At 41.9% G+C, this 72,089-nt stretch overlaps 1 protein-coding gene across 5 annotated transcripts; it reads left to right on the top strand.

Annotated features, from left to right (window-relative positions):
* Nucleotides 1–17,928: 17,928 nt before the first annotated feature.
* On the top strand, nt 17,929–68,831 carry lmo3 (LIM domain only 3). Of its 5 annotated transcripts, XM_030046366.1 has the most exons (5): nt 19,963–20,492; nt 20,622–20,686; nt 24,161–24,374; nt 57,383–57,508; nt 68,269–68,831. In XM_030046366.1, the coding sequence occupies exons 3-5, from the start codon at nt 24,169–24,171 to the stop codon at nt 68,372–68,374; spliced, it is 438 nt and encodes a 145-aa protein (XP_029902226.1). In that variant the 5' UTR covers nt 19,963–20,492; nt 20,622–20,686; nt 24,161–24,168; the 3' UTR covers nt 68,375–68,831. The 5 variants fall into 5 exon arrangements, with proteins under 5 accessions (XP_029902227.1, XP_029902229.1, XP_029902226.1 ...); XM_030046367.1 differs by lacking the exons at nt 19,963–20,492; nt 20,622–20,686 and adding an exon at nt 17,929–18,390; XM_030046369.1 differs by lacking the exons at nt 19,963–20,492; nt 20,622–20,686 and adding an exon at nt 19,717–19,836.
* The last annotated feature ends 3,258 nt before the right edge of the window (nt 68,832–72,089 follow it).

Genomic DNA, 72,089 nt, shown 5'->3' with positions numbered 1-72,089 from the left:
CCCAGGCTAAGCCCTGAATCATTGTATGTGCTCTTAACCTGTGAGCCACCGGTGCGCCCTCTGATCTGACATTTTAATGCATATTTTTTTTAAGAATTACTAATACCGTTATCTTGTAATCTAAGACATGCTAATTTTCAGATAATTTTGTGCAAGGTTTTTTTGTGATAATTTTCTGCTGCTGTTTTTTCCCTTTTTATTTTCCCCTTTTTCACCAATGTTTTGGTCATTTTTTTGCTCTTCACTTTTTTCCAATGTTTTAGAGAATTATGAAGTAAATTTTAATTCCTGACAGAGGGCTTATCACTCAGATTTTCCAAGTCCTGTAGTTTTCCCCATCCACAGAGGTCCATTTATGTTGGTTTCTCTGAGTTTGTTCTGTTCTTTCACTCTCATTCAGTTTTGAGAATTTCTCAATCGTGGTGACATTTCAACCTGTTCTTCAGCAGCAGCACGTGCAAGGCAGTGACGACTGCTAAATGCCTATTAGATGTGTCACCCACAGTATCACTAAAAAAAATTCTTACTCAAAGAAAGCCACAATGTGTTGACAACTGACACTTGACATGTAAGGACATTAAATATCAAATTCCGCTTTCAGCAGTCAACTATTTTGGATTTCCAAACCTGCTGGATTCCCTCGCTCATCCTCCCCCAGACTGATCAGTGGAGTGCATTTGAAAACAGCCCTTAGCCAAGCTGAAAGGAGACTAAGACGGGGAAAATATCAAAATGGCTACAGAAGATGACAGGCCCAATGTGTTGTGAAGCCTGGATCTCTCAGCCTTATCCTTTGTGATTCCCTTCCTTTTTTCCAGTATATCAATCCCCCCAATGGATAAGAGTGAGAAGAGACAGCTCTTCCTGTTTCTCCTGTCTCTATTAGCTCCCTGGTGGATCTGCCTGATGTGAACTGACTCCAGCTAATCTCTTGCTAAGTTTGTATGTTGTACAACTTGGCATGATTTAACTCAACTTTTCTTTTCTTCGACTTTTTTTTCCAGTTGAGCTGTGGTGCAGTGGCACTCCCGCATCAGACAATGAAGGAGCGATGTAATATTGCGGCCTCACACAGACTCAGTAATGCAGTCAACAGTATAAGGCCAGCTGCAGTTTAAAACTGCTTATCTAGGCTGAATCCAGATGGGAAATCATTCCCAAACACTATCCTTTCATAAGCACTCGTCAAGGGGTTAGCCACACTGTGTTTATCCTGGTGCAGCCTGTGCACAAATCACTTTTCAAAATGGTCAAAAGAGCAAATAAATGATCACAGTGACGTCGAGGCCAAAGCCAAGCTCTTTATCCAACAGGGTCAGCTTTCCAAATGGAGCTCCTTGTTATTTTATCAATATCACTTTGTTTAACAAAAAAAAAAAAAAAAAAAAAAAAAAAAAGCTCTGGCTGTTAGTGGAATAATGGGACCAAGAGGTGATCTTGTGCCTGCTATGCATAAATACGCCATCCTTACTGGCCTTATGGTTGAGGAATGTTTAGCTCCCTTTTCCCTGGCACTAAGCATCAGAATAAATCCATTTGACATAAAGAGCAGCATCCAATACCTCACGGAGAGTGATTTTGAAAAGGACCGAGGTGAGTGGCCCACCGAGCTTGCTTCCTCCTGGATTCATACTGTATAACTGTGCAACTGCCAGCGCAATGCCTGGCTTCATCTTGCAGTGTATTTCAGAGCGGTTGCCACGGAGATGGTGTCATAACCGACACACAGATATAATGGAGCATGATCTAAGAGATGTTCGCCAAGTTTGCCAGTCCCTTGGAGGATGGGTTGGGGTGCGATCATCACAGGGGGATTAGCAGACTATTCCACAGGGTCCCCCGACACTCAGAGAGAGCAGCCAATTAAAACATGAAGGAGGAGGACGGGTGCTCTCTACAAAAATAAAAAAAAAAGAAGACGACGAGGTGAGATATAAAGACTTTCAGTTTTCTTGTACATCAACCATGTCGTCTTCTGCTGTGTGGCTGTGTCTGACACAGGGAGTTAAAACCCTCTCCATCCTGAGGGGCTTTGAACCCAAAAGCGGTATGAACTACACGCCTAATTTGCAGTTTGACGCCACAACGGATTCCCATCAAGCCCACATAGGTCTCTTACATGAGAGGCTGCAAAATGACATGTATTTCTATGGTATCATGTTTACCCACGCCACTTCCAACAGCTTTAGTGTGTATTTTGTCTCTGTGTCTGTCACTCTCTGGTAACTGGCTGTGAGTGTGTGTCTGTGTGTGTGTCTGTTTGTAGGACTGATCAGTAACATGCCATTGTCTATGGAAAGACCTGAACCTGAAGTGATTCTAGTGAGACATTTTGAATTCCTCACAATCCTTATGATGATGATGATGATTATATAACAACAACAACAACAACAACAACAACAACAATAATAATAATAACATAATTATTATTATTAGTAGTAGTAGTAGTAGTAGTAGTAGTAGTGTTGTTACCACTAGTAGTAGGAGCAGTAGTAGTAGTATCATTATTATCATTATCATTATTATAATTATCATTATGATACTGGGTTTCAAATTTAAAGCTGTTGAATATGGCACAAAACTGAATGTTGCCACAGCTATAATATTGACAAATATGAACCCATGCTGCATCCACCTCTTGTGGTGTGTGTGTGGTGGAGATTGGTAACAGGGTTTAAAGGGACAGTTCATCCATTTAAAAAAAAAAAAAAAAAAAGGACAGTAGTGGCTCTATCTTCCTCTCATTGTTACTGAGTGCTGGATACTGGCTGGATGCGCCACATGCTAACTGTTAGCCTCCTGCCACTGAGCTGGACTTCCCCCCAGCTAACACTCTGAAAAATACGTGCCTTAATCGACTCAAAATAAACTTTAAATAATAGACTTTGAGTTTGATGATGTGTAGCATAATTTTTACAGTCCAAAACTGCGTAACAAATGTTGACCATTTTCAAAAAAGAAATGATCATTGGTAGAACTATTTTTATGTGTGGTCTCAGCTCTCTGTGCTGGTCCTCTGAAAGGAAGGTGACACATGTGATAGAGGAACAGAAGAAGCTAGCCACAACATTACCTACCTGCTATCTTTTAGTACTCCAGAGGAAGTTGTTATTTTTGTCCTCCTATATGTGCACATGTTCAGTGAAGAAAACAAATGATAGCAAACTCAAGCAATCTGCTTGTGTCTCTGTGGTGGCTGCTGCTGTGGTGCGGAGTGATACAGGAAGTGCAGAAGTTACGAAATCTTGCTGGATATTGATAAGAGGAAAAATACAGCTTTAAACAGGAATATGAAAGATTATCGTCTGTGTGCACTCAGTAATGGCGCGTGTGTTTTTCCTTCAGAAAGCAACACATGCAAAGTGATGTTAGTCATTTTTCAGAGTGTTAGCTGGGGGGAAGTCCACCTCAATGGCAGGAAGCTAACAGTTAGCATGTGGAGCATCCAGCCAGTATCCAGCACTCAGTAACAATGAGAGGAAAATAGCACCACTACTGTCCTACAGAACAGCTGGAGGGAATGTGGAATAATATCACAGTTTTCAAAATGGGTGAACTATCCTTTTAACTTGTCTGCTGCACCCACCTCGCTTCACCCTGGCACAACTTAGCACCCATGTCACCTTTTAGAGCGAAGCTGTCAGAGGGCATTAGATAACAAGCAAGCCCCATTAGCGTGGCTTAACCGCTCATTAGAGGCAAGGCCTGCAGAATTCAAAGGCTTGTTTTCAGTCCCATGCCCAACATAACGCCCCCCCCCCCACCATATTTCCTCAGCACCCATGCAGATCAGAAATGTTAAAAATTGACCTGATTCATGAAAAACAACGGAGGCCCAGGCTGTTTCCAAATGAAAAATCAGGGGAAGCTGTTTTAAGCAGCGTCTTCTTTTCGCATGTTTTTTAACCATGTCACTGATATCAAACACCAGGTGACTGGGAGAAGAGTGACAGTGCCTGCAGCTGCTGTGAAATGAAGTGATTAGCCATCTTAATTAGCTGTCGTCTTTGGCCCTGGCCTTCTCTGCATGATGGAAAGTTGTGCTCAGAGGATCGATCAAGAGAAAAACAACAGCCACCCACAAGCCTTCTCTCAATTGACGATTTGTCGGCTTGGAGGCTGAAAAACAGGAAGCCTGCAAGTGTGGGCAGGCCATTTAGGGTAGAGGACATTGTGCCCTCTCTATTGGCATGTGCTCAGCTCATTTAATCATCCAGTGGATAGGTGTTAAGGTTCTTGCTTTTTAGATCAACTATATTGTTGAAGTTGACACCTTTGACCTCCTCCATGAACCAATACTAATGGAGAGCATACTGCAATATTTAATTGGATAATAGAGGGCTGACCGTTGCAGTTTCTCCTTGCAACACCCTAGCATCAGTGTAGAGGTGCAGCCCAGATTCTTTAACTCAATTCTGAAAGACTTCCATGAAAAAAAAAAGAACTTTTTACACAGAGAGAAATAAAAGTGCTACTTGGAACCAAAAATAGTTCTTCAGAGCAATGTGCCATAGTGCAGGGGTGACAAACTCAGTCACTAAAGGGGCCTAAACAGGGGCCTATATTTATTGAATGCTTTTGACCCAAAGTGCTTATTCTTTTGGTCAAAATATGTTTTTTATAAAAATGATTCAAGTATGAATTTTGTATGAAATGTTCCTGCCCAGAAACATCTTTCTATGAAACAAAACACCTAAAACCAAACTGATTAGAGTGGAAAATGGCCTGAAAATAGTCCTCTGCATAATTTCTTTTTTGTGGCAGATTGTATACGCAAACTAGCACTGATTCCTTTCAAATGACTATTACTTTAATCACATGAAATCAAAATGACCCAGATAACTGATATTCTGCTGAAATCTACATAGCCTACATGTTTTTATTCATGCATGTATGACGATATAACAATAATTGTCTCGTAATGCCTCCTAATGTTATATTCTTTAATTACAGCCACATGAGCACCACGTATGAGACAGACAGGTTTATCCTTATTTCAAGCAAACGCAACATCAACCTCCCACTTCCAACCTGTCCTGAAAACACTTGTTTTCACAGGACACTTTTCATTTTAACACTGCTTGTGGTTGGCTTGCTAGCAAGCTAGCTAGCTAATAACTATTTTGACGCAAGCATCCCACTGGGCTGCTGATGAGCTCATCAGGAGCCCAGCCCAGGAGGGAATAGGGGGCATGCAGGTATTTTGTGGTATTGATAGTGCAGGACTTTGTAGTGCATGTTGGGGTTTGTAGTATCTGCACTGTGGGCAATATGGAACCGGGCTGGTGTTAATAGAAAAGTAAAAGCCATCTCGCTGATCAGGCCAGATCTGGCCCACAGGCCTTGAAATTGACAATTGTGCCATAGGGGAACCTTTTTCAGGTCCCCAAAGAACCTTTGCATTTGTGGTTCTGGTTCCTTAAAGAACCATTCCAGTTCCCCAGAGAACCACATTCTGAGTATTTTTACAGACTCTTTTTAAGTAGGTCTATTGAAAAATGAATGCTATGATGATTTAATGAGTTGGGCATTCATACTGATTGGACAGGAGGGGTGCACAATTAAAAATATCATTGGAATTGCAGTATGGTGAGGTGCAATATCTAACGTCAGGAGCTGTAATTTAAAAAAAAAAAAAAAAGTGTCAGCATTATAAATGCAGTATGGTGTTGCAGCATGCACTGACCCACAAACTGTATGCTTCAGAAAGAATTAAGCATGACCACAACTAAAATCATATCATCAGCATTTTAATTATTTTTTCATATCATCATCAAATGAAAAGTACAACAAACAATTTCCACTAAAATAGCAATAAATAGTAATCAAAATAATTGAGATTAGGAGGAGGTACTGGAAGAATAGACTATGTATTATTGTACAGATAGCCTGTATTGTCCACCTTCATTGTCCACCCTTAATTAGGCCCAGTGTTCTTATCTTGTGTCTCTGTTTTGACTGGCATATGTCAAAGAACCTTTCCCCATGTATTAAGAACCTTCTGTGATATCCAAACAACTGTTAAGATGTGGCAGTGGTTCTTTAGATCCTGGTAAGATAAAGAACCTCTACCTTTTCTGAAGAACTATTCAAGAATATTTTTTTTTCCAGTGTGTACATCAAAACTCACCCTCTGATGTTTTTAAAAGATGTTCCCCTACCTTTAATATCATAATTGTCTTGACTCTTTATCAGCATATATTGACAGTTTGTGCTAAGAGGAGACTAATCTCCTCAGTAACAGGGTCAATTAGAAGAGAGTGGCATAGGCCACAGTTGACTACATAGGCGGTGAATACTCGGCTCTACAAAAGGTGGGAGGACTGAGTTGAAGTAATTTGTAGAAGGAGTGAAGGGAGGGGGGAGTTCAGCTGCTGTGATTATGATGACTGACATGAGTGGGAGTAAAGACATTATAGAAACAAAACACAAGGAACAGCAGGGACATCAAAGTGTCGCCTACTTGTATTAGACTAATTAGAATGACAAACAGGTGCAGGTTTTTATCATTAAAAGTTCAGTGAAGTTTTGAAGTAGCACTACATGACAAGATAAGTTTAACATAGACTAATGCAAGTGTGTGGATGCTTTGTGTGGTGAATGGATTCATGCTCATGGACGGGTGTTTCATCCTTTCATCCCAGTTGTTTGAGGAGCCAAGACCCCCTACATCCAACCGCTATTACCCTGCATACACCTGAACATTATTGGTTCTAGAAGGTGCTGACCAATCCAGTCACCTCTCCATTAGTTCCCCTAAATTTATGCAAATTTATGCTTATTTTTCAATGTGTTGGTCAGTGGTGGCATGTGACTGCAAGACGCTCATCAGTTCTCTCTTAAAAATTACATTCCCATACAACTAAACTGCATTCTCAAATACATTTTGAGGAAAACGTATTTTGTTGTGGATTACATTCAGGGGCGCCGCCAGGAATTTTGGGCCCCATGAAAAAAAAGAAAAGAAAAGAAAAGAAAAAATAAATAAATTATATATATATATATATTTACTCAATAATGGTTTAATAATTTTATATTAGTTTTTACCTATTTTTTGGGGCCCCTGTCAGGCAAGGGCCCTTGGAATTGTCCTAACTTTTGCTCCATATACTGCGCCCCTGATTACATTTGATCCAACATATCAGGTTGAAGAAAGATTATGTTTAGGCATAATAACAACTTAGTTAAGATTAGGGAAAGTTTAGGTTTAGATATAAAAACCACATGTTTGGGGGCATCCTTGTAGCTCCCTGGATAAGAGTGTACCACTTATGAAGGCTGAGTCAAAACGCCAGAAAAGAGTTCTGGCAACAAAACCACTTGGTTAAGGTTAGGGAAAGGTTACATTTAGGCATAAAAACCAAATGGAAGGTTTAGGATCCTAGCACAGACTTCAGACTAAGTGATTACAAATGTTCCTTTGATATGTGGCAAACTCCCTCAAAACGAATTTAAGAATGCAGTTTTGTTGAATGAGAATTCAATAATTTTTAGGAGACACCTAGGGCTCCATCAGGATGGGGAAATGGTCAACTCACTGCTTTGTAAACTCTCCTGCTGACTGTGCTACCTGACTGGGCAGACAAGGTTTTCAAATTTAAACACTGGAGCATTGAGGAGCAGGTGGAGGGGATGAACAGCGGCTTTGGTCCGGACTACCTGCACAAGCGCGACCAACTCTGAATCCATCTCAACATGGGAGGGGGCACTGAGGTAGTCGTGGAGGGATTGTTCCCGGCTGCGTAGATCCTCTCGGCGGGGCACTCTGCTGCCCGGTGTACAGGTGAAGGCTAGTGAGCCAAACAACCTCTGGGTCCACATCAGTTTCCAGGGACTGTGGTGTCCTTTGTTTCGCCAAGACTTGGTTGGGCCCTGGAATACCAGACAGCACCATTTGGCAACCCTGCCTAAAGGATATTTACACCAGGTGCTTCAAGCATAAGGCGAGGAGAATCATTAGAGACCTGAACCACCTGGATGACAGCCTTTATTCCCCTGCAGAGGCCACAGAGAAGGTTCTAGATACACCAGGCCAGCACTGAGAGGAGCTTCTACCTCAGGTCACTAGAATCCTAAATGTAGCCTCTTCCTAACACCGCCCATGGGATGCATTTAACTGTTATAGTACCTAAGGTGATTAGATGTGACAAATAAACCTGATAATACATAAATAAATGAATGAATAAATGAATAAATAAATAAATAAATAAATAAATAAAACAATGTAAAAATCAAAGCTATCCTGGTTGCTCACTTGGCTAAGGCAAAAAGGATCTAAACTCAATAAGGATCATCATATGCATTTTAATTGTGCCGGTTTTAGTCTAATTTTTGACAATTAAAAAAAAACTACTTTTTTGATGAAAATGAGATTTAACTCACATTATTTCTCTGTAAATTCCTCATTAAATGCTTTGTTAGTGACCTTTATACAAAGTTTGACCAACATTCCTCATTCTAGCTTCTGGTGTTTCTGTCTAGCTTTTATTATACTTAATATTAAAAGAAAATATTATCTATATGTCTGTTCTCTTCCACACTCATCTTAGCAATTGTGCTTTCATCAATCTATTTCTGGCATTTTCATCTCATTTTTCATTTGTTGACAAAAATGTCATATTTCATCAGTTTTTGTCTACAAAAATTCATTTTTTGTTTAGTTTTTGTCTCTTTCTGTCCATGGAAAAACATGTCAAATAAGTCTTCCTTCTTCTAATGTTACTAATAGGGAAAATGTCCAAAGTTAAAGAAAAAATCTCTTAAAAACAAGATTGCCAGGTCTGAAATGGGCTTTTTTAGTTTTTCAGTTTTCAGTTCAGTCTTAGTGGTGTGCTCTCAAAGCTTTGATTTTTACTGCAGGAAAGTGGTGATCTGTGAGACTTTTAAAAATTATTTCAAAATTAAACTATTTCAGAATTATTGCTTGTATTAAATGAGGCTGTGACACTATTGTGTTACAGCAAACAGTGACAAACAGTACAGAGTAGTAAAATAAACCTTTATTTATTCTGTGTGAAAATCCAATTAATTTTACTTTTACAGATTTCTTTCTTTTATTGCCTTTTTTCCTTTAATACTGCAGGGGGTAACTGTCATTTTCTGGTGTTTTCTTGTAGCTTTTAACTAATTTCTTGTTAATTTTCAGGCCATTTTTTGATATTTTGATCAGCTTTCTCTCCTGTGTATTTGGCTCAGGTTTCAAAGGGTTAACTTTCAACATAATATCAGTATAAAGATGCATTGAGATGGAGTAGCTGCCTTACGGTCATAATGGCAAATGATGTTTTTTTTTAATTTTGAGAGCACCTTGCTCCTGCAATTTGACATTTCCAGTTCAAACAATATGTAAGAACAAAATGTGTGAATAGAGTTTAATTTACTTTGAATTTAAGTTCCCTATCTCTGTCCACATCCATGTTCTATCCCTGTCCATTTAAGTTCCCAAGCAATTTAGAGATAAAGTGATAATAAAGTGATTATAGGGACAGCAAGGCAGTTTTATCAGATGGGAAATGAGGAGACTGGTCATAAATCGGTGATAGTATTGTTATTGATAATTTTTGTTATATGAGTACTGGTAGGTCATAATGTAGCCATTAAAAATACAGCATATGTTTTGCCATGTTTTGCTATATAGATGTTTAAAATGGCATGTTGAATTAGCTAAAAGGGAGGGGAAGAAAGTCATTGCTTGCATTGCTTGCATCATGAGCAAAGGCTGCAAATAATTAATACCCAGTTTGAACCCTGCTTCAAAGCACAGTCTTCTCATGACTGTGATCCGGATTTTTCCCATCTAGTAAGCAGTCATTACCGCTGTGTGTACTAACTGCAGCTCTTCCAGCACTAGTTACAGTGTTATTACACATGCCAAAAGCACCGCTCCGTTTTAGCTGCTCAAAGTGCTGGGTGAGCTGTCCCCGGCTTGCTCTGTCTTGTTGTACGTGGTGTTGTTCTGCTTGACCGTGGCTCAGCTGTGCTTCCCTCCAGGGGGGCTCATTTGTAAGACTCCCTCCCTGCGCTACTCTAAAGCAAGGACTTCTTGCTTACATATGGCCCTCAATTAGTTTGGTTACCGTGGGGCTTGGAAAGACTGTGCTGGAAAATGTACTACAGCAAATGACTGACACGTTATTGTTTGTAGCCAGAGGAAATTGTGACTGTTGTTATTGTCCTCTCATTAGTGCTGTGTATATTGAGAAAATCACTGCATGATGATGATCTAGTGTGTTGCCGCGCTGGAACTGCTGCTGAACTCAGTGCTAAAGAACGACTGCAGCAGGTCCACAACACATTTTAAAGTGATAACTCTCGACCTTTCATGTGAGAGAATGTCTGTTTTGATGCTTTCTGTGACTGATACAACACAATAGTGATTCAATGTACTGGCAGTTTGTGAAAGCTTTATTACTGCTTTAACTGTTTCCTTAGATAAAACCTCTGGAGTGCCGGAAGTGATTTCACATTTCCGTTTCTTTGGAATAAATAGAATAAGAGCTAGATAGTTAGCAACCTCCATGCTGAATGCAACCAACATGGACACCCACAACAAGATAGAAGAGCACTGATTCGTCCACTTACAGCAAATGACTTGCTAATTCTATGACAATCACTAGCATTAGCTGCCAACGTTAACTAGGTTAGGTTCACTCAAGTCTGTTCACCAAATTAAAAGAATACACTGTTATAAATTGTAAAATAAAGACACAGAGAACACTAGATTGAAGTTGAACATGTCAGAGAAATTTTTCATCTATCACTGACAGTGCTGTCTGCTATTTTGTCGTGACGTCATACATGGGTATTTTGGCAAACTTGGAGCTTTGAAGGTTGTCCATGACTCCGACCTGGACTCCATGTTCCTTTGCATGTTTCCATGTAGGAAGTTAGATTATCCTTGTTAAGCTCCATTACTCCCTCCAGTCCCTTCTTTCTCCTGACTTCTATGTTCCATGCTTTCACCATCCTTCCACTGTTCCCCACTCATTAGAGTCCTAATGACTGCCCCATTAAAGAAGCAATTGTGCCTCACCTAGTGTGACCAGACGTCCCGAACCCCAAATCCTGTCCTGTTTGTCCCGAAAATTAGACTAAACCCAAGTCTTGATTAGTAACAGCCTAATAAAACATTGAATAGGAATCATTGTGAAACATTATTTTGCTGTTGCCCACAGACAGGTGCTGTTGTGACTGCAGCCTACATGAATTCTTGCTGTTGTAGTTTTTTTTAGCTGTGATGAAGGACAGGGAAAGTGTAAGTACAGGACTGATCTGACATCCATGTCGCATGGACATATTTGACAGGCACAATGATATCAAATAAATCAAATTTCATTCATTTCATGTAACGTTTGATTATTTACATACTGGTACATCCAACATAGTCATTGTGTTTCATTTTCCTAATAACAGACCGTTGACTTCATGTTCATGAACTAAAATAATACATTTTAGTGTTGAGTGTTGGTTGACACTGAATGTAATGTACTGGAGGCGACACCCACCAGTATACCCCTGCTCCCCAAATTTCACCCACTCTCACATGGTCACCCATGCCTCACCACTCTACTTTTTATGGATTACCCAATGAAGACGCCATCATCTCAATGCAAAAGCAAAATCATCCATCTTAATCATTCAAATTTGAATTTCACGTCACAAGTCCACTCTATCAAACGCCCCCTCTCTCAGAGGAGTGTCCTCTAGGGATGGAGTGTCCACTAAGGTCCACACTTGACAGTGTGGCCCCATGCGTTCAGTTTGAGCGATTGAGCCACAATGCATCTCCAAGATACACTGAGCCCCGCTGCACTCCGCACTGTCCACCTGTTATTGGATCACCCGTGTTAAAAACCAGTGTGAACGGGCTTTGTGTGAGTGTTGCCTCTGCTCCACAGAGAGGTGATCACTTGTTCTTTTTCAGGACAAACTATACCTTTGTACTATAGATGGCTTAATGTCAAAAGTGCAATAAATGTTTAAGAGATTTCTGTTTCACACTGCATCTTTAAAGCAGAGTGAGATTTGATAAACAGGGCAACGATGATCTCTAAGCACACTTTGGCATTTTTCTCTTCAATTTGTACACAGGTAATTCAGCCCCTTTTTTATGTGAGAAAAAGGCCTACATGATAACCTTTTTTGTCTATTTTGTTACAGTGTCTTGGATGATAGAACAGGAAATGATTATGGAAAAGATCTTGTGGAAAGGAATATCCGATCTTGAGCAAGGGAAAAAATCGTGCTCATACGTATTAAATTGCCTATTCATGCATGTATATGTAAAAATGGCAACCACAAATCCAATATAAAGGTCCCATTCTAAGCAGCACAGTTTGACTGTCAACCGATGCTAGGCACCGCAATCAGGGATTGTCGGCAAGAGATTAAAAGATATTTTCCTCTTCAGGCGGAGTAAATTGGTTTTGGATTAAGGCTGATTGATTGCTGCTGAGGTATACAGCAGTCTGTTTGAAATGCTCAGTTCTGAACACACAAGTAATTTCAGCCCAAGCTACTCAAGGAAATCGCACCGGATGGAATCGATAGATATTATGTAGCAGTTACCAGCATTGCATTGCTCAAGGTTATCATTAAAGGCTTGGAGAAATATTATTCAAAGGCTCATCTTATGGTTCTGAACGAGGGTTTGTACGTGTGCGTGTGTGCGTGCGTGCGTACGTGCCTGTGTGCGTGTGTGTGTGTGTGTTTGCACGCTAGTGTGAGATAGAGACGGAAAGAGTGAGTCTTTGTGAGTCTGTTCTCATGCTTTCTGAACGTGTGTGTGTCCATGCATACACCACACGTGTATTTATCACAGATGTCATTTTAGTATGTATATCAGTGCTTGTGGATGAATGTTGCATGGCTCCAGGAATAACAAGAACATTAACTAGGGCAAACCTTCAGCCAGGTTGCTCTACCTTCTCCATTACATATGTATTTTTCAACAGTAGCTTCTTGCTAATTTCATACACAGCCCTTGTTTTATTTTCCAGTAAAAAAGGGAATGTCTTGACCTTGTTAAGGCCCTTTGCCTGCAACATATTCACTACATTCAACCTCGGCAATTTGACAGAGGTGTTTGGATGTCCGCTGTCTAATTCAGTAATACGCACATGATTTTAGATTGCATGCATTCCTCACCAGGGCAAAGGCAAAACTTGTTATTGTGTTGTTCAGATCAATAACTTTATGAAATTTGAATTTTAAATGTAAAAGAAATCCATGGCATTTGTCAGAAGATACTGCTTTTCCTTTGGAGCACTGCAAATATTGGAACTTTACCAGAATATAACAGACATTTCTCTTAAAGAACAACAGAATGAACAATATTTTTCCACAACATCAATAAAACAGTATGTTTTCAAAGGCAGTGTAAGCAATTAGCTTGTACCTGTGATATTGTCTGAGTAAAATAATTTGGAAAATACCCTGTCATCTCTTACAATGTTCATTAGTGGATTAGTTAGTGGATTACAGATGATAACAGGATATGAGCTTTTTATAATAGACTGAAATAATTCCTAAAGGATGTTGGTAGTTTTCATAAGGATGAAACCTTACTTCTCACTCAGATCAAAACATATGAATATTCAACAGTGACTGATGTAAGGTAAAGCTTTTTTCATGAACTGAAAACAAAATGAACCCAGCATTATTCATTTCTAATAACACTTCTCAACAGACCTCACTGCTTTGAATGTGGACTATATATCATATTTGAATCATATAGAGCTGGAACGCTCACTTTTTCAGCAGCCAGGTTCCAGAAGTAAATTAAATCCCCCCAGAGACGTCTCGAAAAATCAGTATTTCAAGAATGCTGTAGCTTGAATGGTGTCCGTCTCCTACATGATGGATTATTAAATTACTTTCGTTACGTTTCTGGACAAACAAAATATTCGAAATCATCGTCATCCCTAACCATCACTGCAGATACTCCTCCCTCCATCCCTAAAAAAATATAAATATCTGACAACAAAATTGTGCTAGCAATGACAAACAAAAAGTGTATCCATCTAGACTGTCAGACGCACTAAATTACGTTCCTATCACCATGGTAACACCTCTCTGATTGGTAAAACTTGTTTAAAGATTCGTACCTCTGCATTGGCATCAGGAATAAAGCTGATCTCTTAAAATTGAAGTTAAAATCAAAGTAAATATTAGCTTTGAGAGGAGCAGATGCTGTTGTATAATAATGTTGTAGCTGATGGTGAGTGTACCTTGAATATATTTAATGCTAATTATCAATGGGAATTTTACCTCCTGAACCCTATGAGCCAGCTCTATTCACTATCTTCTTTTTGATCACTTCTTCTATTACCCACTTGCCATTGGCCAATGTCTGCTATTTCCTGTTCAGAGTCAGAGGGAATGAGACAGGCTAATAGGGAGAAGAAGATCTGGATATTACCATAGTCCTAGGTCTTTGACTGCTGCTGTACTCGCTTTATATTCTGACTAAATGAATAGGCAGTTGAATTAAGTAATCTCCATTAATTCTCAGTGGAGTAATAAGAAGGGTCAATACTCTTTAGCCCAGCTATTCTTTAGATTTGGAGGGCTCCCTTCTGACCTATTACCGAAGGTGATTCTCAAGACTTTCTGTGGAAAAAAAGGCTCTGGAACTTAGTTCTGCCACTTCTTTTTCTGCCAAAAGACAAAATTGGACTGCAGGGGAGAGGAAAAGTTGTCATTAAAAATACGTATCCCTTGACCCCACTTGAAGGTCGTATACCAGCAGCAATTACTGAGTGTGTCTTTAAGGAGAGGCTCTGCTGGTCGTTAGTGCAGACTGTCCCCTGGCTTATTCCCCCAGGGGTTTAGTGGGGGTGGGGGTGTCAGTGGTGGGGGCTGGAAGACCAGAGTGGAGTATCCAGTCCTTAAGCTCCTGGATGGCCTGTGAGAACTCAGCTATAGGAGGAGAATGATAGCAGTGAGAGAAAGCCCTCTGGTAAATGTCAGACCACTCAGAGGAGAGATTCACTCAGAAGGACAGGAGATTTGAAATGCACTGATGGTCCAAACCAGACACACCTCCACAAGCTGATGGTAAAAGTATTTTCATATATTTTTATATGAATACACATCCATTTTGCTACTGTCAGTCGCTGACAGATATAGCACAACAGTGATTCAACTTAATGCAAGGTCACGACCTATGGCCAGAAAACAGTTCTGGCCAAAGTGTTTGATTGACAGGCGATCTGTGGGCAGTGCACTAAAAAAACACCACAGCAATGAGTGCTTAGCAGTACAGATGCAGGCAAAATCTCCAGGATTACTACATCAAAAGGCACCGATTTCCTCTTTTTTTTTAGGGTTCTTACGGTTAAGAATCATCTACTGTGTATGGTGAAACCACAGAATTTGAATGGAATAGAACAGTCATGGACCTGTTTGTCATGGTAATCTCAACACAACAAGGTGATGTGAACATTGCCTGCAGTTTGTGTGGTGTGCCTGCTGGGGGCTTAGTGGCCAGTCTACTGGCATGTTGAATCGGTGATGAAGGCTGTTGGTGAGAGAGAGCACTGCGATCAGCTGTTAAGCCAAACTGAACAAGAGAAGAGAAATGGAAACCCACTTGTGCTGATGTTGTGCTAATTAGCTACCTAACTAGCAAGATATACCAAGAACAAACAATCCCTCTTCCATGGGCAGAAGACCAAGGGCTGACAACAGTGTTGGCAGTTAGAACCTTTTGAACACATTCACTCTCACCCTCAACTCACCCTAACCTTAATTAATCCGAACCTTAACCATCTCATTTAACTCATATTACTCCACCCACAAGTGGAACAGTGGACGGGGTGTGGGATGTTTACATGTGTTACTCCACCCCATGCTGCAGTGTTACCTCTCTGCAATCAAAACAGTTCTGGTTCTTGAACCGGTTCCATCAGGATTCTTAGAACCAACATGCTAACTTGTAATCAGGCCTGTGTTTGCACTAGTTTGGAATGGAACCATTGCGACAGAATCATCCGGTCACTGGCAAATGACTCCAGCATTGCTGTGGATGAAATCAACCCCAGTCTGCTGGTTTGCATGTCTAAGATCCAACACGCTATCCAGGGGTTCATAGCACTCCCTCATATTACCCTGCGTAGTGCCCCTTTTCTCCAGGCACTTTTTGGTGTCTGTATACTCCTTAAATTGTTGATAATTTGGTCCTGGGTTCTAATGACCCAGCTTTCACTAAATCTTCAGCAATTTAGAGATGCAGTGTAGTTTTTCTAGCACTCCGGTCCATCTTTTCCTGAAATTCAGCAGGTATCCAAAATCAAATCAATAGTTTTGTTTCCATATATTCCATATATTTTGGTTCCAGCTGGGAACCAACTTTTTGGCTTTTGAACCAACTTATTTTGGGTCAAAATTCAAATATAGTTTACAAATCAAAACACAACCAGTTCCTTGGCCTGTGTGGGGTGGATGCTGTGTGGTGTGTTAAGTGACAACTTTTAGCAAGGTGATGTGATGTGACGCGAAGCGATCTGATTATCTTGATCTGCACTAGTTTTTGACGTTAGCTTGGTGTGTCATGGGCACAACCATAATAATAGTAATCACCTCTTGTAGAAGTGCAGGAGTGAAAAAACCTTCTTAGTTGGAGGGTCTAAAATTCAAACTAGTTTTCACAAGGATAGAAGTAAAAGAACACACAAAAATACACACACACACACACACACACACACACACACACACACATTGCTTCTTGGCTGGCTCACAGAAATGATGCACACTGATATACTGTCAGCACACTTCCATGCAATGCAGATGTCTTGCTACCAGTCATGTACAGCAGGGGCAGAGTTACAGGCCTCATACCAGCACTACTGTTTCACACCCTGACACACGCTCTGATGGAAGTTGCATGCAAAGAAACATTTCAATCTGGGTCACATATCCCGACAGCCAGAAACATTGCGTGTGGCGTGTCTATGACAACATATAGATTGCTTCGAAAATACTTGATTCCACCTCATCACATGTAGTTTTTTTCCACGTCAGTATGAAATTGCCTTCTCTTTAAAGTGCAAAAGCGTGACATTACCATTTCCCCAAGTGCTTTCTGTTTTAGCATGCTGGCTAATTAGATGGGTGATAGGAGTGGCACTGATTGGCATTATAAAAGCTGCACTATCACTCCTCACCGGTTCCCGCACCAGCTTCTCCCCCTTCTCTGTTCAAAGTTGCCATCATAGGAATTATTTAAGATAAAAAGACGGTATGAAAAAAAGGATCCTCCCTTGACAGATATTATCATTACAACCTTTTATGGAACTTACTTTTTTTCCCCCTCTTCCCTCTTTCTCTCTCCATCTGTGCCTCTCTCTCTCTCTCTCCCTCTCTTTCCCTCTCTCCCAGGGTATTTTAACAAGAGGAGAAAAAGGCAAGGGGAGAGAGAGAGAGAGAGAAATAGAAGAGTGAGCTCTGTCAATTGGAGTGAGTGCACTACTAAGTCTGGCTTCACTACAAAGGTTAGCAGATCTGACTGTCAATAGTGTCTTGTGGTTGGGAGGGGGAGGAGGGAGGAGACATGGAGGTGAGGTGGTAGTGTGTGTGTGTGCGTGTGTGTGTGTGTGTGTGTGTGTGTGTGTGTGTGTGTGTGTGTGCGCGCGCGCGTGTGTATGTGTGTGTATGTGTGTGTGTGAGGGGGTGTGGGTGGGGGGTGGGGGGGTAGGAGGGTTTCGCTTTGAGAGAAAGAGATACTTTGATATTTCGGAATGTTAGAAGGGTGAATGTGGAGAACTGGAGGTTGGGGATCTAATTACCGGGCCATAATTGGGGGCTGGGGAATAGGTTGCCGTCCTCTCAACTCGCTGCAGATCAATTATGTTAAGAGAACATCTGTAAGTAGAGCTTAATGAGGTCCATTAGAGCAACATGCGCTACCTTCCCTAACGGTGCTTGTCAGCTTCTTGGATGAGCTGGAGTGTGCTGCTGACTGGGGACCTGGTGGAGGGGCTTAAATAGGAGAGGAGGCTCGGCTCACTGCTGCTTTTCCTGCCAGAGAACCAGAGAGACAGACAGGGTGGGAGAAGGTGAGGAAACAGCGGGGAGAGAGAAGTCCTGGGAGCCGCGGTGCGAGGCGCGCCGAGCCGTGGAGGCGAACAGAGGGCTGCTTCATCTGATTTTGCATCCCGGCAACTTCAAGAGAGAGGCGACTTTCCCTCGAACTCCCCAACTCTTTCCACCAACTTTGCCCCAGAATTTCGCGAGGCACACGCACATTAAAGGAGTTGAGAGAGAGCTTTGCGAAAAAGTGCAAGTAGCCTCCTGGACAGTCTGATTTGCAGTCACGAGAATACAGAAACCTAAGACGACACTTCAGAAACTTTGATCATTTGTTCTGGGCATCCCTGGCTCTACTTAAAGGTACGTTTCTGTTATTTCTGGGTTAAAGCTGTTCCGCGCCGTTCAGTGGACATAGAGCTGTGGATTAGCGCTGTGCGTAAAGCAGCGGGCACGCTACGGAGGGAAGATATTAAACCAGCTTAGACTGCAGTGTCCGTGCCACCAAAAAATATGTTTGGCTTCATCCCGAGAAAGGCTTTTCTCTCCTGAATGCGTTAATTAAGGCTGCCATTCAGTCTCAGTGGGTAAAGGAAGCTGCCGTCCGTGTTGCAGGCTATTACGCATCCTGTCTTGGGATAAACTGTGTGGTACTTGGGGGGTTTGGTGCGGGTACCCGCTGTCTTTTAGAGTGAGTGTGTGGGGGTGGGGGCGCAAATAAATAACAAGCTGCTTTTCTGTCCGATTGCAAATGGGCACATTTTCCGTTGGATGAAGGGAAACTTGATCCCGCCGTGTGATGATGTGTTCCTACTACATCCTCCACTTTCACCTTCTTTCATCCATCCTCCCTTCATATCCAGGGATGAATAATTGCCACAACGCAGTGAGTGAAAGGAGGGTATAAGGGCAACGGGAGAGAGGTGGCAGCCTCACACACACTACACACACTCTGGAGCAAATTGCATGATTACCAAGATAGGCCGCCTTGAAATAATTCAATCCATGACAAAACCTAATTACTGGCAGGTAATACCCTGTCAGCTTTAATGCATCTCATCACTCATAATGGCGCGGAGAGCATTTTATGACCCATCTCATTATCGCTGCATTTTAGGCTGGAGCCGCATGCCAACTATTGACTTGTGTCTCCTCCTCCTTCCACAGACTGCCCTCCTCTTCCTACCAAGAATATTTAGGAAAATAACTTGTCAGGCTATGTGTTGGAACGGGGGTGGGGGTGCCCAGGCAGGATGGGCCGCATCCAGTCCAAACTGGGCACTAAATGATGCAGACAGGCGCAATGACAGGGCGAGGTATAATTCCATCTTCTAACTGGGCTACAGGAATGATTTAAATAAAGATTTGTGGGGAAAAGTGCTTATCGATCCGTGTGTGTGTGTGTGTGTGTGTGTGTGGAAAGTGAGAAAAAGAGGAATCAATCGCAATCTCAGACAAGATTGACTTAATTGTCCATATTAGTTGTTTCCCTTTTAAGCTCTTTTATTCTCTTTATTTTCCAGCCTGTAGTTTGTTGTGCAGCTGCTCACACACTTCTCATCACTCAGCCTATGCACGAGATGCACTAAGTTTGGGTAAAATGTAACACAAGTCCAAAGTGACAAAAAGACTTGGCTCTTGACTCTTGCACTTACTCATTTCACACATCGCCTAATTATTTTAAGGCTGGTTTACTGACACTCTCTGCAGTCCTAAAGGCAAAGTTAAATTGATTTACTGAAATAATTAGTTGCAATGATTGAATACAGCCTGTGACAGGAGTGCCTTGCTCTGACGGGAATATCTAAGGTAACAATCTTCTTGCATTTGACCTGGTATCACCTCTCTCCAGAGCTGTGTCCCCATCCAAACGGAGACGAGTTTTCCTCCACTGAACATGGCGTGGAGTTAACACCCCAGTTATCCACACACCGGCTCTGTAGAGGCTCTATCATAATTAGCTGTTCGCGAGCGAGGAGATATCAGAGGCAATGCGTGTGTAAATTAGCGTTCGTGCGTAAAAACAAGCCGTGAAGAGCAAGCGTTTTGGCCCAGTGTCGTTAAACTACAGAAACTGTGATGGTGAACACTTCTCACTACTAGCTGTTATCTGTGCGTCTCCAAATCAAACACACCTGCGCTTCTCTCTCTCTCTCTCTCTCTCTCTCTCTCTCTCTCCTAATGCACTTTGCGCGCACCCAGCCCCGAGACTGAAGGACATTGCAAAGAGTCGGCATTTCGGGGGCGCGCACGCGTGCATGCGCTCCGTTAGTGGAGCCGCTGGTAATAAGTGAATGACCTTATCGTGGTGGTGTAATGTCTCACTGGTGAGGGATTGGGTTTGGAGATAATAAAGCTGGGCTTCACCGGTCCTCGCCTCTCAGTCGCTTGATGGAGACGCTGGCCTGAGCCCCGCGGAGTCCCTGCACTGTCCACGGCGGGCAAGAGGAACACCTGTAGCTGGGGTACAGCCAACGACGTCGCTCTGATCCATGTGGAGCTCATTATTTCATTCCTGAAGATCACTCCGGTGCGACGCGCAACACCAGTTTGGTGAACTTTTTCTTTTTTTCTTTCTTTTTATTATTGCTCAGAGGGAATCTGAAATCTGGAATCCGTCCCCGGAGTTAGAGGCTTCTGCTTAACTTGTTCCAGAAAGGTGAGCCTAGTTGGACACAAATAGCATATCACACATCATTAGGCTATTTGGTATTTTTGTGTTTACTGGCGACACTGAAAACTCCCTACTTCCATTTTGCATCATGATCAAAAACAAATAAACAGCATATTATTATTATTATTATTATTATTATTATTATTATTATTATTATGCGGCGATGTAAAATTTCAACATATTTGAAAATAGGTGGGCGTGAAAACAGAAAATGGGATTGTATGCTTGTTGGTGGGGCTGCGGTCACTATCTGCGAGAAGAAACAGGGTGAGGGGGGACAGTACGTCCCTCCAGTTATTTGTGTGAACGGTGTCCGGTGGCACGTCAAAGCGCTGATTAGCAGGCTGCGTGCTGAGGGAGCCGCTAGGATTAGATGGTCGCTGCGCCGCGGAGGGGAAGCATCTCTTTGTCATCCTGTCATTCGCTCCCTGCGTCTCGATCTCGCACAACTCCACTCACCGAGAAACGTGCTTTTTTACCGCTGAGTGTGACGCCCCGTACGGCAGCGGACCGCCGCTCGAACGCATCCTTCGCCTGTTGGCCGGTGTTTTTCCCCCCTTTTCATTCCTCTCTGGTCGCCGAGGTGGATTGTTCCTCCTAACAAAGCCTCCCCTGCCAGCCTGCAGACAGCTGCTCTCTGGACCAGGCGGCTCCGGGTTGCATGGTGGTGCTTCGACTGCTGAAGCGGCTCAACAAATGCAGAAAAGGGAGAAAAGTTTCGGTAAGACGCTTTCTACGCGCTTTGCTTTATCGGCTATACCAACGTTTCATGTCTGCTGTAATTTGGTGTGTGTATATACGCCGAGAAGTTACAGCACCACAGCTTTGCGTCCGTCGAGGGCGACGTCTCCACATCTGCTCTAACCTGACTCATTATTTCTCTTAGTATTTCATAAACAGCCTTTTTGTGCCAAAACGCTAAACACACATGATCCAGCGTTGTGTTATAGCCTATATAGCCGAGCGGCTCCCCATATCGGGAATAATCAGTCTCTGTTGTGTGTGCTTGTGAAAGCTGCATGGTAAATTGAGTCTCTGTGTTAAATCCCTTATTGGCCTTTACAACACTCAGCTGCCATGGCAACAGTAATTAAACTGATCGGGTGAAATGTCAGCATCTTGCCGCCGTGCAGCTGGGACTCAAATAGCGTGATCGTGGCTACTCTGCCCTCTTCCCTCCATCATCCTCCATCCGTTACGGGCTGAGATGATGATACATGTGGACGAGGACGCGCACGCAGCCTGGTTGCCCACAATGAGCGAGGCAAAGGGAGGAAAGGGAGGATACAAGTCAGCGAGCAAATAAAACAGATATCATAAGGCCCCAGAGCAGCTGTAATTTCCCCTCCTTTATGGAAAATGGATCTTTTGTTCGGCGCTTCCCACCCTCCGGGGCAATCGGAAGACCGAAGTGGCCAGATTCCTGCCATGCTTCTGCCCGTCGGCTCTGAGTTGATTGCAGACTGAGTCGAAACTCTTCCTTCTCCCCCTCTCTCTCTCTCTCTCTCTCTTTTTTGGCTTGGTTATGAGTAGCGGGGACTTTGCTTTGTAGCATTAACCAGGCTGGACGGATCAGTGGGGCTGCTGAACAGGGCGGCGGAGATCAGCCAAGCAGCCGTGCGCCCCGTTCCCACTCTTCTCTTATCCAGCCAATTAACAGATCAGCAGCTCCAGCACAACGGAACAAATGGGCTTCGCTCATTACGGGCACTGCAACCTGTTTGATGTGGGTGTGTGTGGACTGAAAAAGCATCACAAGTATTTCTATTATCTATCTTTTACTAAAACAGCCACTCTTTGATGCATGGGTTGATCCTGCAAAATGTCAGAGCATGAGGGTCTTTATGTGTAGTCTACCATACTGTTCATTCACATGTTAACCTATTTTGTTCAACTCCCAGCTCACGGAGTAGTTCAAGGCTTTCATAAAAAATAAATAGATAAATAAATAGATAAAAAAAAAAAAAAAAAAAAAAAAAAGTTTGGCCCAGGGTGCAAAATGCTAAGAAATGAATTTACCTGTATTTGAATGGTTTTGAATTTACAGTTAAAATGGTAAAAGTTGATACTGTGTAAAGTTAGTGCTTCAAAATGAATGAGACCCCTCAACTATGTCATGCAAACTGAACTTTTATTTTTGCCAACACTGTCAACACTGCTTAACAGTATAATCTAATAACATTTATAAATGGGAACCCTTTCAAGAGGTACATTTTGTGTTTGTGTGTGTGTGTGTGTGTGTGTGTGTGTGTGTGTGTGTGTGGTGAACAGGGGGACAAAAGGGAGTGGGGGGTGTCCCTCTCCTCAGGGAATGGAAGGAGAATACTAATTCCAGCCTGGTGTGAAGCCACATTGCCCCCCACCCCCCACCCCCCACACCCTCATGGGCCAACAAAGCCTGAGCACAGCCAGCCCAGGCCAAACAATACGGGCCGCTTACAAAGCCTCTCGGCTGTAGCCACACCCCTTTAAACAGAGAGGGGGTCAATGCAAAAAGTGTCCAGAAGAAATCTGAAACTATGGCTTTGTGTCTGTATGGGCATCTGGTTAGGATTAATGTGTGAATCACATGTTACCTTACTGTCAGTCAAAGTTCAGCTGCTCTTTTTGTATTTCATTTGTTATCGAATGAGTTTATTTCATCAGGGGCCATGTAGAAAATACAGTAAACTCAAAGAAGAAAGATGCTTTGTACCCAACTTAACGAAAGAGCTCATTTCCATCATGCAGTCCCAAGCACAGATGTAAAAAACCCAGACTTTCTCCGTAATCCCCATTCACATGTTGTATTTAATATATAGAATTTTTCCCTTTTCTATTTAATTAGCTATAGTCTTGTTTCTATTTTATTTTGTTTGTTGTAATCTATTGCTGCAGACCATTTCTATAAAATCATCAATTAAATTTGATCTTAACCTGTTCAAATCCACAGATCGGTGGAGCTCTGGGGTAAGGTTAGGGTTTGGGGACGCCAGTGACACAAGCCAAAACCTCACTAGCTCACATAAAGTGAAATTTTACCAAAATGTAGATAACATAGTGTAAAAGGTATGTTGTGATTTCATTGTTTTATCATTGAGCGCAGCCTCGTCATTGTTCTTCAAATGTGATGTACTAAAAATGAGAGCCAAAAAAGAAAAGTAGATTTTTCCTTCATGTTTGAGCGGATGCCGTGTACGCTGTCTTTTCCACATCCTAAATGAGCTCATTTTCAGAAACTAGAGGGTCTTGCCTTTCAAATGAGGCATACATGCATTTTGGCCTGACAGCTCTTCTGTTATATGCATTTTCATTTGGGTATGCCAAAATTTAAGGGAAAAAATTGGAGGTTTTTACTGGGTAAAAGTTGTCTTTCTTTTCCAAAGAGGACTTCCAGGAAAGCTTGCTCTTCCTCAGTGGTAAATGCGCCTGTGTCACACCAGTGTTTTTTAAACCTTTTCCCTCTCTTCCTCCTTCCAGGTATACAAATGCTCTCCGTCCAGCCGGACACCAAGCCAAAGGGCTGTGCCGGCTGCAACCGGAAGATCAAGGACCGCTACCTGCTGAAGGCCCTCGATAAGTACTGGCACGAGGACTGCCTCAAGTGTGCTTGCTGCGACTGCCGGCTGGGCGAGGTGGGCTCCACGCTCTACACCAAAGCCAATCTCATCCTGTGCCGGAGAGACTACCTACGGTAAGAGAGCCACCCCGGCCTCACGGCGTAGCATTAATGCAAACTCGGGTACCATCGCACTTGAGTTGTGGTGCATCAGAGTATGTAGCAGATGTAGCAGAGGGTAAACCCACCAAAACCCACTTCACCCCCCTTTTTATTTACAGCAATAGAGCTCACTTACCTTTTTATCCACAGAGACAGCTCTTTTTTATTTGCAGGGATAGAATTCATCCTCCCTTTTATTCCACAATGAGCTTGTTTTGATTTAAAGGAATAAAGTTTATCCACCTTTTATTTACAGGAACAGAGTAGAATCTGCTCTTCTTTATTCATGGGGATAGAATTTATCATCTTTTTATTTGCAGGAATAGAGATGTAGTTTCTTTCTTTCAGCTCTTCTTTTCTCTTTGTGGGAATAGATTTTAATCTCATTTTTTAGCTGGTGTAAAAATGTGTCACCTCAACTCAAACTGATTTTTGTTTATATTGTTGGCTGTTGGAGGTCATAGTTTATATTCCTTTTCGTTTAGCTGGATTTATCAAAATTGTGCCATTATCCTACAGGACAATCAGTAGTGCTTCTCGGCACTTTTGAGGTAGTACTGGCTGGTAGGATGCCTGCTGTTTCGTGGCTATCAGGAAAAGCCAGTTACACCTCCCCTCACACCTCACTACTTCAAACCTGGCCTCAATCACTCGCACTTTGGCTTTTGTGGCTGCTGGATGAGCCAGCCACAATGTTTTTTTTTTTTTTTTTTTTTTTTTAAACCCACAGCTCCCAGTATTGTGGTTGTCCTGCTGTCCATGTCCTTCCCAGAGTGACAGTAGCCTGCTGGGAGCCAAACAGCTGCCGGCTTTGAAGCTGTTTAAATAGATCTGAATTCTAAACAGTGAGCGTGTAGTTAAAGGGAAGCTTTCTGTCTCCGTAGTTACAGGGACTCACTCTTTTCTGCTTTCAGGTCATAATTTGATGCTATTGGGATATGATGCTTGGATACGTTGAATATTATAGTGGATATTTATTAGCATGTTCCAACATTCGGCTGCAGAAAAAACAGGTTTTTGACGCGTACTGCTACAATTTTATTAGAGATGAAGAAGGATGCGTGCTAATAGTATCCTTAAGGTTTCCTAAAACATGCTGGTACAAGATAGTTTTAGACATTTTATACCTGCAGGTTCTTGGGTATATTTGCCCTTGGTGTTGTAAATGGCTACAGTAAGCTGCTGTAAGTTTGATAATGGGTGAATAAATGGGAGTTAATAATACAGCATTTCATCAACATCAGCATTTCAGCAGTTCATCTGGCAAATGTAAGGAGGCTCAAAATCACATTTAAAATTATTAAATATTAACAAATTTAGAATTTAACCCAATGAGATTTTAGGACTTCAAAAATATATTGCATTTTGGAGATAGCAAATCATGGCATGTACAGTGCGCAGTAGTGTGTACAGGTGAATTTCACACTTGGGGCTTGTAGTTTTGGTAGGCATTGCTGCGCACTGTGCAGCACATAACTAATGTATAGCAGGCTTCAATGATGAGTGGGCTCTGCATGCTCGCTGTAGGCAGTGGCACAGTTCATTTAATTTCCACATTAGGGATGAGAGAGCCCCTATTAGGTACAGTAGACAAACAGGCTTTGGGGAGTCGCTGTTGTGAAGTACTGCCAGAGGGTAACGAAAGGCAAAGATTACCATACCATAGTAAAGGCTCATTGACTGGGCCTGACAAGCTTTCAATACGTCCTGCACACCGGCCAAGCCCCTTAAAGGACCATACCAGTGACTCTGGAGTGTTTGGCCAGCTTACTAGAATTTACTCACACATTTTACATCACAGCAAACCATTTTGAAAATCATGCAGGGATACTAAACTTTTCACAACATATAATCAAAATCCCTCAGTTTTCAAATTTGATATTTTAGTTGAAACACCAAACCACCTTATAGTGTTCATATAAAGTCCATTCATAAACCTGATAATAAGAACTGATAATTGGCTGTGTAAAGGAAACGTTTCCCCAGGAACTATTTTCCGGTAGAGAGATCGTATCACCCCGCCCAATTTTAAGTCATCAAAAGCAGTGCTGCTGCTTTTAGGAAAACTAATGTGGACCACTTTATTATGGTGATGGAATACTGGTGTGAAGAAAGTTTGAAGTTCATTTTGATATCGTAGTGGAGTGAATGGAAACCAATGGCTGGAGAAAAGGGAGGGAACATGATAGCGGAGTTCTAAAATATGTGTGCTTGCTTTGGGATGAGATTAACAGAAACATTAAGTTCATACATTTCTCAGCTTTTGTTTCCATGAGCTTCTTGTGATACAGCATGACGCAATACAACACGCTGTAGTTTCCATAAAGCATAAAAATTAGTTGCCAGCAAATAATTAAAAATGGCAAAAAAAAACTACAAAAAAATCACAAAAATGAAGGGGCGTTTCCATTACATCTGTTTAGCAAATGAGGCGTGATATCCTGTGTGTGGGAATGATGTAATGTTGCTATGGGCAACCAGTTTGTTTGCTAGATACATGGCCAAGCCTAGTTTTGCAAAGATGCCTCTTTCTATTTGTATTTCCAAACCTTAATAAATAATTGTATTGCACTGCTTTTTCCTTCCTAATATCAGCTTTTCATTATTTGCATATATGAGACAAATGTCTTGATTTCTTCATGTGTTCACCTGTACCTGTTGAAATGACCACACCCCACCATTACAGCAGCTCTGTCTGAGGTCAGAGGTCAAAGAGCAGCTGCTCATGAGCATGTTCTGTATTTATTTGGCAGATGCATTCCCATTGCAAACTATCACATTTCTGTTTATCAATATAAAAAGTGAGTGTGACTACTTTAAGTTGTGTTCCTATGATTTTACTTCACATTTACATCTGTTTCTATCAAGCATTTTGTGCTCAAAACACATAAAAAAAGGATGATGGAAACATGGTTACTGATAAGATTTCACATAACATGACATGGTACAACACAATATGATAATACGGTCTAATTTCCAGACACTCTGGCTTCTTAAACAGTAGAGTTTCATAAAAGTATATTGTCATATAGTTGCATATAGGGCTAGGCAATATATTCATATAATATCAATAATGTGATATGAGACAAGATCTTGTCTAAGATTTAGGACATTGTAATATGGTGATATGTGTAGTCTTCCTGGTTTTAAAGGCTGCATTACAGGAAAGGGATGCAGTTTTCTCACTTTATTTGACTGTTCTGTTATTTCATCACATCCATGTTACTAATGACTATTTATCACAAATCTCATTGTGTAAATATTTTGTGAAAGCTAAATAATCATCTCTACAATATATTGTCAAAAGCACTGTGATATTTGATTGTGTCTGTCGCCAAGGACGTAGGCATATCATGATTAGATAACACAAATACCAAATACATATCTAGACATACCCATATATCTATACCTATACACACACACACACACACATACACACACACACACACTTCCCACTGTGCACCTCCAAGATGATTCTTGTAGCAGAGAGAATCAGAACAAAAACTGTAAATATCAATCGTAGAATCAGTTGATGTGGACATTGTTTGCCCAACACCAATGCACACAGTCGGCCCGGGTGAGCATCTCTGAATACGCGTGCAGGGTAAGAGGGAGACCAATTCCAACATGTTATTCTTTCATCTTCAAAGTTCAAGGTGACTGAATTGATTTGATGCTTGCTATCACGCGACTGGCCTGCCTGGCGAATGCGCCCTGACATCTCCTCACTGCTGGCTAATGAATGGCAAATATAGCAAACCGCAGCACTCCACATCTGATCTGCAGAGCAACAAAGAAAGCCAGGCTCCATCAGAGAAGCAATCAATGGCTGCAACATCACAAAAGCAATAGCATTTTACACACACACACACACACACACACACACACACACACACAAAAAAAACTCAGTCAAAAATATTATTTCTACTTGTGTTTATCTCAGTCTGTCAGCCCAGGTTAGGAGCAAGTGAGGAAAAATAAGGATGACTTAAGATTAGTCCATTTTTATATTCCGTTGGTTTTAAAAGTAAATTATTTGAGGCTTCATTATAACCGCCTCCCTCCCCCCCCCACACACACACACGCACGCACACACACAATCCCCACCCCCCCACCTTGGAATCAATCCTATTCTGCTTAGCAGGGTGGCATGTTATTAGGCCTGACATAACCAGGGTTAATAGAATTCTTCAGGGGTCTACAACCATGAGCGATGTGATCCCACCAGCAGAGAAATAATAATCCCCTATCGCAACACATGCACGAAAAAAGAAAGAGAAAGAGAGAGGGAGAGGAGGAAAAAAAAAAAACAAATTAAATAAGGGAAGGAAAAAATTGTAAGCTTCGCCAGTCCCTGCCTCTTTCTTTGTGATCAAATATGATGTTCCGAGGAAGAGAAGAGAGGAATTTGTTTATGTCTGTTTTTTGCTCTCTTACCCAGCCAGGCCCCTCTCATATACCTGCAAAATAATTATTGGTATTATCTCCTTGATTTGTGTGTTGCTTACTCCGAAGATGGAGAAATACAGCGGGAACATTTTATCACCAAATTATCCTTTTGATACCGAAAACCTCCATTGATGATACCGGTAATAGCGGCAATGCTACTGTTTATGCTGATGTGTGATTTTTCAAGGCGTGGGCGATAAGGTTGTAAGCCCAGAGCAGGGGAAGAGAGCAGACAGACTGACACATTTAAGTTAGGAAAACGCTGAGAAAATGAAGACTGCGACAGCCTACCGGCCGCAGACAACAAAACTGGTGGCTCCAAGGCTGGGTTGCAAGCGTGAAAAAGCTGTTGGGCATCAGTTAATGGAAAACTGTAAATTCCAGGCATCCATTTTAAAGACAGCACCAGGAGAACACTTATTTATTTATCTATCTATTCATTCATTTTTTAATCCAACTTCAATTTTCCTCTACAGTGGTTTTACTAAGATTGTAAATGCAAGCAAACTCACAGAGCCGTCAACATGGCTGGATTTATTACCGTTTTGGAAAGCTGGCTATCAGTGAAAGATAACCAACATGTAGAGCACGGCTCAGTGTAATAACTTATATTTTTTTTCCCCCCTCGTTCAGAACCAACTTTGTGGTCCGCAGCCACCTTGTATAAACATGTATGTAAATGCAAATGAAAAATGTATCTCGTCATCATCTGATGTCTGGCTTATGATGCATTGTCAGTTTGCGTGTAGGAGTCAGGCATGACTGTGACATGAAGTCAAGCTTTATCTCTGAGGAACGGCGAGGGGTGAAGAGAAAAGGCTTAGGCCGTATGAAACGCTATTCTTTTTTTTTTTTTTTTTTTAGGGGGGGGGATCTAATTTAGATACATTCTTTCCTCATGAACATATGTCATATCTTGAATAAAACATAAAACCCGGTGGTGACTTAGAGGCATCGCAGCACGCGACAGCTTGCCAGTTAGCAGATAGTTTTCTGAGCTCTAAATGTGGTGGGGAGGGCAGAGGGCAGGACACAGCTCTGTCCAAATGATGCACAACATCATTTCACACTAAATTGTCAGCAGGCTCGATCAGGGGTTTTCCAACTTTCTCATGCTGTGAATCCCCAAGTTGACTGTCATTAAGCCCCGGACCCCCACTTGAAGTGATTTTGCCATCAGGACTCAGGATATGACAAGATGTTTTGGTTTGTGTTCATTATGGATTTGTTTAGGTGTCATATTTGTCACATGAATTCAAAGTGGTGAGGTTACAACATTATGTTAAAATAATCATTCAAACATGTTTTTGGGTAGCTGTTTAGTGAATTAACTCTTTGAAACCTGGGCACGTTCATGTTCAGCAAATTAGTAAGAAATGACCTGAAAATGAGCATGAAATTAGAAGGAAAAAAAAAAAAAAACAGAAGAATCATTGGAAAATGATTATCCCCACTTTGCAAACCACTGGGCTATTCACACGTTATTAAAGGACCCAATCACTTTTCATGTTTAGCCAAATGTTTACAAAAAGTATGTATTTCATGTTTCTGCTTATCTTTTCCCAAAGCAAGCAGTCTTCTTTTAGAACTCCAACATTACATTTTCCTCCCTTTCATCCAGCCTCTGGTTTCCAGTCATTCCACCACGACATGAAAATGAACTTTGAGAAACTTCAAACTTTCTTCGCACCAGTGTTCCATCACCATAATAAAGTCCTCCACATGAGTTTTCCTAAAAGCAGCAGCACTGTTGTGTTTTGATGACTTCCAATTGGGTGGAGTGAAACAGTGTCTCTGCCAGAAAAAAGTTTGCTTTCCACAGCCAATTATCATTTCTGTGGTTTCTAACTTTTGACAACTTTGTTAGTTGCAGAAGCAGAACATTATAAGTTGGCTGCTTCAACCAAAAATTCAAATCTGAACATGGGGGGGATTTTGATTATATGTTGTAAAATCTTAAGTACCCTGCATGATTTGTAAAATGGTTTTTTGCAATGTAAAATGTGGAGAAATTGTAGTAAACAGGCCAAACATTCAAAATCACTGGCGTGGTATGGTGCTTTAAACACACAGTGGACGGTAAAGTGTTGCGCGCACACACACACACAGACACACACACATACACACACCTCAAAACCCTCTGATTTTAGAGTAGCCACAACACAACATCCCGCTCACCTCAGGATAGCTGTGCTCCTGGGAGATTTGCAGGAAGCTTGGTGTAGTTTGTCATCAGCTCTCTCCTCCCTGATTCTCTGCAGGCTGAAAGATTCAGGCCAGCTCCTCTTTCTCTAATGACCAGCACAGATGTTCAGCTGTTCTCCCCGCTAACATTGAAGGGCATCAGGACATCCTCAGCCCGGCCGCTGGTCACTCTGACACTGCTTACTCTACTGCACTGCATTACTACTGGAGTGCACTGAGACAAAAGGAAATGAACAAGGCCTACTTAAAGGACCACACCAGTGATTTTGAATGTTTGGCCCATTTACTACAATTTCCCCACATTTTACATCGCAACAAACCATTTTGCAAATCACTTAATTTTCAAAAGTAGACTGCTCACCTGATACAGCCACCTTATAATGTTGTGCTTCTACGGCTAACAAAGTTTTTGCCGTTCATAAACCATAGCGCTGATAACTGGCTGTTCAAAACAAACCTTTCCCCAGGGACTATTTTTTGGTGGAGAGACCGTTTCATTCCACCAAATTTAGCAAAAGTAACGTGAATAACTTTATTACAGTGATGGAATACTGGTGTGAAGAAAGTTTCTGAAAGTTCATTTGCATATTGTAGTGAAATTAATGGAAACCAATGGCTGGATAAAAGGCAGGAAAAATGATGTAGGAGTTCTAAAATATGACTGCCTCTGGAAAAGATGAGTAGCCCATGAAGGATATACATTTTGTAGATGTTAAGCTAGACATGCAAAATCACTGGTCTTGTCAACATTGAGCTTCACAAAATTCAGATTCTTCTAAACTAATAAACTCAACCACCAGGTCACATCAAAGGAAAACAGACATGGGGATTACCAACTCTGTTTCTTTGAAAATTGTAAAGTTGCAGGTTCTCGGGAGGTGTGTGTGCAGTATGTGAGTGTGTATGAGTAGGGCGTGTGCGGTCAAAAAGTTGCGATGACGGTCGGAATTTTAATCTCGGCTTTCTCTTCTACCATTGAAATACACTGTTTTCCAGGAAGTATATGATTTTGATATAAAAATACAAGCAAATCAAAAAAAAATATATCAACGCCACCTCTTCAACACCTGCGCTCCTACAGGTTGGTTCAGAGCTTTATTGTAAATTCGAGTAGAGATCTCAGTGTTTCTAAACGTGCTGCTGAATTCAGGGACGTGTCTAACATGAAGCACAAGACATGGAGATCTTTTTTATTTGATGTCACGCTGCAGCCATAAAACAACGGCATGTTGGCTTTGCATATTTCTCTCAATATCAGTGTGATGGAGCTTCAATGAAGCTGCAACCAGCAGCCACACAGTATGGATGTGACACTGTGCTGCAATGTAGAAACAAACGTTTTGTAACTTTGACTTAAGGGGAAATTGAAGGTGGGGTCAGAGGTCAGTGCTTAAATAAAATAAGCTCTGGCTCCAGGTGTCAAGATTTTGTTAGTGTCACCACGCGGTTTGCAGGATGTCTTTCATTCTTGACCTGTTAAGCCTCTGTGACAAGTGAAGAATGACTTCAGTAGGTATGTTAAAAAGCTGATTTGTAAATAACAATAATTCTATAGGATCACGTCAGCTGGATGCAGCTTCCCTTGTCTGCTGTTTCTCAGTCCAGGGTTTGACTCGGCTCCAAGGTCAGCTTCAGAAAGTGTGTGACGCCGGAGATAATGTTGTTTCCTTCCCTCTCCCATGACTGCACCTGTGCTGTAATTGTTTTTTTGGAGGAGAAAGGGGGAGGGCTTTTTTTTTTTTTTTTTTTTTTTTTTTTTTTTGAAGGATGTGGTTCTCTGAAAGGTTACAATGCCTACTGTGCCGGTGAATGCCACCATCATTACTTACTCTGTCCTTGTGCTTCACGACGCTTTTGTTTTTTCCTTCGGAGCGGCGGCGTTTCAGCCGCCGCGACTTGCACTCCCGATGATTCCCGAGCAGCAGCATTAAAGGCTGCAGTTTAGATCTCAAAGTCAGTCACATGGAGCAAAACTTGCCGACTAAAAGCGCTTTAGCTCACCCACTCATTTGATTTCTCAAACTAATTGCTTTCCCCTGGATTTTTTTTTTTTTTTTTTTTTTTTTTTGGAGAACATCTCATCAATCAGGATGCATTAAATTGCACAAAATTACCCCCAAGGTTAAAGTAGAAGATGGCATGCAAAGGTCTTCATTTTCAATTGGATGGTTGCTTTATTTTTCAGGGAGGAATTTTTTTTTTTCTTTTGAGGCGTCAAAGAAGCAGCCTTCAATTTTCAAATCCTTTGAGCACTCGAGGGGGAGAATTTGCCTGGCATGCTTTGGTTCATTCAAGGCGCCAGATTGCATCCTGTCTCCGCTGCTTGTTATTACAATAGACCACTCACCACGCACAAAAGGGGCTCTCCTGCTGAAGGTTTTAATGGGACTCAAGGTGGAGAATGTACCACTCGGTCTGTCAGTCCCCACCACTTTACCTTCTTATTCCTTCATCTCCTCGGACACCCCCCACCCCACCCCGAAACCCCCTCCCTAACTTTCCTCTCCATCTCCCTCTCAAGTCTCGGCCCTCTTGCCCTTCTTTGATGCCGCTAATCAGGCTCTCCATCACATAAGAGAGCCGTAGATGATTACCTGATTCTAATTACATACAAGGGGAAACTTTGTTTGATGTCTTTTGTGTGTTTCTCCCTCTGGCTCCTATAGCTTTCACCCCCCCACCCCACACACCCCACCCCCCTTCCCCCTGGAGACTCCTCTGCGAGGCTAGACATACACAACAGCGAGGCGGCCACGGCGCTACAAGGTGAACTATTCCCCGGCACGTGTTATTATTAATAACTGTCAGAAAGAGGGGTCACCCAAGACAACTCCTTGAAAAGAACCCTGGGCGAGGCAAGTAGGCCGCAGCTGGGTGTGTTGTAAAACAATACCCCCCTTCCCCCCGAGGAGACACACTGCTTAAAGCAAGAATAATGCATGGGAGAGAGGGGAGAGCTGCGCAGCCACATTTTTCGGCCGTGAAAAATTAAGATGTCACCACCTGGCGCTTTTAAGCATACCTTTACCACCGAGCTGAAGGTATTAGAATATGAATAGGCCGGGGCTATAACTTTCAACATCCTTTTTTGTGCTCTCTCTCTCTCTCACTCTCTCTCTCTCGCACCCCTGCATTGTCATTAAAGTTTAGCACTCTGATGGCGGTGTTAAATTCAAATGGCTGGTGAGCACAGAACCACCAGGAGATAAAAAATGGGAGAAATGCTAATCACCACATCAAATTATGGGACATCTCTAGTTAGTAGAATTCATGGGGACTTTAGTGCCTTTTTAGCTGCACAACAATGCAGCCTTGGTGGAAATACAGTGGATGCAATTAAGGTTTGAAAGCCCAACCTAAATGTCTTCAGTGAGGAGTAAATAGATGTTTATTTTGATCAGGTAATTGTTTGATTGAGGCAAAGTCACGACTGAAAAGTATTTCTCACCTTGAAATTGCTTTGCTGCACCCCTCACACCTACACATATTTGAATCTCAGATGTTCCCATTTCTATAAGTTATTTCTTTTCAGAGAGGGGGAAAGAATGTGACAGCAATTTATTTCTTCTAACCTTTTCATTAGGTTTTTAGGCTTCACTCAGTTTGAATGCATCACAAATCCAGCTTTAATGTCCTCGACTCTACCACATAGACATCCTGATACATCACTCCAATCTCTCCAAATGAAATTGGTTTTGGTGGGGTCAAGGTTCAGAGAGTGGTCTATGTTATGATTTTATCTAATCTGAGCGGGGGAATAGAATGGGGTAATCCCCTCCCCATGTAGCTATCAGAACTATAGCTTCGCATTTTCATGCCAGAGTGCAAGGGTCTAAAATTGCTGCATGACTTTCCCTGTTTGTTTTTAGGATTTGAAGTGAACTGAGATGTGTCCTACTGCAGCAATTCCTCCCACGCAGTCAGTGAGCGGCAGTGATGGTTTAGGTGGTTGCAGTGAGAGGGATAATCTCATAGATTGTCCGGGGAAAACTCCTAGCTTATTTATTGTGTAATACTTACATTCTTGAAAATGGCAGTGAATGGCATCTGATCCTCTGAAAGAAAGCCATTTGGGCTTGTGATTTCTACCAATGATAATACAGCCCAGGACAGTAACTACCTCGGTAATGAGTAGACAGTTGTGAAGTCCTCCAGTAAGCAGAAATCCTCCAGTAGCACTGTGACTTGCTCTGAGGCAATCGGCTCTCCCCCCTACTGATTAATGAACAACAAAAGAGGCGAGGCTGGGAATAGTTGCAACACATTTTGTCTCAGCACCTTTTGACTAGAGCGCTCAAATTTTGACACAAAGTTCCCACATTTATGTTACCTCTATGATGGGTTCATTTTTAATGCTAGGGCAAAACTGAGCCTACACTATGATATACGGGATATTAAGGTGCTGATTTTGAACGTAATTTACAATTTTAGCACCTCCTTTTAGCATTACAGCTTCTCATAAGAGAAATAAGTGTGTGCATTTAGGTCATCCAAATAACAATAATAACAATTTTTAAAAAGTATTTTAAAAAAAAATAAAACTAAACTAAAGAAAAAAATCTTTATTATTATTATCATAATTATTATTAGTTTTGGTAGTTTTCTTTACTTTGGGGGGGTATTAGTTTTCTTGTTTATTTTTTCTTATTTATTTATTTATTTATTTATTTATTTTACTTATTGGTGCTGCTACAACTAACTCTGTGTTTAAATGAACTAAAACTAACTCTATGTTAAAATGAAGCCTGTGAAATGTTACCACGTCACAGGCTTCATTTTGCTCCCACACAGCACCGTCACTCCAACTCAACTTAAATCCTGCTGCTCTCAGCTTTTGCAGCAGAGCCTGAGCAGTTGTTGCCTTGTCAAATCTGATATTTTGCTGGTTTAACAGCTCATGTTAAAAACATTCAGCAGGGCAAACAGCATACACTATACAAGTCAGGACATGCCCTTTAGCCATTATAAATTGTAGAGAAGCCTGGAAATTTGTCAGCTATGAATCTGCCCGAGGATAAAAGGCAACACCAGCACCATTCCAGTTTTGTTTTCAATCATTGTATTGTTACAATATTATAGTTGCTAGAAAAGCAATACAATGACCCAGTAACTGAAAGGGTAATTATCCCCCCCGCCCGTAATTATCAGATGGCCTGAGTGTTTGTGAAGAACTAGTAAAACACACATCCCATACTTAGTTTGATTTTTTTTTTTAAATATAATCTAACAATTACCTGAAAAATGTAATTACTGTTAATTTGAAATGGAAGGAAAGCAACAACAGCACACTTAGTCAAAATCATTCTTATTATTATAAAACAAATAATTGTTATTAAGGTGATTTTACAAGAATTCTGAAACACTGCATTAGTGATGGCTAATTTTGCTCATGCTCATGGAGCAATTATCAGAATTTAGCAAAATGATATTTATAAATTCCCAAATGACACATTGCTTTTACAAGGCTTTTCTCATCAGATCTCTTCACATAAAAACAGTGAGGAAAGTACACCTTGATGAAAGCAATGCCGTGCTTATTTTCTGCTATTTTTCCGTGGGAGCAGAAGTTGAGGCGATGAAGATTACTGATAGGTGAGCAGACAGCTCACAGCGGCTGAGTGTGATGTTTGCTGTAATGGTGGAGCGTTAGAAGCGGCTGTATTTCTCCAGCCTTCAGTTTGTGCTTGTTGTTGCTGTAGTATCGATTCCTCCCAGCCACCTATTCCTAGTAGAGTTATGTAATTCTCCAAGGTTTGAGATCACACTGTTTCACTGCTGGTGTCATCAGGCTCAGATCTTCTCACCTACCATCCAACTTACCTCAACTATTCCATGGAACTGCATATTGATAACTCTACTGTATGACCGCGACAGAGTGTGGTTTATGATGTTCTATTGATTTAGATGAATTCAGCAAGTTTTAGGTAGATTGGTCTGTTTACCCGTTTAGGTCCCTGGGAGGTTATTGGCTCTGTTGCACAATGCTAAGCATGCATTATGCTGAGTGATGGTAGCTTTCATGCTATCTTTTTAGCGTACAGTATGAGGAGTGACACTTAATTCTTTTTCTTAGTAATATGAAAGCTGGTCGTGCTTATCTTCATTTTTTATTATTAGATTCAAACAAAATGAAATAAAATGTCATTAATTAATTGGCTACATGAGCTATATCAACGTCAACAATGTAACTGATCTAGGAAGATTTATTTTTGGCATGACTTGAGGTGATAAACCGCTTTGGCTATTTATAATCATCCACAGTCTCAAACAACACTGCACCTTTTCTTCCTGTGGATGAAAAACTTCACCAGCGTAACAAACACCAGCACAAAACCTCTAGGATCATTTGACCTTCTTATTTTCTGTTTTTGAGATCATTCTGGTGGTCGCCTATCACTTGATATAGTTCATGTTCAAGTGTTTTACGTGGATAGATTATCAGCTATGATACATGTTTCTTGTGTCTTGCAATCATTGATTGACAGTTTTCATGTCACCTGGTAGTATCAGCTCAGCTCATTTGGAACCTTGACACAGCTCGTACTGCACATGCATCCCACTAAATGTCCATGAATGAGTGAGTGAGTGCATGACCACAATTTGCAATGCACAGCCCACAGCAGCAGCCCCAGATGCACCATTGCAAATATAGGGCTCTAGTTTAGCAGACCGGGCGAGGCGGGGGTCCAGCACAGCTGCGCTTCGCCAACTGGGTGTGGCCAGGTGGATTTTGCAAGTTTGGCACGCCGTGCACGGTGGCGCAAATACTCCGCCGTCCCTCCTACCGGCGGAGGGGAGGAGAGAAGGCGTGGAGTGGGTTTGACACAGCCGATTCACATTTAACCAATCAAATGAGCCCCTGTCCTCGCCTTTAAAATGCGCTGCGCGAAGGCGTAATGAAAGTTTACACAACTGACATGGAGGTCTACTGCCTCAGGCAGACTGTAGCTGGTGTAGTGGAAGTTTGGCTGACCGGCGGGCACACGTCACCAAAACCTCACAGGCAGGTGTCCAGAATGTCAGGCACATTAACAATGCAATACATACCAACAAAACCACTATTCAATGCTACTGTCTCCATCAGCACATACATTTATCTCCATATCAACTGTCCCGTCACAGCTGATGTCAGATCAAAGGAGATTGGCACCGTTTGTGCTGATTGGGAGGTTTTGGTGACGTGTGCACACTGCAGGCCGGTCAGCCAAACTTCCACTACACCGGCTCCGCTCAGCCTGCACTGACAGTAGACCTGGTTTCAGATGCCGAGCTTTGGGTTGCACTTGTCCAGGTTGCACTTGTCCAAACCAGCTCTGCGGGGGGTTCGCCTCACTGCACCACCCTGCGCATTATCCTGCGCCCGAAACTAGAGCCCATAGTTTTAAACAGTTTTCCAATTGTACTTTGTCATTGTATGTGCGTTTTAGTTTCAGAATGTAACACTTGTAAAGTGATGTTAAGCCTTCTTTAAGTGTATTATGGTGATTATTTTTCAGAGTGTTAGCTGGGGGGAAGTCCAGCTCAATGGCAGGAGGCTAACAGTTAGCATTTGGAGCATCCAGCCAGCATCCAGCACTCAATGAGAGGAACATAGCACCACTACTGTCCTACAGAACAGCTAGTGGGAGGTAACATAATATCACATTTTTCAAAATGGTTGAAATGTCCCTTTAATTAAGGTGTTAGCTGTGTTAGTGGAGTCAACATCCAGTAATGTATACCTAAGTGTTAGCATAGGGTTTGGTGCCTCTCAGTATGTAAGTAATGTTAGCATGGAGCGCCCTCAGCATAGTGCACCATCTACCAAAGCTGACTGTTCCTTTAACCATCCAGACACTGTGAGTCCATTCCACCCTCCACTGCCCTGAGGGCTAGCTAACACACAGGCTCAGCTCTGGGTTTTGTCGGCTGGCTTATCTAATTCTGTGTCCCAAACATATCAACCAGGGTAATGAAATATTCATTGAATCAGTTACTTTGCGCAATTGAACACATCCATCATCTCCAGATACTTTGTAATACTAGAAATCATGTGACCGTCCCAGTCATGAACCCCCTCTGACCAAGCAGACCTCTTTGTAATGAATATTGACTCATATTGCGTTAAATTCATTCAAGCAAATCAAGCCTTTGAAATTTCTGAAACCCACCATGGCCCATTCTGGTCACAGACGCTAAGTGTCAGCGTTTCATTTTTTTTCAAGGTTTCGTTTAATTTTCAGCCACTGTATAACTTGATGATGAAATTAAATCCATTACCTGCTGACGGGACTCAAAAAAAAAAAAAAAAAAGAAAAAGAAAAGAAAAAAAGCACAGATGAGCACTCAGGCTAAATTTAACTTTCCACCATAGTGGAAGCTTGTGGATTTCTCCCCTTTTCCCAACTATTTGATATCCTCTCTCCTTTGAGATTAACCTTTATGGCCCTAATAAATGCTCTATATTGACATCAAAGGAACGGGAAGATGGCGCTGTGCCTTATGGAAAGTGGTACAGGGGCCTGCTGAAAAAGCCCGGGCCAAGCTCCCCCACTCAACGAACAGTAATCGTGCCCATCCGTTCAGAAATTATGCTCTTCTTTGTCTTTTTAATTAAACCCAAGCACAGTTTGGAGGCTGTTTGACCTTTGCTGCCCCCTCTTTGTGAGGAGTGCTGCAGGTCATTTTCATGCATATATTACTGGCTCAACCCCCTCCCTCTCTTCTTCCTCTCTGGCAATGATCCACAAGGCTTTACAGATTAAGGAGAGGTTTGGTTCAAGAATATTCCCTGTTTTTAATCTGCTGTATGTGAAGTTCCCTCACAGAGAGCAAGCAAAATGTTTTAGGCTGTCCATTTCACAGAATGGTTAAAGGACCTTATCAGAGATTCTGAATGTTTGGCCCATTTACTACAGTTTCCCCACATTTTATACTGCAACAAACCGTTCTGCAAATCCGGGGGTGGGGGCTAACAAACACGTTCTGCGGCTAACAAACTCATCACCATTCATAAACAACAGAACTGATAATTCACTGGGTAAAGCAAATGTTTCCCAAGGGACTGTTTTCCAGCGGAGAGGATAACTAATGTGTGTGACTTTATTATGGTGATGGAATACTGGTGTGAAGAAAGTTTGAAGTCTGAAAGTTCATTCTCATATAGTCGTGAAATGAAAGGAAACCAACAGCTGGATAAAAGGGAGGAAGTTTATATCGGAGTTCTAAAATACGACTGCTTGCTTTGGGAAAAGATGATCAGAAACTGGAAGTATATAGCGTACATTTTGCAGCTATTATGCTAAAAATGCAAAATCAGTGGTATGGTCCTTTAACCCTTTATATGGCAAGTGACTATTTTTGGTAATTTCAGAAATTTTACATATCAGGCCCATCCCCTGTCTCATTTAGTTCAATAATCATTTGGTCTTCACCCAGCCAATCAGCAAAGATCGCTCTACATCCCAGGTCACATGATTGTGGCATTTGACCAATCTCAATGGCTTTGATTTTCTATTACAAAATGAAAATTTTAGAAAAATTTTATAGAAGTAATAAAGTCCTGTCATGTTCTCTAATAGCAGCCTAGGGTTGTTTTTTTGAATTTCAAAGTATTTCAGTGAGTGCCCTATAAAGGGTTAAGGGACAGCTAAAGCACAGTTCAAGTAATTCTGTTCCTTGAGACACGCTGAGGATTGCTCTGTTTGATTTTCACAATTTTTTGATAACTGCGGCAACGTGGTTAGGATTAAAACAAGCTTCCATTTACATGATCTCCTAGTTTTTTTGTCCAAGTGTGCAGTATCTCTCCTTCAGATGAGGAAAAGGACATTAGACCTCTGTGATCCTGCCTTTTGTCATAAAGAAAATGAACGGATTCTTCTCTAGCATCATCACCGCTGAACTGTGTGGCTTGCAGCAGCAGTCCCTGTGTGTTGTGATTCCTTTGTCATGTTTAATGTTGTGTGTTACTGAAGGGCCCCTCTCTGGTCACTGCATCTGGAGCCCAATCCCCAGCCTTGTCTGGAACTCACCACTGGCGGCGGCACCACCACATATTTGGCTGCCACCTCTCCTCTGCAGGCATGTGTGAGCATGATAACCAGTCGTGCTGTTTGACACACAGTGATATGCAACACCCCCTCCCCTCCTCACCCCAGAGGCTTTGGCAGACACTGGTTTTGTTTTGTTTCAGGGCTATGTGTTTGGGAATCATCCACAGTTTTCACCCCATATGCAATCACACTCTCATAGCCTGTCCAAAAAAAAACAAAAAAAAAAAAAAACAGCCCTCCTCATCTCCCCCTCAGTCCCCACACCTCTGTAAAGTGGTCCAGAGCCCAGCCTCTGGCCTACCTGTGATAAAGCAGTCTGCAGCAGCAGCAGAGCCTGACCAAGGGCGAGGCAGGAGCCCTTCTTGTGCCTGAGAGGAAGACAACATTCTCCCCTGTGAACCTCCACTCCTTCTTGCCCTGTGTGCTTTTAACTATTGATGCTAAATAGCTCCAAGTGACAAAAGCAGATGTGTTGTGGCGGGTGGGATCAAATGCAACCATGCATGATTAATGGGGCCCGCCGGAGCAGATGAAGACAGACGAGGGTCTGGCTCTGTGCCCGTCAAGAAGGGGATGGAGCGAAAGAGTGAAAGAATGAGGAAGACAGAGGAGAGAGAGAGGGAGGGTGGAGGAGGGGAGATCGACAGAGGGTGAGACTAGAGGACACAAAGAGAGAGAGAGAGAGAGAGAGAGAGAGAGAGAGAGCACCTGTTAGTCAAACAGCTCTCCCTCCAGTATGACCTTTACCCTCTGTGTGTGTGTGTGGATGTGCGTGTGTGTACAGGTGTTTGTGCAAACAGAGCACTTAGCAGCTCCAGCCAGATGTAGCTGTAGGGTTGAGTGCAGCCCAGAGACCAGCGCTCTGGTCTGGGATCAGCTGGGCCTGACGAGGCCCCGGGTGCCAGAGGGCCAATGCTGGATGTTCAAGAGACACAGACAGTGAACGAGGAGGGAAGGAGTGGAGTCTCTCTCTCTCCCTCACTCTCTCCATACATTGTGCTCTGGGCTCAGACTCCATAGACTCACCGGGGATGTTGCAATGATGGCTGTGGGGTGAAACCTCAGCAGGAGCTGGATTACACTGAGCACTGAACTTGTACAGAGACAAAGAAACCAGAGAGTGTTTCCAGCAATGCCAGCAACACAGCAGCCATCCAGCAGCCCACGTGTGTCAGAGGCACAGAGTTAAATCACGATGACGATAAACCAGGTATATACCGGACGGACCTGGAGACACTAACGTTAGCTAGTGTAGCCACAGCTAGTCATCTTCACTGCTGGGGCTAGGTTGGTTCATCATATTAAAAGAAAACACTGCTAACTGTACACCATTGTAAAAGAAAGACTACACTGCAAAAAGTCAAAATCTTACAAGATTATTTGTCTTCTTTCAAGTCAAAATGTCTTATTTCTAGTCAAAATATCTCATTACACTTAAAATAAGACATGATCAGCTCAGAAATGACTTGTCTTCAGACAATTTTCACTTGTTTCAAGTGAAATTCACTTGAAACAAGTTAAAATTAGCTAGAAACAAGAACCAGAAGTAAAAATTTGCTTGTTCCAAATTTTTGGAACAAGCAAATTTTTACTTGTGACACAAGTGAACAAGTAAAAATTTGCTTGTTCCATTGGCAAAATTTGTTTGAGCTGATCATGTCTTATTTTAAGTGGAATGAGATATTTTGACTAGTAATAAGACATTTTTGACTTAAAATAAGACAAATAATCTTGGTAAGATGTACAGAGAATGCTAGGTTAAAGTTGAACATGTTTTCAAATAAAAATCCAGTCAGAGAAAAGTTTGAATTTTGTTGTCCGCCATTTTGTTGTGACATCATATATGGTGTTTTTTTGGCTGATGTTCAGATCTTCCCCGTAACTCCAACTTGGATTTGGAACAACTGACGTCCTTTGTCACTTCTCCATGTAGGAAGTATTTATTCTTGTTCCAGGTTCCATGGAAGCTGCATTACTATCATCAGCTTTTATTAGGCAATATGTCCTAAATACCTCGTGTCAAGTTAATCATTGCTGACAAAAACACTCTGGTGTTTTACGTTTTGAGAAACCTGGGGAGTCAGCCTGAGCAGTGACGGCGTGCAGCAGTAACGTAGCAGCCATCCTGCAGCCCACTAGTGTCAGAGGCCCAGTGTTTCACCATGGGGAGGTCACCCCAACGCAAACCATCCAATTGTTAAGACTGCAAGATGGAGTCAAGCTCTATTATGGAAGCAGGGAAGCAGCACCAGCGCAGCCGTTCTGCTGAACCTGAGCTGCAGTCAGTCAGCTCAGCCTGCCAGCAATTAGTGTGGTAGTGTGTGAGGAGTTGGTGGGCTTCAGCCAGGCCTTCTGTGCCACCTTTGGTTAATGAGGCCTTTATGGAGATGAAGTGGGGGTGTAGGAGAGGAGGACCGGGAGACGAGTGCTAGCCAGGGAGACCAGGGCTGGCTATGTGAAGGGAAAAGGGGTGGGGGCAGGAATGTGGAGAACAGGATTTCAAAATGCTGATTGGTTGGTGTCAGCCCCATTTACAGATGTTATTTGGATGGGATAGGCAGAGCTCTGAGGCCCCCACTGAACCCCTGAGCGACTTCTCAATTAGTGCGCGGCCTAGCGGAACTGCCAGACACTATTGTGTGCTCCCCCACCCAGCCCCAATCCAGCCCCTGCCTCCCAGGCCACATGGAAGCCAGATCTCTCCAGTGATCAGGCACTGGTCAAGTTATTCTATCCTGGCTAGGTGAGGAGATGGGATGATAGAGGCCTCTTGCTTCATGGTCAGTCAGCTAAACCAGAACGCATGACTGTGAACCATCTTCAGGGAAAATGCCTTATCAGGCTTTTGTTGTTTTCTTGGTGCAAAAGCTTTGCGAAGAGAATACGCCGTTTTTGATGTCATGCTAGCCTTCATGATAACGCCTGTGCTCGGGTCTGTTCAGAATCCAAGTGTCTGATGCTTCGTGACTAGTTGAACCTGAATCTCTGTGATAACACATGATACAGCGAGGAAGGAAAAAGCACGGCTTGCGTAACCAAGCCAAGGCAGTCGCAGGCACTGTGCAACGCTTGTGTAAAATGAGATGTAAATGCGGCAATTTTAACAGCCTGATTTATTCATGAGGAAGCCAAAAGAAAGAGAGGAATGCTAATGCTACACACTGCTTTGCCCTTGGCCAGGGCACATCGACAAACAAGTCACTCAGCAAAGGAATTAACAACTTCATTAAGTTACCTGACAGCATTGGCACATCCACCGCTGCATCACTTTTGCCTGGACATTTTAACTTTAGCTGCTTTTTTCATAGCATCGTCTCAGGATGACTGTCCCAGCCGAGGCCCTCTGACCACTGAGAGAGATCTGTGAGAAGGAAGGTGAAAAGACCTCCAATATAAAATAATATTTTGTTTTTTGTTTGTTTGTTTGTTTGTTTTGTTCTGAGGGGCGGTATCATATGATGCCTGCCCCTTCATTAAATGTATATCACACAGCAGTGACAGGCTGGGGTTGCACCAGTGGGTAGGATGGGGGGCTTCTGGTGCATTGATTGCGCTCTCCACCAGTTTTCCATACACTTTTAATCTCTCTGAAATGCTAAAGAGGCAATCAGAGGGATCTGCGGCCGTGCTGTCAGAGCACCATCCGCGTGTCAGTCTGCTGATTTCTCAGCCACCTCCACTGCATTAAGAAGGCCTGATCAATTGGTGGGAGAGCCAGCCTTTATATTGCATCACAGACAGAGGTGTTGTGCTGCAGTGCTTAGCATGCAGAAACCCTCTTGCCGACTGGCTCCACCACCCATCATACAGGGCCCAAGTGAAAACACTTATCACTCCCTGTATGCTTTGGTGATCTGGCACTGCAGATGTTGTGATGCATGTTCTTGTTAATATATATTTTTTTAAACATATTTATTTAAACTTGTATAGTCTATGCACACTTTGTACACAAGAATCCACAGAGGTCATTGAGTACGTTTACATGCACACCATATTCCGGTTCGGCTCAATATTCCGGTTAAGGTAACTGCACTGTGGCAACTGGAATATTCCGTTTACATGTTACTTGGCATGTTCCCGTGTTTCAGCGTATTCCACTCTCTGACGTAATGCCACACTCAGCCACGGGGGGCAGCAGTACGCATATAGGCGTCTGGTCTGCCGGAAATACAGAAGAAGAAGTCTTCTTCTTCGTCTTTTTCTTCTTCTTCTGTCGCTAGTTCTATGTTTTCTCCCATCGATATGCTCCATGATATTTAAGTCTTTCATTAGCTGAAGGTGGACTGCAGTCTCCCGGCTCTTGCTGCTGTTCGCCCTGCCGTTTTCCCCGCTTGCAGGTAACCATAGCAACAAAGACGCCACAGAATTCCTTGTGAGTCGAGCATGCGCAGTCGTGACTGAATATTCCGGTTCGGGGAGTTTTCCGACTAAGGTGTTTACATGCCCCAATATTCCGGTTGGAACAGGAATATTCCAGGGGTCTTATTCGGAATTCTCTCCAACCGGAATATGACCTTAATCGGGTTCGGTGCGTGTTTACATGACACGTGCACAACCGGAATATTGCGAATATTCCAGTTAATACAGGAATAAGGTGTGCATGTAAACGTGCTCATTAACAAGTAAGTTGTAGCGTTCTAGCCTTTATTAGAGCTTTCTGAATGTTCAGACTCCCAAACTGGAAGCTCCCGCCTGTTCTAAATGTGTTCCGCCTGCAGGAAGACACAGAACACACTTTCTAACATGAGTCAGTGATGATAGCTCACGTTATCTGCTAACATTAGCTAGGCTAGCTACAGCTAGTCATCTTCACCTCCAGTGCTGCGCCCGCTTATCAGCTAAAACACCATTCAGCTGTACAGCTTTACTATTATGAAAGAAACACTACAGAGACTGCACACTGAACGTTCAATGTGTCTTCAAATAAAAATCCAGACAGAGAAGAAGTTTGGGTTTCGCTGATTGTGTTGCCCACCATCTTGCTGAGGCATCGTGTGTGTGTGTGTGTGTGTGTGTGTGTGTGTGTGTGTGTGTGTGCGTGCGTGCGTGCGTGTGTGTGTTTTGGCAAAGTTTCTCTGTAATTCCACTTGGAGTTCCAGCCTCCCTGCAGTTTCTTTGTACTTTGCCATGTCAGTCAGATTTATCCTAGTACTGAGTACAATGGCAAGCTCAATTACTATCATACACAATAGTAATAATACAATGTGTTGTTCTGAATACCTCCTATCTTCTGCTGGGAGAAGTCCTCTGGTGGTTTACATTTCTGTTGTGTTTGGTACAATTATAAAACTGGGTAAATAGCATGACCATTAAAAGCAACCCTAGCTGAAAAGTAGCTCTTTCAAAAATAAATTAATTAATTAATTAAATTAAAAATATATATTAAAAAAAATAAATGTACATGAATGAGCAGCTCACTTTTATGTTGGAGTTATAATTTTTTAGATTTAGATAGGTTTTCACATGTGACTTACTGAAGATGAGAAACAAAACAAAATATTTTTTCCTTCATTTTTGAACTGATGTTATGTTGATTATGTTGTAGGCCCACAGTAAATTAGCACATTTTCAAACTAGAGGATTTTGCCTTTCACGTGAGGCCTCATACATGCATTTTAGCCTCACAGTTCTTTTCCTATATCCCAGAGTTTTATCCTACCACTAAAGTATGGAGAGTTTTGGTGTCTAAATGTTTTTAAATGTGTTTCAGGGACAACATTCTGGAGGTATAACCAATTATTTGGAATGAAAATTGTCCAGTGATACTGAATATGGATTCCAGTTTTGGCAACTTTATATCCAAAAGTATTTGGTCTTGAACTCCATATCAAACCCTGTCAAACCCTAGTTTTAATTACATTCCAACTTTGCCACCGTTATCATTATGCAAGCCTGTCTCCTAAAAATGACATTCCCATGCAAGTTAACTGCACTTTTAATTATGTTTAGGGTGAAACGTATTTTGTTGCAGATTTGTTTCTGATGTATCACAAATACACTTCTAATCAATCAAGTCTTGTTCCCTCCCAGTTAAACTGCATTCTCCATTACATTTTGAGGGAAACAACAGAGATTACATTCGTTTCTGATTTATCACAAGTTACTTGGTTATGGTTAGAGAAAGGTTAGGTGGAGGCATAAAAGTGTCTTGGTTAAGGTTAGGGAAAGGTTAGGTTTAGGCATAAAAGTGTCTTGGTTAAGGTTAGGGAAAGGTTAGGTTTAGGCATAAAAAAAAAAAAAAAACTTGGTTATTTTAACGTAACGTGAAGTATGTAAGGTTTGCAGCAAACAAACACCACTGTCGCTTCATACTAGACTTGGACACGGGTTGCCTGAGTGCAAGTCGGTTGTTTGACCCATCCGCCTCCGCACCTTCCTCCTAGTGTGGACTTCACATTAAGGGATCACAGTCTCGTGATATGTTACAAACTGCAACACAATTGAGAATGCTGTTTTGTTGTGTGAGAGTGTAATTTTTGGGGGACAGGGCTCCATTATGACAGTTGTCAGTAGTGTAAAAGGGCAAATGGCCTTAATAATTATGGTTCAGTCATGGTCTCCTGCTCATGTTATAAATGGCTATCGTCAGACTGGTCGTTGCACAAATAGTTAGTGTACATCAGAGGTATAGAAAGCTTCTCATGCTCTAATGGTTTCAGATACTTGGGTTTCACTGGACCTGAGGCTTTTGTAGGCACTCATTAAATTAATTGGCTGCACTTGGTCCATTCATTAGTGAGACCTCCTTTGTTGGGCCTGGGTAGGCGAGTTCATTTTCAAAGATTTTTGCCTCACCACCACCCCACAGAACAATGCAGAATCCTCACACCCCAGGAAATGTAGGTGTTCCTATCCATAATGCCCCATTGTGATACCCATTTGTAGCTGTCATAAAACAATGCAGCTTTTGATGCTGCAAGATGTGAATAAATTATTTGATTTGTTAATATGTAGGGGGAAAATATATTGATTGAGAGTTCATCTGCCTTCATTGTTATTCACCTAATTACTCTGAATAATATCAAGGTAGATATTTTTTAATACAGCCCCATTGGGAATTCTTAAAAGAAAAAGAAAAATCCCAATCTGTACTTTATCAGTGACTAAAATATTTCAATCATATTCTACCAAAAAAAACCCTCCAGCTGAATACAGGGTACCATTTTGAATTCGGTATCTAATTAAAATTCTGCATTAAGTATCTCTTAATTCACTTACATGTGGAAAAAAAGGAAGTAAATCATGTTTGAAGTCCTCTTAACAGCGGGAATGTGGAAACGGGAGAGCCATTGAGAATAATCTTTGTAAGAGTTCTGCCTACCTCTAGTTTCCTTGAAGGAAAGAATAATCCAAAATATTTGTCAAAGAATGAGGGTGTGGAGAAAATATCTAACTTTTTTTTTTGACTGCAGATTGTTGTTAAGATATTTCCTCTGATACTTAGCTGATAGGATAATAAGAAAAGGGAAAGCATGTGAATAGATATTGCTGCTGACAGCTTGTGACAGTTGGCTTGAAGGCAGCAGTGGGAATATTTATAATATTACTATCCATCTGAGTGTTTCAACAACTTGTCAATCAGCCATATTTCACCTGATAGGGCACATGTCACGCTCCCCTCTTCCAAATGCAGATTTCTAGATGTAATAACTTGCCGTGGTTATTCTCGACAGAATGGATTTGTTCAGCTGCTCCACATGTTGTGTCGTTTTTTGCTTTGAAAGATATTTTTTGGAGAAAATGACCTTAATGTGTGCAGGCTAATGTTCACATGTTAAGAACTGAAAAGAAAAAAAATTGTCTAACATTTGAACATTGAGTTTGAGCAGAAAGGACACCATGGGACATTTTAAAGCCACTGTTCTACCACTTAAGTCAAAATTAAATAAATTGAAAAAAAAAAAATAATTATCTATAAGCTCTTTAATTCTTTTTTCTCTTTTTATTTATTTTTCTGCCTCTGACTGACTGATGTCACAAAAAATAAGAGACAAAGACATGATATTTTTGCATCTCCAGCCGCCACCTCGGTTTTCACTTTAATGAGATGGCGCATAGATGTTAAAAGCTCTGAAGGCACCCTATAATTGTTATGTTGTGCTTAGGAAAGCTTGGCTACCATTAACCTCCCAGCACTACAATTCACTTCACATGTCTAGCAATTACCTCACCAATAATGCCCAATCTTGCAAATGCATGTGTTCTTGATTTCCTGTAATTAAATTGGGCTTTTCACATGTAATCTGAAAATGCTGAGGGGTCAAACTGGGCATCGGTAATCATCAGAGATTGAATCTGAAGTAGGGTCACACATACTGGAGAGTCTGTTTCCACCCAGAGCTTAATTATCCTGATGAGAGGGGTCACGTTTCCTTTGGAAGAGGTCAAGAGTAGGGTGGCTTTGTTTTGTTTTCCAAAAGCACAAAAGGAATGTGATGCGATGGGGGAAAAAATGGCAGCTCTCCAGTGACAGTGTCATTTAGCCTTTATTTGAAGTATAGCCTTTACAATTTGTGATGATGAAAGCCATTAACCAGCGCTCTTAGTGACCTTTTGTCATTTCCAATATCCAGTGCTCCAGAAAGAAGCAGCTGTACCATTACAAAATAGTTGAATGCCACTGCAGATAATGAAAGGCATCACCAAGTAATCCCAAAACCTAAAGAGGTGAATTTTGGTTTCAAATTATATTGAGACAGAAGTTGGGAGAGGTTTATCCCTCAAGAAGCCAAAACATTACCTTAAAAGAAGGATGAATGAGTGTGTGCTAGGCTGCCCGCCCTCTCAAGCCACTTGCTTTTCTCTCACTCTCCTTCAGTAACACGGCCACCATTTTGTCGCCATGTGCGAACACAACACTGGTATTTCCATTTGAACTAAATGGTTTTGAGTTCAGCCGCCTGGACACATTATTTTTTGGACAGTCCCCTCCAGTTGAGATTAGCTAAATTAGCTGTGAAGAGCAATGACTCGTGGGACTGTGCATGTTTGGTGCAGATAATTGCAGGGCTAGTGTGCCATAGCCTGGCACCCAGCTTGGGATTGCAGGTGGGTTGGCACGGGGAAGTGCCTATCGAACTGCACATCTGGCCCCCGTGGGGGTCTTAAACTTTCATTACACCCTCTTCAAAATGTCCCCAAAATCCTCACACACCTCTGCCAAAAATTTGTGCTGAAAGCCTTTTGCAAGCTACTTTGTTTAAGTATTCATTTCTGTTTTTTAAGAGAGAGTTTTGTTGCAGTCAAAGAGTGAGGTACCATTTTGTGCAACCTTTTTTTTTTTTGTTTTTTTTAAACCAGTGTCTAAGTCTGTCTCTAAATGCATTTAAGTCAGAGTAACTTTGCTTTTGAAATTACAGAGGATGTGCAAATGATTTTGATTTTGATGCACTTTTAGACAAAAACAATATTTGATCATAGAAAGTGTAATAGGACACGACAGTCACCAATAGTCAACTTTATGGTTTTTCCTCTGTGCTATCATGGTTGCAGAGAGCAGCGTAGCCACAAGTGTCAGAGTATTTTTAATGTGAGATGCCTGTTTTTTTGAGCTTGCCAGCTTGAGTTTCTATAGGAGCTAATTAAGGAGCTCTCTGTGGCTGCTCTCCAGGCTGACAGTTCAGGGGAATGTTCCTCTGTATGGTCGGCAGTCTCTCAGAGAGCAGGCCATAATTCATCATTAGGATATCAGAGTCCAGGTGCAGATGAAAACTGATAGAGTCGGCAGCCAGGCAAGTCGGGGCACTCAAGGAGGAAAATCTTATCCCAGGGACAATTCCCAGGTCACGCCCGCAGTAATTGAAATAATTTTGCCCCTAGAGTTGTTTAATCACTGACAATCACACATGCAGGGGGGACTAAATTGAAGAACGTGCAAGTCTGATTACATCTGCCACCTTTAACTGCCTCCCCCTTCCCCCACCTCCCCATTTCCCATTAGTAACCTGTGTCGTCGCTTCAGTTTTTTAGAGGCTTTCCTTTCTCTTCACTCACGCCGAGATCATCTTGTGACATCGATGACACCAGATATGTGCGAACCATATGCCTTTCAGCTCAGCACTGAATTACATTTTGAACGAGGGCTTCTCCTGTCCCTTCCGTGGGCAGAGTCTCCGTCAGCAGACCACGGGCAAACTTTAGTCTCATTAAATTTAAAGTAGGACTCTCGCATTGCTCCAGCCAGGGTGAAGCAGCAAATGGACAAAGCACAATCAAAAAAAAAGCCTATGTTGAGATGCAACAAATCATTTGTCTGTTATTAACCCTGAGCCTGTAATTATGCAGATTGCCATAGATTTTCCCTGGGTGCCTGGAAGTGAGATCCAGGGGTTGCTCTCGGCATGGCAGGCGGACGAGGGAACGGCCGTGCATTACTGAACTTGCCACATTCATCATGTTGACTGATGGCACAGGGAGCCGGTCCCCGGGTCTCGGTGGTTAATGTAGTGGGTAATTAACTGTCATTTGCCTAGTAATAGGCCGATGATCAATGGTTTGTGAGGAAACAAATTCTAATCCGGCAGCTGATGAATGCACGCTGAGGCCAGAGCAATTGAAGTGGTGGGAGGGATGGATGGGGAGGGGGAGTTGTGGAGGGAAGGAAGAGAGCGAAGCCACCGCCAGAATTTCAAACGGCTCTGGAGGTGCTGGTGTTATCATTCTTTTCCTTCTAACCCCTACTTCCAAAAAAAAAAAAAAAACATTAACCCAAAAACAAAGCAGCACTTAATTTGTTGCTCTTGATGTTTGCGAAGTACCCAATCAAGAGGCTGATGGAGGAGATGACTGATGCTATTGGTCAGTTCAGCGTTTACCAGTGATTTTGAATATTTGGCCCATTTATTACAGAATACTCACGTTTTACATTACAACAAACCATTTTACAAATCAATTTTTAAATTTGAATTCTTAGTTGAAACAGCCACCTTATACTGTTCTGTTCCCTGGTTTATCATTAACATTGATAAACCAGGGAACTGATAATTGGCTGTGTAAAGCAAACATGTCCATGAGGACTATTTTCCAGCAGGGAGAGTGTTTCACTCCAATGTCAAGCCATCAAAACACAACAGTGCTGCTGCTTTTAGGAAAATTAATGTGGACGACTTTAGATGGTGATGGAATAGTGTTGTGAAGAAGATCTGAAGTCTCTGAAAGTTCATTTTCATATCATAGTGGAATGAATGGAAACCAATGACTATCAAAGGGAGGAAAAATGAGATCAAAATTCTAAAATGTCAGTGCTTGCCTTGGGAAAAGATTGAAGTAAACATTTTGTAAATATTACGTTAAACATGCAAATTCACTGCTATGGTTCTTTAATGCTGCTATACCACAGAATATATGTTGTCTAATATTATAAAGGCTTACACTAGGGAAAAAAATGAAATATTTACAACATAACATGACATAAAACTGTCTATTTCATCGAAGGAGTTAAAAGCACTTGGAAGAAGGAGTCCACCATCAGATGCTGTTTTAGCTGGAGTTCCAACATGTATATATTCCAGGCTAATGTATTTCATTTCCTTTACACTCCAGTAATCACCAAGAGGTCATTGCATTGTGGATTTAGGTTGACAAAGCTGCGAGAAAGCATTGGCATGACACCATTCTCCAAAAGGGGCAGGGGCTTGGAGGCTGCGATTGGGTTTTGGGGTCCACTGGGCTAAAGCCTTGTGGAATAATTTAATTGGTGTCTGTTTTTCTCTCATCAAATAGGTACCACTGAGCCGTACCAAGCTGTAATGCACAGTGAATGCTTTTTGACTGAAATAAGGTATCAGGCATTGACTGTTTCTATTCTCTTTCAAATTCAGATTTGAGCAAGCAGCATGAATTTTAATTTCATGTTGTATCTTCAACCTCTTTAAATATACATGGTATTTTGTCAGCCATGGGTATGAAGTGTATGTCAGCCCTTCTATTCTAAACGTTGTTTTGTTTTGTTTTTGTTTTTGTTGTTTTATTTTTTTACTAGCCCAACAGTTAACACTCCAGATCTGGCAGACATGCATCCCGGTGTCAGCTTGTGAGAGAGATGCAGTAGAAATTGATATATTTATTGCTAATTACAATCTAAAGCTGAAAGCAGCAAGGTCCGGGCCCCAGGTCGAGAACACAAGGCCTCTAAACCGTCCTCCCTGAGATTGTGTTGGAGCTTGCGCCTTTGAATTCATTACAAGCAAACCGCGCTTAATTTGCCGCCTCCCTCGAGAGCCATTAGCGTTTGTGGCATCAAACTGGCGGAGCGGCGAAAGACGAGTGGCAGGTACGCTCCATCCATCTTCCCCTCCCCGCAGGGTGAGCCAGGGCTTTCTGTGTTCTGCAGGGGGGGTGAAGTGTGTGTTTGCCACACAACCACCATGTGCACTCTTAAGCCCAGCTTCAGCACATTGCAGGCATTAAAGAAAAGATTGTTTGATTTGGGGAACTGGTGTATGTATTGTTCCCATAAGTCAGCGCAGGTTGGGAGATTCTTTTAATCATTTAACCAGTGGTTAAAGTAGCACAGGATTGCATGCTATGAATTATGCAGCAAACAAGTGGATGAGAAGCAGATGGGAGTTTGGATGTTCTGTTTTGGAACCCAGGGGTCTCTGGGATTTTTTCATATTCAGCGAGCGAAGCAACTTTTCTCAGCTTTATCTTATTGAAGGTGTCTTTTACATGGAATCCATCTCCTTAGTAGGGAAAAAAAATCAATCCATGTTTTTGGCTGAAAAATATTCTAAAAAGATAGAATTTCTCACTTTCAGAGTCCAATAATTCAGCTTTAAATGGTAGACTGCTGATGTCCACTAAAGTTTATTTTTCTGGAGGCCATAATGTTGCCTGGTGTAGCCATCCTGTGTATGAGATCCTGAGAAACAGTCCTGTCTGCCTCAGCTGCTGAGGCTGTTATCTGTTTGACAGGCTATAAGTAACATGATACAAAATGTCATAAATGTTCAACACATCTGACACCAATTGTTTTGTCATGTTTTAATTTTATAAATTCTGCCCTTTTGATTTTTTTTTTCATGAATCAGTGTAGATATTAAAGATTTAACCAAACAAATGTAAAGAAGCAGACTATATGTTTTTAGAATGGCCTGCACCACTGTTGAACATGTATATATGTATACAGTCTGTTGTAGACTTTAGCATCCATTTTGCTTTTCATTTTTTGAGGGAATTTTTTTTTCTTACACATTTTTGGAGTTTTTTTTCTGGTTATTTTCTTGTAATATTTTACTAATATTTTACTAATTTTCGGATAATCTCTTGCTAATTTGCTCATCACCTTATTCCACCATTTCAGGGGGAAAAGGGGGGAAAAAAAAGATGCAGCAGGAATGAAGCAGTATAGTGGGTGAACTCTATAGTAACCGGACCAGACAGTTTGTGGGTGGAATAAAGTGCGGTTGACAGGGAACAGGTTCCAGAAGTGACCAAAATGACCTAATGAAGATCTCACATGAGGATCAAAACACTGACATCTCAACTCCACCATAGCAGCTAATCCAATCATTATGGGGAGCCAGAACTTACCATTTTTCAAAGTTTCCAAAGCTGCTATATATTCTTTACTGTGCTGTAATATCATATTTGGATAATATGGAGCTTGTTGATGTTAACCTCCTGCATGTTACCATCCATCAAATCCTTGCTGGGAACTTTCTTCTTTTGTGGTGGAGTTAACCACTGAGGTTTTGTTAGCAGCCTTCTTCTTTTTGGTACTTTGCATGTAATGGCTCGCAATAATTGTCCTCAAAGGAAAGAAGTGGGTTTAATCACAGTTTCGAGTAGCAGGTAGTAGACACACAAACACACACAGAGACACTGTGTATTCACAAATACAAGCACTTGTCCCCCGATCTTGAATTGTTGCGAGCAAACCAGCGTGACCGTCCTTTTCAGAGGTGCAGGCCACCTTAAATTTGCAAGAGATGAAAGAAGAGCATGGACAGATACAGTGAAACAGAATACCGTTTTGATTCAACCTGACAGGCAAAAAGCTCAAACCACTGCTTTTTTTTTTTTTTTTTTACAGAACTATCTTCTATCATTTATAATCCAAAGCCTCAAATGCATGCTATTGGAAAGTGATTTAGGTGGCTTGAAGAAAAGGATATTCCCCCCTTGTTAACTGTATTGTGACTCCATCTTGCGCATTCTAAGTTAGTTGCCATACAAATTGACTGTTATGCTCAAAAAAAACTCGTGCTCGTTATCGCACTCTAAATCTATAATTTCTTGTTCTTTTGATAAGGATTTTTTTAGATCAATTACTTGGCTTTGTAAGGAGAGAAATCATCATTTCATCTATTTCATGTGAAGGCCTTCAGGCAACGCACATTTGCACAGAAAAGAGCAAGGACAAGAGATAACACAAATGTATCTAAATTTAGATGGCTCAAAGGGAAAGGCATAATTCTTTTAATTAAGTCTGCACTGATCCATCGAATCAGCCCGCTTTGTTTTCACCCACCTACCATGTTACGAGAGATATCCTTCATTGTCTCAAGGTGTGTTGACAGTGGCCCTTAATTCTGTAGGTATTCATGAGGGCACAATCTATCTGCTTCCTTTGCCTCTGGGAAACATACTTTCTGAAGGTTAATAAACAACCCTGCATATCCCAAGCCCTGAGATCATTTATCAGATTGCGATCTCTTACAGACTCTGAGAGTGGCATGCCGTTTTATCATTTTAACAACGATGGCTAAAAGTGCCTCAAGAAGTCGGCCTAATAGGTTATTTTGTTATATGATTTCGTTATCAGATTTTTTTCCTTGCTAGCCTGGTCTAGGTCCCTGTGTAGTAACAGCCCTGAATCCCTAATGAATACTCACACTAATGTCCCTGGAGCAGGCGTAGAAATAATAGGGGCCTCCCTGGGCAGTGGCGCTAGCCTTATCCCATCTATTTCTATGGCACAAGCTGCAGCTCTGCTATTTTTATTGGGCTACAGTGCCCTGTCCATCTTACTCCTGTGACTGATTCAAAAACACTATCTATCTCAGTGGCTCGTGTTAGCCTCTTTACCACAAATCATGAGGGAACAGGATGGGTGGAACAGATGAAGCTGCCTGTTGGGACTGGACATCAGCCAGAGCAGAACTGTTCAAAAGTGATCCAAATTTGGAAACTGCTTTGTGTTTCAAAAATTCTGATATTCACACTGAATGACCATTCTGTTTCCACTCCATTCTTCCATCTGAAATTCCCTGTGTTAGCTGGTTTCTGTAGGTGGAGGGATTTGAATCCCGCTGACCAACCACTAGTGACTGCCATGTCCACGTGCTGGGCTCTAGTTTCAGCCAGCTTACTGTGCTACTGCAAATCAGTCTCACTTAGAAACTTTGCCCAGTTACGACAATGTCAGTCAGTGCTGACAGTCTGTGCCATCTATGCCAAGTCAGTTTGTTGGTGAAAGGGCTCAGAAGAGATGCAAGAGCTACATACTGTCAAAAAGCCAATGAAAACACAAGGAGGAATCATTCAGTGAAGCTGGAAACACCTGGCTAGGCTAACAACTGGCTAGCTGAACAGGAACAGAGCTGGGCTAATTCTAACAAACAGACCGAGGGACCATGGCAGCGTATAAGTTTATCATCCATTTTCTGGTGGTAGTTAATGTTACAACGACCTACACGAATCGCTAGAATTTTTTAAAAAGTAATGTGCAATTCAGTCCGGAACCAAGCGTTTACCCTTGTTGCAGTTTATCCATCCATATAGTTTCTGTGTGGTCTGCTGCAGTCTCACTTATCTTGGTTCATCCAAATACAGTGAACCTGGATGCCTATTCTTTTGTGGAGCTCAAATCATCAAAAATGTACATGTGAAAACTCAACAGCAACAGCTCTTCATAAAAACAATGAGACAAGCGTCTGGCATTAACAGCAAAGCGTTTTTATTAGTTTTCCAGTGTTCTTCAGAAAACAGCTTTTTCAGCTTTTGGGTGAACTGTTCTTTAATTAAAAAAAAAAAAAAAAAAATGAATGCATTTTGCATGTTTCAGTATTTTTTTGCTAATTTTCTGATTGCCTTTTCTCCCATGTTTTTGAAAGAATTCAAGTAAATTTGCTGCTTCTTAAAGGGGTTAAAGTAATGATATTTTGATAACCATAGTTTTAATAAGAAGAATTTCTTGGTATTTAAGGCTAACCAAGTATACGCTAACAAGGTAAAAAATTGTCCAGTCTGACTTTAGACTGCTATGAAATCACAGCTATGGATTTTGTGGTTTGGGGGTATTATTGACTTATAATGTATGTCTCCTGTGTGTTTGTGTGTCTTGTTCAGGTTGTTTGGTGTAACAGGGAACTGTGCAGCCTGCAGCAAGCTAATCCCAGCCTTTGAGATGGTCATGAGGGCCAAGGAGAACGTCTACCATCTGGACTGCTTCGCCTGCCAGCTCTGCAATCAGAGGTGAGTGATTGGACCAAACTTTTGTTCCTCTGTCACACCCTCCATCCAGTGAGAGAGCCCGTCAGGGAAGTAGGATGGCAGCATGAATCCCAAGTTCCTGTTAGTGTTGCTGATAGTTGCAGACAGATCCCATATCAGAGATTTATCTTTGGAACTGGTGGCCAAGCAGACAGACACTCAGGGCCACGGGGACACCCACTGAGCCCAGCGCAGTGATTTTATTCCTGCACTGCTACAGTACAGTGTCAGTCTGGAGAGCTACATGTTACATTCACATCTCCACACACATGGTTCCCATCAGTCTTCATCACTTGGCCTCCTCCTGCAGTATGTAGACAAGATGTGCTGAGAGATTTTCAGGATGCTGCTCAGTACTGCAGTGCTAAAGCAAGCCTTTTCCACTAAAAAGGAACTGGTTTGCGAACCTAATTTTGAAGCCCTCTGAGCTTTGAGACAGAAAATAAGTTGGTTTGAAACCTGAAAAGTCGCTTCCCAGCTGGAACCAAAAAACAGTAGAACCTTAAGAGGGAACTGTGTTGTCAACAAGAGTGGGCATGTATTATTACTACACGGAAAGATGGAGATGATGAATTGAATTGAGGAATTGAAGAGTGTGCAATGGTCTGCAAAAGAAACAAAACTATTGCTTTCAACTTTGACAGCTCTAGAATTTCAGGAAAAGATGTAAATGAGTACTAAAAAAAGACGTTGTCAGAATATCAAAATATTGAAGAGTTGACAATGGTTGGGTTTGTTAGAACCCGACCAACTTATCAACAGGTTTTTAAAAAATGAAGTACAGAGACTCCAAAAAGGAGCTAGTTGACAGTGTCCCTGGACAATGTAATATGGGGGTATATTATGAGCCCCTTACCTGGACGGCGTGCTGGGTCACAGAGCAGCACACCAGCAGACTGGGGCTCAATTCAGCCACAGCTTCCACAACGTCACAACGCTTCTAATCGGTTCTCTAGTTAACACCTTGGTTCCAAGAATCCTGAACAGAACCGGTTCACAAGCCTTTGGTCGAAATGAGGTAGAGAAGACGCAGCAGCTTGTTAGCAACAAGCTCATAGAGAGAAAAGTCTTAATTTACTCTAATAAACTTGTATTCCCAGTGTCTCCCTCATTGAACCTCTCCAGTTCACATATAGTATGTATCTTCTCTCTTTCTCGCTCTCCCTCGCTCTCTCTCTCACACTTTCTGCCTCTGGCTCACTCTCTTTCTGTCAGGCACACACACACAGGCACAAACACTTTTGCACATACACACACAAACCAGACACATTGCGCATACTAAAGGCAAAGGACCTGGTTACGCACAATTAGCACTCGGTTATTGTCTTGCCACTTCAGCCGGCTGCGCCAGACAACCTCTCCTAATGCAAGAAGTCAGCTAATCTTCATCAGCCAGGCCCAGGCAGGCCAACTCTGCTCTCCCGCATTAAAACCCATTTAAGCACGAGCAAATCTTTCTTTTTACATTAGGCCAACTGATGAACTGTTGAATAAAATCGACATTAGTGTGTTTCACATGGTCCGCTGTGGCCTCGCAGCCCCATTCACTTGCCCATCACAATTTCACCAAGGCCCAGCCAAGATTTATGGCATGGCACCGCCTTTAATGGAAGCTGTTCCTCAGCTTTGGCATTTTTTTTTTTTTTTTGTTTTTTGTTTTCCGTTTGGTTTCTTCACATTGGTGGAGTTCTTAGAGGAAGATGTCTATGCTGCAATATAACTCGGAACAAAGGTTTTTAAACTTTTTTCCCGTTCTGCACCCCCAAGTTGATCAGAGAGCCACGGACCCCCATTTGAAGTAATTTTTCCCAGTATGTCAAGACATATTTTGGTATTAAATACTTAAACGCATCCTTGTTTAAACACAAGAAATATGATATTTGAATATATAATTTTAATAATAATAAATATAATTGTTTTAAGTGAGTTTACTCAGGTTTCAAGGAGTTCAATTATTTTGATGTCATAACTGAAAAGTATTGACAAATTGTGGTGAGATTAAACCAGAAACAAGAAAATGATAAAATGATCCCTCATGCATTCATTTTCTACATTGTAACAATTTCTAGTGATTTAAATTGCAGTGAAATGTAGCTTTTCCTGATTTTGCTGAGGACCCCCTGGAAGCCCCTCAAAAGCACTGACTTCAGAGACTGGTCTGTCTGCCCTAACTCATACCCTTGAGCAGCTCCACCTCTCAAAATGTGGCTGAAATAACTGATGTGTCACATTTCAAGAGGAATCTACGACAGGATAAACATGGCATTGAAACTGTGATAACACCACCATCCCCACCTTAGTCCGAATCCTCTCTGTTATTAGACAGGACAACAATTCATTCATCCAATGACAGATTCATTCAAGTGATCAGGCTTTATCGCTGTACATACACATGCCTGTTGTTTCCCAAAATGTTTCTGAAGGCTAATGTCTTTGACCAAGAGCTCGCACAATGGAAAACAGAATTGTTGGTACTTTCTGATACTTTTTCACAGCTGAGAGGAACTGCTTGACAAAATCAGATATATCTTTTCAGCAGGGAATTTGTCTAGCAACCAGTTGGTTGCGACAGTTTGGTGTTATTATATCAGTCTTCAGTTCTACTTCACAACATGTATGACAGAAGAGGCTGATAGCCCATACGGCTGCAGCCATGTATTTGGGATTCGGAACAAGATGAACTGTTTTGTAAAACCTAAGAGACAAGGAACATATTACTAAATGTGAAGTCTAGTCTAAGTGGGTTTCTCACCATTTATATCTTGATTAATAGAATGACCTTTCACAGTTTTTCTCAGCTTCATCCCGAGATCAATCCAGAGATCTTACTTATGATTCCTTGAATAGTTTCTCAGAGTCTCATTGAGGCTGGCTGGGAAACGGGCTCCTGCTCTTTGTCTGGCATACCGATCTGCAGCCTTGTTCATCCATGATCAGCTCTGTCCCCTCTCGTTTCCCAGCCTCAAACAAACATGAAAGCCCCCCTCCCCCTCCCCCCCCCCCAGGCCTTCAATAAAGCAATCTAATCCATCTTGCAAATGGCCCAGAGATTTCTCAGTGGAACATCGTCAGAAAATGTGAAATCTGATAAACAGAGCAGGCGATCCCGAGGTCAGCAGGGGTCATGCGGTGTAATTATCCGTCGTTCCTGCAGGTCAGCCACAGCCCATGTTGCTGTTTGAAGGTTGAATTGCTACAATCAAGTATGAACATACAGCACACACACTCACCCCCCACCCCCCTCCCCTTCTCCCTCCCCTCATACCCTCCACTTCTATCTAGCCGCCCACATCATCAGCTCCCCTCTGGTTTCTTTGTGGGTAAATCCACCCCACTGTATCCCACATACCAGGGATGGAGAAGTTGAAGCCAGTGATTATTCTGATTTCATCAGGGACTCACCGCAGGACTCTAATGCCATGCTCAGCCATTAAGGGCCTTGTTTAAGTGATAGGCCAATTAGTGCAGGGCAGAGATGGAAAAAGTTAGCCGAGAGTGGGCATGTCATCGCAATCATGACCCGTGACCACTTCTTATTTCTTTAAGAAGAGATGGAATACTTGAACACCAAATGGAATTTTCACTTTCACTAAGGAAACCCCACAAGAGAACATTATTGAGAGTAAAGACGGCTCCTGCATACTTTGGAGAAAAAAAAAAATCTTACATTTGTGGGCGTGTGTTAAAGGGATGGTAAACCCAATTTATTATTATTCTTGAGTACTATCTTCATCATCCATCAAGATTTGAGTATTTCTGAAAGTCAATAAATAATAAAACACAGTTTTAGGGGCTGCATTTCCTACAGTAATCCATTTCATTCAACTTTGGGGCTTCTGGCAGCAAAGTTGATGTGGGAAGATCCATGATTAGTGGCATCTCTAGCTTAGCTCCACATTTAGATGGCAGCCTTTGCTAGCGCTTACCTCTTCCTGTTTTCTGTATAATCCTCAGTATGCCATGCTTACCAGCTAACAGTTACTGTTAGTATCGTTTGTTGAAGCTAGTGCATGCTAGCACAGAGTAGCAGGTGCAGTTGAAGAGCCAATCAAATGGAGGCTAGGGGAATCAAATCTGAGGTATATATCTATATCTATCTAGAGGTATATATCTATATCTACCAAAACCAAAATGAAGCATAAAGCAATCAGCATTCTAGTTTGACTATCTATCTATCTATCTATGTATATATATAGATATACAGGGTGACCCAAAAAAACGGGAATCTTTGAAGTGCGTATTGGCAGACATGAGCAAGTGGCAGCACAATTTTTAAAAAATGAATATTCCATCATTGTTTCTTAAATGGCATGTTTTAAGGTTTCAATTACTATGAATAAAATATTTTTCTTCCATCACTCTTGGTTTTATTGGATTGTTAAAAAGTTCCTGTTTTTTTGTGTCACCCTGTATATAGATATAGATAGATAGATAGACAGATATAGATAGATAGATAGATAGATAGATAGATATGTGTGTGTGTGTGTGTGTGTGTGTGTGTAATGCACTGCAGTTGCTACTTGAAAATGTCTTTATAAACCAAAATAAAGGACCAAAATGAAGCATAAAGCATTCAGCATTCTAGTTTGCCTGTTAATCTATAGAATGTATAACTGTGCCCCCCTCAATGTGCTGGGGGCAGCTATATTTTAGAACTCTTGTATCATTGGTCCTCCCTTTTATCCAGCCATTGGTTTCCATTCACTCCACTATGATAAACATGAACCTTCAGAGACTTCAAACTTTCCTCATTCCAGTATTCCACATTAAAGTCGTCCACATTAGTTTTGCTAAAGTGGGCGGAGTGAGTGGCGTGAGCATCCCTGAAAATAGTCTCTGTGGAAACGTTTGCTTTACACAGCCAATTATTAGTTGCACGATTTACAAATGTGAATGACTTTTTTGGCTGCAGAAGCAGAACATTAGAAGGTTTTTCAACGAAAAAATTCACATATTTCATATTTTGATTAGATTTCGGGAAATCTTTAGTACCACAGCACAATTTGCAAACTGGTTTCTTGCAGTGTAAAATGTGAGGAAATTGTAACTGGGCCAAACTTTCAAAATCACTGGTATGGACCTTTAACTCTTAGTAATGTTCACTTCTTATTTCTTTGTCATCATCAACCCTCAAATTGGCAGCAATCTCTTGCTTGCCACGAAAGAAGCATTGAGAGTTGAACCTGCTTCAGGAGTAAGACAAATGGAAAAGGCTTCACCAGTTATCTTACTTGTGTATCTGCCAGAGAACGATAGGTTTTTGTTCCTCTCCCCTCTTCGCTCCGTGCCTGACTTGTAATGGTATCAAGCTGAGGGGAGTGAATAGCTCCTGTCCCTGGTCCATCAGTGAAAATATAGGATCCTACATTGGCTCTGATTGCTCATGTCTGCACCCAGTGTGGCCTTACTCTGTTAAACTGGACATAAATCCACCGTCATGACCTTCTCATCAGCCAGACCCGTTATTTTCCCCCCTGAGCCAGGGTGAGGAAGCATCGCTGTGGTCTTTTGGCCGAAGGGATGGGGGCTGCTTTTGAGGAGAGGGGGGGTTGAGAATAGGGAAGGAGAGATGAGACTCCATCCAGCAAGCAGTTAGCCACAGATCAGCCCTGGGGGACAGCTAATCGATGGGGCTGTCGTCCGGCCTCATCATCTAGCCAGCACTGGCCCAATTTCCCCCTGATGAGCTAGAGGCCACAGTCTAGGGAGGCTGGAGAGAGGCTGGAGTAGCAGGGAGCAGAGGAGAGCTGGGTGGGGTGACAGTGCAGGGGAAGGTCAGCACTGATAAGGGAGGGAGTCTTCCACACTAAAGCCTCGGAAGGAGAGACTGACACCAATTGGGTACAGCACAGCTAAGCTCAGCCACTGGTGCCTTGTATGTCATGAGTTAGGCTTGTTAGACAGGGGCCTAATAGGCAATAAGGGACACAGTTGTCACTTTGTGTATGATTGGTGTTGAGAAGTCAGAGCCTGTGCTGCCAGGCTACTAGAGAACACAATCCAACTACCTAAGCATGCACTATTGTAGGCAAAAAGAAAGCACAATTTAAAGTAATAATCTTGACAAGACATTTAAATGTCTGTTTTGCTCCTCTAAAGTACATCAGTGGTTGTCAAAGCGAGGTCTGGGGACCCCAGGGGTCCTTAAGGGTCTCCTGACATTAATGAAGGTTCTGTTTCATTTAGGTCTAACAGAACCAGCACCCTGCTTTTCATTGGTTCATGCTGCTCAGTGGAAACGCTGTGGTGCACATGGACCAGAGCCTTCATTAATGTCATTGGTAACACCTGTGTTCACCCAGCCTTTCATGTCCAAGTGGCTGCTGTCAAAAGGCCTACTACTTTCAACTTATTTCCCTTCAACATGTTTTTAAAAGCATATACCACCAATATTACAATCATGCGTCCTGCGTGTAGGTATAGGGCAGTTATAAATTAACTGTCCTTATGTACTGTAACAGCAGCAGCAGCATGTCCAGTGGAAACAAACTGTTAGCTAGGAAATATGCCAGTCTTTGTACTGCACTCAGCTGAACCGTCCGACTGTAGTGTGATTTTCAGAAATATCTCCAGTAAATTAAAAGTGTCTTTTTGCCGTTTACTGTTTACAAGCACTTGCCGGTTTTGAGCAAACTGTAGAATTTTAAGTTTGACTTATGTTGTTATAGATGCATATGGGGTGCGGATCAGGCTGCGTTTTTTTGTCTGAACCCGATCTGAGCCCCAAAGCATAGTAACCAAGCCCAACCTGAACCCAGTAGGCAATCTTTTATTTGGGTCCAAACCCGACCCAAGCCCAAGATTTTGCTTGTCTTCCATCAATACATTACATTTACCGTCTTAAAGAACCTACGTGTTGCCTTCAGCATCGTCACATAAACTCCAGCGCTATACAGGAAGTTACCCAGAGCAGACAGTAGGTCCATCGTTTTTCACTAAAATGACGCCAACATGACCAAACCCAAACCGAGCGGTCCCTGTGGGCTCGGCTCGGGTATCCACACTGTAGCTGTATCGCTCTCAGCATTCAGCAATGGCAGAACATAATACGCACCTGGGAGAGATCGATTCAGATCAGGTTTATAATGTATACATGGATAGCGTATTGAAGTAGAGGTGTGTGTGTGTGTGTGTGTGTGTGTGTGTGTGTGTGTGTGTAAGCCTGGCACAAAAGAGAAAATGCAGTAAGATTTGTAAAGACATTAAAACTATTGGTCAAAATCTGTGTTGGCTTGCAACATTTATTATTGGGAAACCCTGGAACTGCAGTTACTTTTGATTGGCACCATCAGTGTGCTGGGGTCCAGACTTTGAGTATCCCTGCAGTAATGGTTCAGCCTATAACCAGCTCATGTAATCATTTCCCACCCAGTTAATTAAATTCATAGCTAACTGACAGCCAATCAACACCTAAAAAGTGACTTTCCAAAACACGTTAACTTCAAATTAATTACTTCTGGATGCTAGAATCCTTGCTTAAACTGAAAGTGATAATAAAATCCACAATATCCATGTTTTTCTATTTTCTATCCATGTTTTTTTTTTCACAATAAATAAAATAAGTCTTGACTGTTTCTATCCATGACCCAGAATGAACTGGCGTTCGTCCGGTTTAAACGGGCATTTTAGTCAATGACTTGACAGAATCCCTGTCTGGGAAACTACTCCCTATTGTGTGGTAGGTGTATCCTGGGAAAAGTGACTCATTTTTTGTTTTGAGTTTATTTAGAAGAAATAGAACTGTGTCGTTAGCATAAGCAGTGATAGCTACCATGGCAGGACGGATAAAAAAGAGCACTGCTTACAGAACACAGCAATGATGTAGGCATTTTTAAATTGATTTTCTCACGTTTGTAGATGTGAAATTAAACCCTGCACATGTCTGAAAACCCATTTGTTAACATGGGGCTGTGTTGTGTCTCATTGCCCAACGGCAATCTGCCAGAGAAGATTTACAACATGCTGTTACAATTAAGCATCATCACAAGTGTCATAAGGCCAAGTGTTTCTGAACCAGCATCCTAACAATAATTAGATTTGGTGCAATGGAGACTGTTTTCCTCTCGTTGACAATCTCCCTGTTTCTTCATTTCAGTGGAAAGTGACTACTCTAGTTAACACAGGCCTCCGAGGCAAATAGCTGGCATCGCAATACATCTTTTAAGTGTGTGCCTGTGGAAGCCATTTTTTCTCCTCCTACAACAAGAGGTCTCTAAAGACTCATTATTCATAGTCACCTCTAAGTAAAGGAAGGCAGATGGAAGGAAGAAAGAAAGAGAAGGCAGTACAGGGACAGAGGAGGATGGAACAAGCAGAAGCCATCTGAGTTTATAGTTACAAGCCCTGATATCATTGCAAAGTGTGATACATATACAACTGGTAATTACCTCTGATATGAATGTTACCTCGAAGGACAGCCTTTATTAAGGTGGATTTACAGCTACTGTGAGTAGTGAGCGCAGTAAGATGCACAATTGGTGAAGTATGCATATAAAGAGTAGGTTTTTACAGATGTGGCTTTTTAGCGCTTTGCACATCTACTTGATTTCTTTCAAAAACATAGGGGAAAAGGCAGTTAGCAAATTAACAAATCAATTACTGAAAATTTTGAAAGAAAAAAATGTTGAAAATGGAAAGAAACAAATATTTATAATCATTAAGAATCTAGATTTTAACATCAGATCAGCAGTGGCCAATTGATGTCAAATTGCTTGTGTTTAAATGCTTCTAAAAAGAATTTGAAAAAAAAAAAATCAGGAAATTTGTCAACTTCAAGAAAACTAAATCTTATTACAAATAAAAGCCTGCCCAGAGGTTCCTGTGTTTCAAAGGGTTGAAAGCTCATCTGGACACCAATATTTCTGCAATCTTTTTTCATAGCTGCCAATAGCTGATATTTTAGAATGGCATTCTGATCACATAATTGTGACCAAAGAAAAGACAAGTGTTTTTTCCGCCAGATTTTTATTCTTGTCAGCCTCTGCAGTAGCATCTAGACCAACACAGGACACTAAAATCTCATTGAAAGCCAGAGTAATGATATTGTTTTACGTGGGTGAGCAGCACCTTAAGGTAGGGGGAGACAGGTTTCACTGCAGGTTTTACAGACTGGCACCACTGACTGAAAATCATATCCTCACCTCCATCATATCAGCAATGCACAACACTCACTGGCCGATATTCAGTTTTTACTGAAAGGCCAACATCAGCAAACCGATATCTCAGTCTAACCCTAATAGAGAGCAATATACAGCAAGTGCCCTGCAACCATTTAAGACAGTGGAAATGCTAGGGCAGCACAAGGTCCTTTATTAGACACGCCTGTGACGGGCCCAGTGTAATATCCTCATCATAATTGGTGCACAGATGTCACATATGCTGTTGACATTTCACCGAGCAGAAACAATTTGGCTGTGTGAAATAAGTGGAGGACAAGGCTAAGAGCCGTGAGAAGAGAGCGAAGAGGAGGAGGAGGAGGATGACGACAAAGAGGGGAGAGAGAGCAACAGAGGCTGTAAATAAACAGAGAAGAATCCTATTAGAGGAGAGAGAGGGTAAAAAACGACGGATGAGATAGAGCGAAAGTGGGAGTGGGCATAGTGTCAGTAAAGACAGACACTAATGGATTTTAGGAAAGAATGTGTCATTTAAACAGGACATTTTTATTAGAGTGGATGACACCATTACATAAAGCACACCTCTGCCTCTGCTTAATCACCATGTCAACAGCCCAGATGAATGGATATTAGTTATCTGTATTTGATTCGGTAATAGAGGTGTGCCAGCATCCTAACGCCAGCCAAAACAAAAATTTCAGAGGAATCTGAAGGCAGGCCAAATGTTTGAAGTTTTCTTTGTTTCAGAAAATCTTCACCTGAAAACAGCTATGTTTATTTCCAGGCATAAATCGAAACATGCTGTCATGGTGTTCCTGACCATTTTTTTGCCAAATACCTGCCTACCTACTTACCTCATATTCGAATCCTGCTAATTGGTCCCAAATGGAGATTTCTTTCTGGAGAGAAATCTTTCTCTCATTCTACCCATGAGCCCTCAATAAAAGCCATGACCACCCCGAGCTAACTGCTGTTTGTCAGCTACTTGAACTCCGTCCGCTGCAGCTCCCAGCACCGGACTCAATCTCCACATCCAAGGAAGTCAAACGGAGGCAGGGCTTGCTGTACCCCCACGGTAAACACCGACTCTGGTGCTTGCCGACCTTGTCCAAGCTGCACGGTGAGGGAGATAAGCGGCCCTCAGGACAATAACGGCGAGTTAGCGCTCTTACCCGTTCAACATAATCTCCACTTCGCCGCTTGTGTGAAAAGGTCAAGTGTGACTGCGGCCGCCCCCCCTGGCTGGAGCAGGAAGGTTCTGCTGAGGTCGGTGGGGTTTCTGTAACAGCTGCAGGTGGAAAGGAACCCCAGCAGTCTCGAATGGAGATAACTGTACACACCACAACATACCCCCCCCCCTCCCACTACCCCCCCGTCCCCATTGTAATTGCTGTTTTCTTGAGGTGAGCTCCTTGTCTGCACATAGTAGCGCTGCAGCTGAAGGGGGGTTGGGGCTGAGGTTACGCTAAGGTACAGCTCAAGCAGTTTGCACTACAAGCCATTTAGGAAGCTAGCGATGCGGCCAGCCAGGACTTAGCCTACAGCTCAGTACTAATGATGAGATTCTTGCTTTGATGGTTATGTAAACCTCCCCCTTTCCCTTCCCCATCTCTTTGTGTGGCGCAGGTTTTGTGTGGGAGACAAGTTTTTCCTGAAGAACAACATGATCCTGTGCCAGACAGACTACGAGGAGGGGCTGATGAAGGAGGGCTACGCTCCCCAGGTCCGCTGACCTCCACGGGCAGATGAGGAGGAGGAGAAGGGAGGAGGAGGAAGAAGAGGAGGAGGAGGAGTGGGAGATGGAGAGAGACTGAAGGAGGAGAGCTTTGCAATCACACAACAAAAAGCACTATTGCCTCCTGACTGTCCAGCTTCTGTCCGCCACATGTACATAACCAAGAAAGCTTCCCTCGGAGGGAAGACACTCTGCTGTACAGAATAGCCATAGAGACTGCAAGTGTGGCAGGGGAAGGCCTTGGAAGCCTACAACGGACTACATGTAAAAAATAAAAATAAAAAAAAAAAGTTTGTTCATTTGTTTGTTTGTGACTGAAGGATGCTGCCTCTTCCCTCCCACCCACCAAACACCGGCCTTATAGCGATTTCTAACTTAAAAAAAAAAAAAAAAAAAAAAAATCCACCCTTAACCGCCCAAAATCACTCCTGTCTCATTTTAGCCCACAAGGACGGACAGGGTCCCAACCGAATGCACAGTCCAGTAACTGCTACTTGAATCTAAAATACACTAAGGTGTCATCAATCAATGTAATTTTGAGATAAAAGACCATTTTGCTGTATGTTACGAGAGGAAATGAATGTAAACTGTGGAGGGGCAAAAATAATAATGATGATGTTGAATGATCAGTGTAGTGGTACAAATTTTGTTGTGGGTGTCGCTCTTCACGTCGGGACGTTGTCTTTCATGGGGTGCCAAAGGTCGGCTCCATTCCTAAAATGCATTCCTTCAAGCCTACTTGTAACTGTATTTGGGCAGCCCTTGTTTGGACTGTGAAGCCAGGCGGGGCTCTCGTCAAGGAAGGCTGTGTATTTTTTGCTGGAGACAGTCTTTCTATTTGCTAAAACCTTGCTTTCACACTGGTCAAGCTGATGTACGGGGACGTGCTCCTGGAGGCAGGGTGGGGTTTGGCTGGGGTTGGCAAGGGGTTGGTTACTTTTTTGTACACTGTATTTATTTGATAAGCATTCAAGCACACCTGTTGTCCAAATATCTGTTGTCCAAAATTTGGCATCATTTTTTGACATGCTGATACTTGAATTCAATCACTGTTTTCTGAATCACTGTTCAGCTTAAGTTCGTGTGAGGAGGGCTGCCTGATTTTCAATGTGACTTTCGGTTCCCTTCATATTACCCTACAGCAGGTTGGTCGCCTTAAGATCTGGTCATCTTGGTCACAATGACTCCCTGCTGCAGAGGCCCTGTGTCCTTTTCTTGTGAGAAGAAAAATTTACTTTGATCTTTCAGCATTAAGCAACAGCATCTGAGCACATGCAACAGTGCTCAGCATCATTTGTTAGCTGGAAAACAGTTAACAGAAAAAGGGCGCAAGGAAGAAACCCTTCATTGATTTGTAAATCGTGGGTGTACATAAAAGAAATATTCATTTTTGCTTGCTATTGTACAATGATTTCTTTTTATGTGTCATCCAGCATGAGATGTTTATTTTTAGGACAACGCTTGTAAATACTGTAATTGTAATAATTTTAAGCACAAATGTAATACAGTTTTATTGTGTTACCATTGTGTGTAGTGTCATTCCTTTCACTCCGTCCTTTTTGTCATTAATTCAACTGTTATTACAACTATTTGTCAGGCAGAGTTATACCTGAAGAAAGTTTACACTCTCACACTTTACATATCCATTTATAAGGCACTGTGTTTGCTGAAGCAACTAAGGTTAAGTGTCTACCTCAAGGGCACAGCATTAGATGCAAACCAGCCACCAGAAAGCCTGTTCCCTGTCCATTACCCTAACCAGCAGACCATGTTGCAGCCTATGATATATGATTGATCTAAAGTGCAATCATTTCCTCAGTTTGTTGTCTCTCTATTCCTTGTAAAATGCCCTTTTCAGTTTTGTTCTGATAAAGGAGAGCTCACCAGGCTCAAGGAGATTGAAGAGGCTTGGTTGCAAGGTTCGCGGCGGTTTAAATTTCTCATTTAAATAAGATATTGACTTATTTTTTTAAAAATCCTTCTTTTGTTAAGTTCTAAAAAAACACAATGTGCTTTTCATCTTTTCAGAGGGAAGTGGATTTCTATTTTAGTACTGTCATGTGTCAAACATCTAACAAGAGAAAACCAACACTTCATTTATACATTGCTGTCAGCTGCCTCCAAGAAGAGGCGCCAACTATCTCTTCGTGGGTTGTTTCAACTAATTACCTGGATTTCGATTTAGAATGATCTTGAATGTCGAGGTAAAACATTTGGATTAAAGTTATTGCTCTAATTAGTGAGGTGGTTCTAAAGTGCCCTGTGAAGTTTGTCGACAGCAATACTCACATCACATTACAGAGCATAATATCCAGGCCAATTAAGCTAATTGAATTTCCTTATCCAGAGACACAAAGAAGGGAGAGAAACTCTTTGATTAGGCTCAAGCTGTTGAAAGTCCCTTAGTAGATGAAAACACTCAAAGTAGATGGAGATTACAGCCTAGTCAAATTAAAAGAAAGCGTGGCAACCATAGGGAGAATTCTCACTAATGGCATACATGTGTCATGTGTTATTATGGCTCAGCTGCTCTGGAGTCTGACGTTAACCCCTGATTCCTACTGCAGGAAGCTCACACTTATAAACTGGCTTCATCACTGGCGTGTTGTCTGCTGTCACTGGAATGATGCAACACGCTGTGGAAGCCAGTCCCATTAGGATGCAAGCAGATACTGAAGTTCAGTTTTGGCCCCCAATTTATTAGGTATATTTCAGTATTATATGACTCTCCAGTCGCTAAAATTTGCACAAATGGGATAACATTTGAAGCATCCGCTCTATTCAGGGGTACACACCAAGGCTGCTGTCTTTCAACACTACTCTTTATTCTATCACTTAAACCCTGCAATTAGGCACTCAACTTTAGGTTTGGCCCCCAATTTATTTGGTATATCTTGGTATGATATGACTCTCCAGTTGATGACATTTGCTCAAATGGATTAACATCTAAAGCCTCCATACTATTCAGGGGTACACACCAAAGCTGCTGTCTTTCACCGCTATTCTTTATTCTGTCACTTGAATCATTGCTATCTATAATCAGATATGGCCAGTTAATGGAGGGCATTGATACTGGGAAAACTGAAATTGAAGCCAGCACTGACAACTTACTTTTAACTAAAAAAAAAAAAAAAAAAAAACTCAATCCTCATTAGACTTCCCAAATTATCTCTGAATTCAGTAATATATCTATAAAATCAGTTGAGAGAAATCAAAAAAATCCTGCTCCTAAATATCTTCTGTATAGGAGTCGCCCTCCCGACTATTCAAATGATGCAAGCAAATAAATAAAGGTAGCAATTAAGCCTAAGTGCACATGTCATCATGCCTATTATTGGCCCAGGAGAGGTTTTCTAGAGAGAATAAATAGAATCATTTATGCATAATAGGCTGTAAGTGTTGTAATGGCTATAGTGGTAACATCTTTTATACATAATTACATTACATATTTTGCCCTCTTTTAAACAGCATTCAAAGGTCCTTCAAAAATGTGAGGTAGCATTGAAAAAAATTAAGACCTAAAAATAAGTAAGATATATCTTGTTATTGTAGAGTTGTTGTTTTTCCTCCATGCAGTGACAGGTTTCCTTGTATTGCATGCCCACTCCCAGATGGTAATACAATATGCACCTTACCCATTAACAGTTCATTGTCTGATGTCCTTTTTCTTAGTAGTTCAACAAGTTTAATTAGCTACATTCAGTCTTAAGTA

This window comes from Myripristis murdjan, chromosome 23, assembly GCF_902150065.1.
Source record: "Myripristis murdjan chromosome 23, fMyrMur1.1, whole genome shotgun sequence".
NCBI lineage: Eukaryota > Metazoa > Chordata > Actinopteri > Holocentriformes > Holocentridae > Myripristis > Myripristis murdjan.
This window is presented reverse-complemented; position numbering and strand designations above follow the sequence as displayed.

What these genes read in the sequence shown, in the direction of transcription:
- lmo3 (XM_030046370.1), top strand. Translation starts at nt 21,398, where the DNA reads ATGCAGAAAAGGGAGAAAAGTTTCG. An exon ending in TGCCGGAGAGACTACCTACG is followed by an intron (nt 24,375 to 57,382) that starts GTAAGAGAGCCA and finishes TGTCTTGTTCAG; the next exon opens with GTTGTTTGGTGTAACAGGGA. An exon ending in TGCCAGCTCTGCAATCAGAG is followed by an intron (nt 57,509 to 68,268) that starts GTGAGTGATTGG and finishes TGTGTGGCGCAG; the next exon opens with GTTTTGTGTGGGAGACAAGT.